This window comes from Macaca mulatta, chromosome 13 (assembly GCF_049350105.2).
Source record: "Macaca mulatta isolate MMU2019108-1 chromosome 13, T2T-MMU8v2.0, whole genome shotgun sequence".
Taxonomy (NCBI): Eukaryota; Metazoa; Chordata; class Mammalia; order Primates; family Cercopithecidae; genus Macaca; species Macaca mulatta.
The window spans coordinates 99,010,021-99,070,968 of record NC_133418.1 but is presented as its reverse complement, the minus strand read 5'-3'; the positions used below and the strand labels follow the sequence as shown (position 1 = coordinate 99,070,968).

Sequence of the window (60,948 nt, the reverse complement as noted above, 5' to 3'; positions counted from 1 at the left end):
GGGCAAACAGATCTCCGTTCATTAAGCAACCAGTTCTTTTCCAAAGTGCTGATAACTATAGCTGGAATCCATATGCTCTTTTCTTCTTTTTTTTTTTTCTTTTCTTTTTTTTTTTTTTTTGAGATGGAGTCTTGCTCTGTCACCCAGGCTGGAGTGCAGTGGCACAGTCTCACGTCACTTCAACCTCTGCCTCTAGGGTTCAAGCGATTCTCCTGCCTCAGCCTCCAGAGTAGCTGGGATTACAGGTGCATGCCACCACACCAGGCTAATTTTTGTATTTTTAGTAGAGATGGGGTTTCACCATGTTGGCCAGGGTGGTCTCAAACTCCTGGCCTCAGGTGATCTGCCTACCTCAGCCTCCCAAAGTGCTAGGATTACAGGTGTGAGCCACTGCATCTGGCTGATACACTCTTGAGTCCCTACTGGAAAAACAAGGAAGAGAGAGAAAGGAGAAAATGAAAAAGGAAGGGAGTAAAAGAAGGAAGAAACAAAGGGAAGAGAAGGCAGGCAGTCAACTCCATGACGATACTCATTCCTTTATTGTCAACTGTGTTGATTGGAACAGGGCTGGGGCCTGCAAGCTGCTGGCAGCACCCAGCTGCAGGTACATTTCAGCTCAACAGAGAGGCCTCCATCCTAAGCCAAGGGGACAGAGGGGAATGTTTTATATATATATTTATATATTACATATGTCCCGTATAGTCATATGTATAGAGTGACAAGAATGGGCCACTGCATTGTTAACTGTTGTCCTAAATAAAGACCATAGCAACACACATGAGAATTTGGTCCTAATCAAGGCCCTTACTTTGTCAATCAAATATTTGATACACCAAAAGGAAAAGGAGAGAAAGAGAGACAGAGAGACTGAGATCCAGCCACCCCTGGTGGCCCTGTTCCCAGCAGATCTTACGCTGAGTGTAGAGTGTCCCCTGTGGAGGTAAACACACACACAAACACGCACACACATACACACGTACACAAAACCGCAGGCAGGAGCTCCTCCTCCGACCATACCTTGGGCCCAGCCCTCGGACTGGGGGTGCTGATTTGGGTATATTGTGCTATAAGACTGTGAGCAAGGAGTGACAAGACAATGCAAAGGCGATGTGTCCAAGTGATGAATGGGGTGATACGTGCTGCTTCGTCCACAAACGAGAAAGAGGTCAGTGGGAGAGGCTGCTCAACTCAGCCCTGGAGGTCCCCCTGCACTCAGGCCACCTGGTGGATTTCTACACACAACTCCTGTCCCAGCCACAGTCGAACCTCTGATCTGAATCCTGAGTCTCAAATAATCTCTTGGGCTCTGATGAAAATTGTGATTTCCTGGAAGGACAGGAGCAAATGGCAACTGGGTGGCTCAACCCTCTAGTCCGGTAATGAGGCAGAAATGACAGTGTCGCTGAGTTAAATCGGACCCAAGCTTGATCCTCAGAGCAGAACTTGAACGATGTAAGAAGGGTTCACTTCCTGAAGGAAAGAGAATAACCCCTGCCACCACCTCCCACAGCCCCCATTTCAGGCAGACTTGTCAGTCTCATGGCTTCACCCCAGCGATAGCACTCTTTATATTCTAGGAGCTGGAGACTCGCACTATTAGGGCACTTTGAAATCCTAACTCACTTGCTTTTGTTATTACCTCTTTACCCCTCCACCAAAATAAACACTTAAAAAGCCAGTCAATGAACATTAACCATTTTTTTTTTGTAGAAATTTACTTATCACTTGAGATACTGGGAAACATTTTGGCCATCACAAAGGAAGGTAAGGAGTATCCCCCAGGAACCAATTTGCATAACTAGTGAATAAAGGATCTATTTTCAACAAAATAATACCTTAAAAATGCAATTCAGAAACAGGGGTAATAGGCAAAGCTGGAAAAGATTGTGCCTGGGCTTCTGTTTCCTGTGACAGATGAAGGGAAAAAGCAGTAGATGTTAATGTCTTCGTTTAGACAGGGGTAGAATGACGTTGACTCCTCCCTCTGTGAATGGGGTCTAGACAGCTGCAGGGAGAAATGATCAAAGCAGGCAGGAGCAGCCTCTCGAAAATGGGGAGTTGCCTTGAGGGCCTGTCGATCAAAATGACTCCTCAGAGGGGACAGAAACAAAGGGATTTGGTGGAGGGACTTCCGTTGATGACTGCTCAAGTTGTCTCAATTGCTGTTCCATTTCCTGCAGGTTCCAAGGTGATGGTCACTGGCTGGTCCACAGTTCCCATCCAAGGTGGGCAGAAAGCAGAGTCTGGGCAGCTGTGAGTTCTTGCCGAAGCTGAAGAGCATGAGCTATGTTGGCGAGGTTATTAATGTCCTTGAAAAGGAGCCCAAGAGGCTGTATGAGGTTGTCTGAGGCTCAGAAAGTGGAGAGTAGGGCTGTGTCCACAGGGAGCAGAGGCCCAACGCTGTCAGGGTGTCTCTTGTCCTCAGGGAACACCAAGCAGTTTCCTAGTCCCAGAAAGTGCTCAGGGGCTGCTCGCCATCAGTGTGGGAGAAGATGGAGGTTATGCAGTACGGTGGGTAGAAAAGGGACTGTCTTCTCAGGCACTGGCTACCTTCCCTTCTGGAGGCAGCTGACCGGGGAACAAGCCTGAGGTCTGACTGGGGGAGCTCTCAAGTCAGAAGAAAAGGAGGCTATGCAGTGACCATGGTACGCCCAGACGGCTCAGGCGAGGGCATCTCCCCAACATGAACTGAGCTCCACGAATAAATAACATGAATTAAATAAAGGAGGCAAAGAAGAGCAGGCAGAGGCACTGTCTGCCAGATTCTCACCCCTGCACACACGCACACGCACATGCACGCACACGCACACGCACCAAGCGGCAGATGAGATGAGCCGGGGTGGCTGCCCCATCCCAGGAGTCTATTGGATGGGCAGCCTGACGTGATGGTTGTCACTCATGGTCCGCCACTGCTGCGGGGTGCAGAGAAGCAGAGGCCAGGGAGGCATGTGTGGTGGAAGGTGGAGGCCTCTGAGGACTCTGGCACCTGCAGGGGAGATGAGGCAGGCGAAAGGGGAGGTTAGGGAAATGCAGGAAACAGGAAAGTAAGTCCTCTTCTTTGCCCCATCCTGCTGCTGCAGGAACCCCTCCAACATCCCCAGTCACCCCTTGCCCTTCCTGCCCTTTGGGCACCAGCAAAACCCTCTTTAGCATCACCCAGCCCCTGCAGTTCCCCTGCCTGCTGGGTCCGGTGCTGCCTTGGACCATGGAGGTACTGACCAGGATCTGGACTTTCGGACTTTAGACGTGGAAGGTCTCTCCAGAAAGCTGTCCAGCCGCATGAGCCTCTCCATGTGTAGCGCACGTGGGTCTTGTTCTTGGTCATGAGAGAATTCCATCTCAAAGACAGCTGGAGGGGACACGTCCAACTCCAGAAACATTATATTTTCAGCCTGTGGTGGGAATATCATGCCAGAATTGAGCAGTGCCCGGTCACTGTGCCTTCTAGGGACACAGCCAGTCTTGGGTGTAGCAGGGCTGATGAGGTGGTTAGGGGAAGCAGAGGCTGTGAGCATCCCCTCCCGTAGGCTCTTTTCTTTTTTTTTTTCTTCTGAGATGGAGTGTCGCCCAGGCTGGAGTGCAGTGGTGCAATCTCGGCTCAATGCAACCTCTGCCGCCCGGGTTCAAGCAATTCTCCTGCCTCAGCCTCCCAAGTAGCTGGGACTATAAGGTGCCCATCACCATGCCCAGCTAATTTTTGTATTTTTAGTGCAGACAGGGATTCACCATGTTGGCCAGGCTGGTCTTGAACTCCTGACCTCAGGTGATCCACCCGCCTCAGCCTCCCACAGTGCTGAGATTACAGGTGTGAGCCACCTCGCCCGGCCTTCCTCCCATAAGCTCTTTCTCCCCTCTCCACTTCTTACCCTGTACCTGGGGTGGGACCCCATTGCCATGGCAACCCGAGCATACTGGCTGATAGGCCTCTTGTAGCCCACTGCAGATGTTGGCCGCTTCTTCATCTGGCTGTTATTGCTGTAGGGAAGAGGCTATATTAGAAAGGATTTCTGTGGAACACAAACAGCAAATGACATCATGAGGATCTAAATATCATTCAGGTAGCCAGAAGGTCCTACAGACTGCAAGTTCTGGAATTTTCTTCTCCTTGTTCTAACACAGCTTGACAACTGAAGCTAGTGCAGTTGTCCCCTTCATCCGTGGTTTCGCTTTCCACAGTTTCAGTTACTGTGGTCTGAAAATAGGCAAGTACAGTATAATCAGATGTTTCGAGAGAGAGACACCACACCTGCATCACTTTTATTAGAGTATATTGTGTTTTTGTTGTTGAGATGGAGTCTTGCTCTGTCACCCAGGCTGGAGTGCAGTGGCATAATCTCAGCTCACTGCAGCCTCCACCTCCCAGGTTCAAGCAATTCTCCTGCATCAGCCTCCCGAGTAGCTGGGATTACAGGTGTGTGCCATCACACCTGGCTAATTTTATTTTATTTTTTCTTTTTTTGAGATGGAGTTTCGCTCTTATTGCCCAGGCTGGAGTGCAATGGCGTGATCTCGGCTCACCGCACCCACCGCCTCCCGGGTTCAAGTGATTCTCTGTCTCAGCCTCTCGAGTAGCTCAGATTACAGGCAGGTGCCACCATGCCTGGCTAATGTTTTGTACTTTTAGGAGAGACGGGGTTTCTCCATGTTGGTCAGGCTGATCTTGAACTCCCGACCTCAGATGATCCACCCACCTCGGCCTCCCAAAGTGCTGGTATTACAGGTGTGAGCCACCGCGCCTGGCCTAACACCTGGCTAATTTTTGTATTTTTAGTAGAGACGGGGTTTTATTTTACCACGTTGGCCACGCTGGTCTTGAACTCCTGACCTCAAGCGATCTGCCTGCCTTGGCCTCCCAAAAATCTGGGATTTATAAGGCATGAGCCACTGCACCCGGCCTTATTAGAGGATAGTGTTGTAATTGTTTTGTCTTATACATCTCATGTACCCCATAAACATATACACCTACTACGTACCCACAACAATTTAAAAAAATTAATAAAATTTAAAATAAACCTCATAGCATACATAGGGTTTGGTACTATCTGCAGTTTCAGGCATCCACTAGAGGTCTTAAAACGTATCCCCTGCCAGGTGCAGTGGCTCACGCCTGTAGTCCCAGCACTTTGAAAGGCCGAGACGGGTGGATCACCTGAGGTCAGGAGTTCGAGACCAGCCTGACCGACATCAAGACACCCTGTCTCTACTAGAAAGGTACATATTTACCAAAAGAGGTACATATTAATATTTCTTCACTCCTGTTGCTTTAAATTGTTTCTGCAGTAGAAAGGACTGATTGAAGGCTGAAATGAAATTCAGTCTCACTTTAACTTGTAGCTTTATATACTTTTTTTTTCAGACAAAGTCTTGCTCTGTCACCCAGGCTGGAGTGCTGTGGTGCAATCTCGGTTCACTGCAACCTCTGCCTCCTGAGTTCAAGGGATTCTTGTGCCTCAGCCTCCTGAGCAGCTGAGATTACAGGCACATACCACCACGCCTAACTAATTTTTTTTTTTTTTTTTTGGAGACAGAGTCTCGCTCTGTCACCCAGGCTGGAGTGCCATGGTGCGATCTTGCCTCACTGCAACCTCCGCCTCCTGGGTTCAAGCTATTCTCCTGTCTCAGCCTCCCGAGTAGCTGGAATTACAGGCAGCTGCCACCGCGCCCAACTAATTTTTTTTCTATTTTTAGTAGAAATGGGGTTTCACCATGTTGACCAGGATGGTCTCGATCTCCTAACCTTGTGATCCGTCCGCCTCGGCCTCTCAAAGTGCTGGGATTACAGGCATGAGCCACCGCACCTGGCCTAATTTTTGTATTTTTAGTAGAGGTCAGGGTTTCACCATGTTGGCTGGTCTCAAACTCCTGACCTCAAGTGATCTCCCTGCTTTGGCCTCCCAAAGTACTGGGATTACAGATGTGAATCACTGCACTTGGCCATTTTGTTTTTTGAGTCACAGTCTCACTGTCACCCAGCCTTCATTTTTTTTTTTTTTTTGGAAATGGAGTCTCACTCTGTCGCTAGGCTGGAGTGCTGTGGCACAATCTTTGCTCACTGCAGCCTCTGACCCCCTGGTTCAAGCGATTCTCCTGCCTCAGCCTCTCGAGTAGCTGGTATTACAGGCACATGCCACCACATCCAGCTAGTTTTTGTATTTTTAGTAGAGATGGGGTTTCACCATGTTGGCCAGGATGGTCTTGATTTCCTGACCTCGTGATCCACCCACCTCAGCCTCCCAAAGTGCTGGGATTACAAACATAGGCCACCATGCCTGGCCGGTAATTTTTAATTTTTAGTAGAGATGGGGGGGTTTCGCTATCTTGGCCAGGCTGGTCTCAAACTCCTGACCTCAGGTAATCCTCCTGCCTTGGCCTCCCAAAGTGCTGGGCTTATAGGCATGAGCCACTCTACCTGGCCTATTTTTCTTCATAGGAGTTAGCATAATAAAAAGGTTAAAAACTCAGGCTTGAAATGAAAAGGAACGAAGTTAGAAGGCTCACATTTCTCAGTTTCAAAATTATTACAAAGCACCAGGTGCAGTGGCTCATGCCTGTAATCCCAGCCCTTTGGGAGGTCAAGGTGGGTGGATCACCTGAGGTCAGAGTTTGAGACCAGCCTGGCCAACATGGTGAAACCCTGTATCTACTAAAAATACAAAAATTAGCCGGGCGTGGTGGCGGGCGCCTGTAGTCCCAGCTACTCGGGAGGCTGAGGCAGGAGAATCGCTTGAACCTGGGAGGCGGAGGTTGCAGTGAGCTGAGATCCGGCCACTGCACTCCAGCCTGGGCGACAGAGTGAGACTCTGTCTCAAAAAACACACACACACACAAAAGCAAAACAAAACAAAAAAACTTTTTTTTTTTTTTTGAGACGGAGTCTCGCTCTGTCGCCCAGGCTGGAGTGCAGTGGCGCGATCTCGGCTCACTGCAAGCTCCGCCTCCTGGGTTTACGCCATTCTCCTGCCTCAGCCTCCTGAGTAGCTGGGACTACAGGCGCCCGCCACCGCGCCCGGCTAATTTTTTGTATTTTTAGTAGAGACGGGGTTTCACCGTGGTCTCGATCTCCTGACCTTGTGATCCGCCCGCCTCGGCCTCCCAAAGTGCTGGGATTACAGGCGTGAGCCACCGCGCCCGGCCACAAAAAAACTTATTACAAAGCTATGGTAACCAAGATATTAGAGAACTTGCATAAGACAAACATATAGATTAATGAAACAGAACTGAAACTCCAGGGCCAGGCGCGATGGCTCACGCCTGTAATCCCAGCACTTTGGGAGCCTGAGGCGGGTGGATTGCCTGAGCTCAGGAGTTTGAGACCAGCCTGGGCAACACGGTGAAACCCCGTCTCTACTAAAATACAAAAAAACAGCCAGGTGTGGTAGCGTGTACCTGTAATTCCAGCTACTTGGGAGGCTCACACAGGAGAATTGCTTGAACCCAGGAGGCAGAGGTTGCAGTAGGCGGAGATCGCACCATTGCACTCTAGCCTGGGTGATAGAGCAAGACTCCGTGAGACTCTGTCTCAAAAAAAAAAAAGGGCAAAGGATCTCAATAGATACTTCTCAGAAGATATACAAATGGTTGATAAGCACATGAAAAGATGTTCAACATTAATAGTCATATAGGGAAATCTAAATCAAAACCACAACGGGGACCCGGTGCGGTGGCTGACACCTGTAATCCCAGCACTTTGGGAGGCTGAGGCATGTGGATCCCTTGAGCCCAGAAATTTGAGTCCAGCCTGGACAACACAGCAAGACCCTGTCTCTACAAAAAATACAACAACAACAAAAAAAATTAGCAGGGTATGGTAGCACACACCTGTAATCCCAGCGGTTCAAGAGGCTGAGGTGGGAGGATCACCTGAGCCTGGGGGGTCAAGGCTGCAGTGAGCCGTGATCACGTCACTGCACTTCAGCTTGGGTGACAGGGTAAGACCCTGTCTCAAAAACCCCACAATGGATACCACTTCAGATCCACTAGAATGACTATAATTTAAAGACAGACAGTAACACATGTTGGTGAGGATGTAGAGAAACTGGAACCCTCACACACTATTAGTGAGAATGTAAAAAAAAAAAGTTAAACATAGACTTACCATATAACCCAGCACTTCCACTACTAGGCATATACTCAAGAGAACTGAAAACATATTCATATAAAAACTTGTACACAAATGATCATAGCAGCATTACTTACGGTGAAACCCTGTCTCTACAGAAAAATAGCCAAAAAATGGAAATTACCAAAACGTCCGCCAAATGATATGTTGATAAACCAAATGTGGTATATTCATAGAGTGGAATATTACTCATCAATAAAAAGGAATGAAGTACTGATGAGTGTTCCAACATGGAGGAACCTTGAAAACATTCTGCTAAGTGAAAGAACTCAGTCACAACGGACTACATATTGTGTGATTCCATTTATATAAAATATCTGGAATAGGTAAAGCCATAGAAACAGAAAGTAGATTGGCAGTTGTCTAGGTCTGGGGAAAGGGGTTTGGGGGAGAATGAGGAGTAACTGCTAATTGGTTCAGGGTTTCTTTTTGGAGTGATGAAAATGTTCTGGAATTAGGCTGGGCGTGGTGGCTCACGCCTGTAAACCCAGCGCTTTGGGAGGCTGAGGCAGGCAGATCACCTGAGGTCAGGAGTTCGAGACCAGAGTGGCCAACATGATGAAACCCTTTCTCTACTAAAAATACAAAAATTAGCCAGGGGTGGTGGCGCACGCCTGTAATTCCACCTATTCAGGAGGCTGAGGCAGGAGAACTGCTTGAACCCGGGAGGCAGAGGTTGCAGTGAGCCAAGATCACACCACTGCACTCCAGCCTGGGAGACAGAGTGAGACTCCATCTCGGAAAAAAAAAAGAAAATGTTCTGGAACTAGATAGTGGTGACAGTTGTACAACTCTGAATATACTAAAATCCACTACATTATTAAGCAGTAGAGCTAAAAAAAAAATCCACCGAATTGTACACTTTAAAATGGTGAACTTATGATAAGTCAACTACATCTCAATAGAGCTGTTATTTAAACAATGAACAAACAGGCCAGCCTCAGAGACTCATGCTTGTAACCCCCACACTTTGGGAGGTTGAGGTGGGAGGATCATCTGAGGCCAGGAGTTTGAGGCTGTAGTGTGCTTGATTGTGCCAATGAATAGCCACTGCACTCCAACCTGGGCAACAGAGCAAAGATCCCAGCTCTAATTAAAAAAAAAAAAGTTTTGGCTCACGCCTGTAATCCCAGCACTTTGGGAGGCTGAGACGGGCGGATCACGAGGTCAGGAGATCGAGACCATCCTGGCTAACACAGTGAAACCCCATCTCTACTAAAAAAAATACAAAAAAATTAGCTGGGCGTGGTGGCTGGCACCTGTAGTCCCAGCTGCTGGGGAGGCTGAGGCAGGAGAATGGTGTGAACCCAGGAGGCAGAGCTTGCAGTGAGCTGAGATCGCGCCACTGCACTCCAGCCTGGGAGACAGAGCGAGACTCTGTCTAAAAAAAAAAAAAAAAAAAAAAAAAGTTTATGGGCAGGCTCAGTGGCTCATGCCTATAATCCCAGCACTTTGGGAGTCCAAGGTGGGCGGATCACCTGAGGTCAGGAGTTGAGACCAGCCTAGCCAACATGGTGAAACCCCGTCTCTACAGAAAATACAAAAATTAGCCAGTCATGGTGGCCTGCGCCTGTAGTCCCAGCTACTTGGGAAGCTGAGGCATGAGAATCATTTGAACCTGGGAGGCAGAGGTTGCAGTGAGCTAAGATCACACCACTGCACTCCAGCCTGGGCAACAGAGTGAGACTCCGTCTCAAAACACACACACACACACACACACACACACACACACAAATTTTTGTGTGGTTCTATGTAGATGCAGAAAGACTGCCACAATATATTAATAAAAGAGCAAATAAAAATATGAAGTTTTTGTTTGTATTTTTAAGTTTTTTTTAGAGATGGGGTCTCGCTATATTGTCCAGGCTGGTCTCAAACTCCTGGCCTCAAGTGACCCCCCAGCCTCAGTATCCCCAAGTGTTGAGATTACAGGCATAAGCCACCACACCTGGCCAGTTTTAAGGAAATGCGTGTGTGTGTGTCTGCTTAGGAAAAAGTCTAGATATTCAACAAAATGTTGACAGTTATAATCTTCGAATTGTGTGATTATGGGTGATTTTTATTTTCTTTCTGCCTTTCTGCAATATCTGAAAAATTTTTTTACAATGAATATGTATAACCTTATATCTAATTAATTAGTTCAAACATCTACAGGAAATATGTATCTGTATGACTGCCATCCAGTTTTGTCAAGAATGCTGCTGTGAACATTTCTAAAGGTATTTTCATGTTTGTATTTAACATTTTCCCTGGGGTATGGATCCAGGAATGGAAGTGTTGCATTGTCGGGTATGCAAATTCTCAGCTTTACTTGATATTGTCAATTGCTTTTCAAAGTGATTATACTTATGAAAGTTTCCATTGGTCTACATCCTAGAGAGCTCACTGAGTGCTTTTTACTGTCAGCAATTTGGTGAGTGTGATGGATTATTAAAATACTTTTACTACCCTGAACGAAAACAAACAGAAAAAAGAAAGAAAAGAAAACAAGAAAGCTACTTCCATTTTAAAAAATAAAAGAACACAGGTTTTGGAGTGAGTCAGACCTGGGTTTGAATGCTGGCTCTGCCCCTTCAAGCTCTTTTACTTGGGGAGGTGGCTTACTATCTCTGAGCCTCAGATAGATCATCCCTATCATACAGAACTTCTGAGATTAAACAAGACAAGCACTTAGCACAGTATGCCCGCCACAGGGCTTAACACATGGCAGCTGTGATTATGATTTCTTTTCAGTTCTACTTGCTAATTTCAAGTGGGGATACAAATGAAATGAGCAAGGATAAAAGTCAAAAGGCGACAGTTGGAAGAGGAGAAGAAACAGGCTGAGTAACTCAAAGATAGGACATTCTGTCCTTGAACAGCAGAACAAGCTGTGCAGGGGCCCGCAGAACAATGGCTGCCTTCTGCAGCTGGCAGAATGGGAAATAACATTCTTGTGGTTTAGTTTATGACGCATATAAAAAGGTGCCGTCCCCCATTAGTGGTCCCTGCTGACCCTCTCCATAGATGAAAACAAGGAAAGATAAGGCTCCAGAAGCCCCAGCTGGGTCTGCAGCTGAGCTTACAGGATGCCGGGAGGCGTGTCTGTGGGGACAGGCAGCCTCAGTGGCAGTGGCAGCAAGGAGACAGTCCTGCTGCAGACGCTGCTGGAAATGCAAAGCCATCCCCTCTAAGAGGGGAGTGGGAAAATTAGGAAAACAGCAACTTATTTACAAGGTGCTTCTACACAGTTCATCTGAACTTAACAACCTCCCGATGTGTGGATAGAGCAAAGAAGACTGCAGCTCAGGGAGGTGCAGTGCCTCAGTGCCTTTTGTGTACAAGGTCATGCAATTAGGGAGAGACTAGGAATCTGAATCTTCCCATATACTCCTTTTAAAATTATTATTGGCCAGGCACGGTGGCTCACAGCACGCCTGTAATCCCACACTTTGGGAGGCCGAGGCAGGTGGATTACCTGAGATCAGGAGTTCGAGACCAGCCTGGCCAACATGGTGAAACCCTGCCTCTACTAAAACTATAAAAATTAGCTGGGCGTGGTGGCAGGCGCCTGTAGTCCCAGCTATTCAGGATGCTGAGGTGAATCACTTCTACCCGGGAGGCGGAGGTTGAGTGAACCGAGATCGTGCCACTGCCCTCCAGCCTGGGTGACAGAGTGAGACTCTGTCTCAAAACAATATATATAATTATTATTTTGCGGCTGGGCACAGTGGCTCACGCCTGTAATCCCAACACTTTGGGAGGCCAAGACAGGTGGATCACCTGAAGTCAGGAGTTCAAGACCAGCCCAGCCAATTTGGTCAAATCCCCCTCTCTACCAAAAATTCAAAAATTAGCTGGGCATGGCGCACGCCTGTAACCCCAGCTACTCAGGATTCAAGCCTAGACGACAGAATGAGTCTCGGTCTAAAAAAAAAAAAAAAAAAAAAAAAAATCATTGCTTTGTGAAATTTTTGAATTGGGCAACACCTCATTCTATGCCATAGAGTGGGTGTTCCCCACAAGGACTCTAGTATCATCTCTCAGGAGGACACTGGGCCAGAACAGATGGGCCAGTGAGTGCCTTTGAAAGCTCAGGCGCTGGGAACAGGACAGAGGGACAGGGCTGGGTGAGCAGAGGATCAGCACAAATTGGCAGCCTGACCCAATAAAGATGCCAGGGCTATTCTGGGTGGCATGTGGGAGAGAAGGGTTGGGGGAAGGGAGTCTGTAATTGGGGCACCGACCTTCCCATCGACTCCCTCTTCTGCCCCAGGCCTACTTTCCATGATTGATCCTCTATAGAAAGCAGGTTGTGGCAGCCCAGAGCTGAGGCCTGGGTCTGCAATTATGCACCCCTCCCTTTAAGCACCCCTCCCAGCAGGGCCCCACAGCCACAGTTATCCTGCGTGCAGTAGATCCGAGGCGTTCTCCTAGGACCCTCCCTCTGTAATTGGCTGCTATCATTTTTTTCCCTTTAATATTAAAAAGTCATCTCTCAGCTCCATCTCAGGGGCTGACACCATTCTCTTTCCTGGCTGTCTGATCACTTCCTTTCCCCTCTCCTTCCTTCCCGTTCTTCCTCTCTCCCTCCCTGCCTCACTCTGTCACCCAGGCTGGAGTGCTGTGGCAAGATCTTGGCACACTGCAACCTCCGCCTCTCAGATTCAAGTAGCTGGGATTATAGGTGACAGCCACCACACCTGGCTAATTTTTGTATTTTTAGTAGAGACGGGGTTTTGCCATGTTGGCCAGGCTGGTCTCGAACTCCTGGTCTGAAGTGATCCACCCGCCTTGGCCTCCCGAAGTGCGGGGATTACAGGTGTGAGTTACTGCGGCCGGCCTCGCCCTCTTGTTCTGAAAGCAGGCATCCGGCATCATCGGGTGCGTTTCCTTCTAGTTCCTTCCTGTGCATTCAACACAGACAATCAGGCTTTCCTCTTCGATCTGGCTGCTTTGTCCTGGCAGGCTGTCTGTCCACCTTGTTCCACTGCCCCGCTTGTCTGAACTCTCAGCCTTCCCATTTCCCCTCCATGCTGTACCCAACCCGCCTGGGAAGCTGCAGCTGCTCACTGCTTCACACTGTCTTCAATTCCCACAGGTCTGAAGAAATCCAGGGACTCAACGCAGAGCTAGGAATGTTCTTACTGGGGTGAACTTTGCCTCTGTACAAAACCAGTTTAACTTTCTTTCCTGATTCTATTTAAAGCAAGAAACACTCTCTCTTTAAACCAAGAGGCAGAGCCCAGGCGAGGTGGCTCACACCTGTAATCCCAGCACCTTTGGGAGGCCGAGGCAGACAGATTACCTGAGGTCAGGAGTTCAAGACAAGTCTGGCCAACACTGAAACCCCACCTCTACTAAAATACAAAAATTAGCCGGGCATGGTGGCAAACCCTTATAAATCCCAGCTACTCAGGAGGCTGAGGCACAAGAATCGCTTGAACCTGTGAGGTGGAGGTTGCAGTGAGCTGAGATCATGCCACTGTACTCCAGCCCAGGTGACAGAGTGAAACTCTCTCTCAAAAAAATAAAAATGAAAATAAATAAAATAAACCCAGAGGCAGTTTAACAAAAAATCAACATCTAAAACAAAAACATCAAGTCAAACTGCCCTTGTAGGGCACTTCTAAGGGATAGAGGCAGGCCGGTTCCAGAGTCCCCATAATTAGAATATTGGCTTATCAGTATGAATACAACTCTTCATTGATCATCTCCTCTGTACCAGGCACAGGCCTGGAACCTTACATTATTTCATTTCAACCTCGACAATCCTGCACGGTACCTATTATCCCCACTTTACAGATGAAGAAATTTGGGTTCAGAGAGGTTAAAAAAATTTACTCCAGGCCGGGCGTGGTGGCTCATGCCTGTAATCCTAGCACTTTGGGAGGCTGAGGCAGGCGGATAACCTGAGGTCAGGGGTTCGAGACCAGCCTGGCCAAGATGTTGAAACCCCATCTCTACTAAAAATACAAAAATTAGCCAGGTGTGGTGGTGCATGCCTGTAATCCCAGCTACTCTGGAGGCTGAGGCAGGAGAATCACTTGAACCCAGGAGGGGGAGGATGCAGTGAGCTGAGATCATGCCACTGCACTCCAGCCTGGGTGACAGAGTGAGACTCCATCTCAAAACAACAAAACAACAACAACAACAACAACAAAAAACACTTATTCAAGGCCACTAGTAAGTGGCAGAGCAGGAGCTGGAATTCAGAATGTTCTTTTTTTTTTTTTTTGAGTCTTGCTGTGTTGCCCATGTTGCCCAGGCTGGAGTGCAGTGGTGCAATCTCAGTTCACTGCAACCCCCACCTCCCAGGTTCAAGCGATTCTTCTCCTACCTCAGTCTCCCGGGTAGCTGGGATTACAGGTGCCCACTACCACACCCGGCTAATTTTTGTATTTTTAGTAGAGATGGAGTTTCACCATGTTGGCCAGGCTGGTCTCAACTCCTGACCTCAGGTGATTCGCCCGCCTCAGCTTCCCAAAGTGCTGGGATTATAGGCATGGGCCACCACACCCGGACAAATTCAGAATGTTCTAAATCCAAAGTCTAGTCTCTCTCTACTGCACCACGATGCCTTTGAAAAGAATCTAGGGGCTGGGCACGGTGGCTCACGCTTGTAACCCGGCACTTTGGGAGGAGTTCACTTGAGCTCAGGAGTTCAAGACCAGCCTAGGCAACATAGTGAGACCCCTATCTCTACTAAAAATGAAAACAAATTCGCTGGGTATGGTGGTCCATGTCTGTACTGTGGTCTAAACTACTCGGGAAATTGAAGCAGGAGGATCACTTGAGCTCAGAAGGTCAAGGCTGTAGTGAGCCATGATTGTGCCACTGCATTCCAGCCTGGGCAACAGAGTGAGACCCTGTCTCAAAAAAAGAAAGAAAAGAAAGAAAGAAAAGAATCTAGGGTGGCTGGGGTTACAAAGGTCAAAGGGCTAAAGTTGCAATGGAATTTTGTGTACTATAAAGCACAGGGTATGGATACTGTCACATACATAACCCTTTAGAAGACAATTTTGTGGGGCTGGCACACACCTGTAATCCTAGCATTTTGGGAGGCTGAGGTGGGTAAACTGCTTGACGTCAGAAGTTTGAGACCAGCCTGGGCAACATAGTAAAATCCTGTCTCTATTTAAAAAAAAAGAAGACAATTTTACCTAAACACAATTAAAAATGAAGCCTAGGCCAGGTAAGGTGGCTCATGCCTATAATCGCAATACTTTGCAAGGCTGAGATGGGGGTATCACTTGAGTCCAGGAGTTCAAGACCAGCCTGGGCAATGTAGTGAGACCTCATCTCTACAATAAATAAAAAATTAGTCAGACATGGTGGCACAAGCCTGAGGTCCCAGCTACCCAGGAGGCTGAGGTGGGAGGATCACTTGAGCCAAGGAGGTGAGCCAAGATTGTGCCACTGCACTCCAGCCTGGGCAACAGAGTGAGACCTTGTCTCAAAAAATTAAATTAACTGGGCGTGGTGGCATGTACCTGTGGTCCCAGCTACTCAGGGGGCTGAGGTGGGAGGATTGCTTGAGCCTGGGAGGCAGAGGTTTCAGTGAGCCATGATGATGCCATTGCACTCTAGCCTGGGTGACAGAGTGAGACCCTGTCTCAAAAAAATAGAAAAAACTTAAATACAATTTAAAAATCTAGGTCGGGCACAGTGGCTCATGCCTGTAATGCTAGGACTTTGGGAGGCCAAGACAGGCGGATCACCTGAGGTCAGGAGTTTGAGACCAGCCTGGCCAACATGAAGAAACCCTGTCTCTGCTAAAAATACAAAAATTAGCCGGGTGTGGTGGCACATGCCTATAATCCCAGCTACTCGGGAGGCTGAGATAAGAGAATCTCTGGAACCCGGGAGGCGGAGGTTGCAGTGAGCTGAGATCACGCCATTGCACTCCAGCCTAGGCAACAGTCTATTATGAGAAACTAAAAATAAAAGGTCATACTTGTAAAATATTTATTGCTAGACCTAGCTGCAAAAAAAAAAAAAAAAAAAAAAAAAATTTTATTGAGACAGAGTTTCGCTCTTGTTGCCCAGGCTAGAGTGCAATGGCACGATCTTGCCTCACTGCAACCTCTGCCTCCTGGGTTCAAGCGATTCTCCTGCCTCAGCCTACTGAGTAGCTGGAATTACAGGCGTGAGCCACCATACCTGGCTAATTTTGTATTTTTAGTAGAGACGGGATTTCTCCACGTTGGTCAGACTGGTCTCGAACTCCTAACCTCAGGCGATCTGCCTGCCTTGGCCTCCCAAAGTGCTAAGATTACAGGCCTGAGCCACCGAGCCAGTGCAAAAATATTTTTTAAAGTAACTTTAATATTATACAAGATTATGACTGTGGAAGACACCTCACCTTATCTTATTTTGTATCAACTAATGGCTACATAGAGATGGTAGAGAAAAAAGAGAAAGGGCTAGACTTCCAAAATAAGTTGATTAGGGATATTTCTCAAGAGTTGCCTGACAACTCCTTGTTTGAGAGAGGCAGCGGTCAGAGGGTGGGGTGGATGCTGAGAGCTGGAGTAGGCGGAAGGAGAATGTTTTTCGAACAGAAGCTTTCTAATGGGACAGCATGACTTTAGGTAATTTCTTACAAACTATGTTTTTTCCTCTCACTTTGAGCAGCTGTCAGTGTTCTCATCCCCAGAATGCCACAGGCCGAAATAAAGCAAAATATTCCACACTTGAGTTGAGCAAATGGAACAACGCCCTGATTAGTTAAATATGCTTTGGAGAGAAATAACTTTTCTGTTTGTTTTTTAGCCCTAATTGAGCGATGTGGCAAGTGGTGGGATCCAATGCTGAAGAAAGGACCTTTTCTGTGGGGAGTGGAGAAACTCGTTTCACAGCTGCAGCCTCAGATCCCATGGTCCCTGAAATGAGGAAAGCTGCCTTGTTCAAGGACCTCCCTGCCCTCAACCTTCCGCCGTGAAATGAGGGACATGGGGCAGATGACCTCAGAGATCCAGGCCAGCACCTCCCTGCCCCCTACCGTGCCCCACCAGGCTCTCTCTGCCAAGTCAGAATCACAACTGGGATTTCAATTACCGTGGAATTCTATTTACTTTATTCTAACCATTCTGGCTTTAAAAAGAGTAATTTTAAAAACTTGTTTCCTATAAAAAAATTCTAGAACTGGCCAGGCACGGTGGCTCACGCCTGTAATAGCACTTTGGGAGGCCGAGGTGGGCAGATCACCTGAGGTCGGGAGTTCGAGACCAGCCTGACCAACATGGAGAAACCCCCGTCTCTACTAAAAATACAAAATTAGCCAGGCATGGTGGCGTATGCCTGTAATTCCAGCTACTCGGGAGGCTGAGGCAGGAGAATTGCTTGAACCCGGGAGGCAGAGGTAGTGGTGAGCCAAGATCATGCCATTGCACTTTAGCATGGGCAACGAGCAAAACTCCATCTTTAAAAAAAAAAAAAATCCTAGAACCATTTTTACTTGGCTTTTCTATTTTTGTATTTTTTAAAGTTCTGAAATAAATATTAAATATTGCAAATTGCAGTCATCAGACATAGTGGACAGTGGCAAAAAAAATGAAAAAGAAAATACTATATTCATGATTACCTGTTCTCTCTCTTTTTTTTTTTTTTTTTTTTTGATATGTAGTCTTGCTCTGTGGCCCAGGTTGGAGTGCAAAGGCATGATCTCAGCTCATTGCAACGTCTGCCTCCCAGGTTCAAGCAATTACCCTGCCTCAGCCTCCCAAGTAGCTGGGATTACAGGTGTGATCCACCATACCCAGATACCTGATATGTCTTAATAACTGTTTTGAAGTAATTTATTTCTTGGAATTCTTTATTATATTAGAGCATTCTGTAATTACTGTTCATATAATTTGTATTTAAGTGTAGTAGAGAACATTGGTAAATCATAATTGCCTTTTTTTTTTTTTTTTTTTTGAGACAGGGTCTCACTCTGTTGACCAGGCTGGATGGAGTGCAGTGGTATAATCACGGCTCAGTGCAGCCTCAACCTCCTAGGTTCAAGCAATCCTCCCACCTCAGCCTCCCAAGTAGCTGGGAGTACAGGCATGTGCTAATGCCCAGCTAACTTTTTGTATCTTTTTGTAGAGATGGGGTCTCACTCTGTTGCCCAGGCTGGTTTTGAACACCTGGGCTCAAGCCATCTACCTGCCTCAGTCTCCTAAAGTGCTGGGATTACAGGCATCAGCCACTGTACCTGGCCTATAATTGCCTTTTACCCTACCCAGATGTATTTGAATATTTTCTGTACATATGTTGTACTTGGTCTTTATTCTGAACAGGTACAAACATATTCTGTATAAAACAGCATGGTTATGAATACACTTAACCATAATTTTGGAAAACCTTGTGAATCTATTTATAGCTTTAAATTTTCAATATAAGACTTTCAGGGAGGCCGGGCGCTGTGGTGCACGCCTGTAATCCCAGCACTTTGGGAGGCTGAGGTGAGTGGATCACCTGAGGTCAGAAATTCAAGACCAGCCTGGCCAATATGGCAAAACCCCGTCTCTACTAAAAACGCAAAAATTAGCCAGGAGTGGTGGTGGGCGCCTGTAATCCCAGCTACTCAGGAGGCTGAGGCAGGAGAATCACTTGAATCCAGGAGGCGGAGGCTGCAGTAAACCGAGATTGCACCATTGCACTCCAGCTTGGGCAACAAAAGCAAAACTCCATCTCAAAAGAAAAAAAAATTTAAGGGAACACTGTCCAATTGGTATTCATTTAGAAGAGTTGCCAACACAAACCTACAAATGCAATGTGGAAGCAACTATATGCAGATTTAAATTAATGGGTATAATGAATGTGTATGTTAGGACTAATTCTTTGCAAAGAATCTTGGAAAAGAAAACACTATAAAAGCTGCTCTACTTTATAGTCTGGTAGTTAAAATCCTGTCCTTTCATAGCTGCAGCCTGGGTTCAATTCTTGGTCAGGGTAGTCCCTTTACAAAGGATAAAATTAAGGCCAGGTTTGGTGACTCAAACCTGTAATCCCAGCTACTCAGGAGGCTGAGGCATGAAAATTGCTTGAAGCCAGGAGGCGGAGGTTGCAGTGAGCCAAGATAGTGCCACTGCACTCTAGCCTGGGCGACAGAGTGAGAATGTCTCAAAAAATAAATAAATAAATAAAAATAAAAAGAATAAAATTTAAGGCCCGTTGCATGCAGTGGCTCCTGCCTGTAATCCCAGCACTTTGGGAAGCTGAGGTGGGAGGATTAGCGTGAAGCCAGGAGTTCAAGACCAGCCCAGGCAACACAGCGAGCTATCATGGTGCCAATGCACCACAGCCTGGGTGACAGATAAGACTCCATCTCAATAACAGCAGCAAAATAATGCAACTTAACACTATGGAGGTAAATTTAAAGCAAATAGCTTTTGGTTGTGCGTGGTGGCTCACACCTGTAATCCTAGCACTTTGGGAGGCCAAGGCAGGAAGATCACTTGAGGTCAGGAGTTCAAAACCAGCCTAGCCAACATGGTGAAACTCTGTCTCGACTAAAAATACAAACAAATCAGCTGGGCATGGTGGTGGGTGCCTGTAATCCCAGCTACTCAGGAGGCTGAGGCAGGAGAATTGCTTTAACCTGGGAGGCGGAGGTTGCAGTGAGCTGAGATCACACTACTGCACTACAGCCTGGGTGACACAGCAAGATTCCGTATCATAACATAAATAAAATAAAATAAAATAAGTAAAAATAAAGCAAATAGCTTCTGAGGAAAAAACAGTTTCCCAGTTTTCCAGTGGCAAAGAACTGATTCTTTTTTCACAACTTTCCCTGCTCAAGGACAGTGGGAGGAATCACAGAGAGGAAAGGTGGGGGCCAGGTGAGGTGGCTTGTGCCTGTAATCCCAGAACTTTGGGGGGCCAAGGTGGGCAGATCACTGGAGATCAGGAGTTCAAGACCAGCCTGGCCAACATGGTAAAACCCTGTATTTATTAAAAACATAAAAATTAGGCTGGGCATGGTGGCTCACGCCTGTAATCCCAGCACTTTGGGAGGCCGAGGTGGGCGGATCACGAGTTCAGGAGTTTGAGACCACCCTGGCCAACATGGTGAAACCCAGTCTCTACTAAAAATACAAAAATTAGCTGGGCGTGGCGGCACAAGCCTGTAGTCCCAGCTACTCGGGAGGCTGAGGCAGGAGAATCGTTTAAACCCGGGAGGCGGAGGTTGAAGTGACCCAAGATGACGCCACTACACTCCAGCCTGACAACAGAGCTAGACTCCATCTCAAAAACAAAAACAAAAATTGGCTGGGTGTCGTGGTGTGCACCTGTAATCCCAGCTACTTGGGAGGCTGAGGCTAGAGAATTACATGAGTCTGGGAGGTGGAGGTTGCAGTGAGCCGAGATCGCACCACTGCATTCCAGCCTGGGGACAGAGCAAGACTCCATCTCAAAAAAAAAAAAAAAAAAAAAAAAGAAGAAGAAAAAAAGAAAGAAGGCTGGGCACAGTGGCTCACGCCTGTAATCCCAGCACTTCAGGAGGCTGAGGCAGGGGGATCACCTGAGGTCAGGAGTTCGAGACCAGCCTGACCAACATGGTGAAACCCTGTCTCTACTAAAAATATAAAAACAATTAGCCAAGCATGGTAGTGGGTGCCTGTAATCCCAGCTACTGGGGAGGCTGAGGCAGGAGAATTGCTTGAACCCAGGAGGTGGAGGTTGCAATGAGCTGAGATCACGCCATTGCACTCCAGCCTGGGCAACAAGAGCAGAGGGCTTTTAGGGACATACATTAGAATCCTTTAATAAAGAGCACAAACTTGCCTTTAAAGCAGAAAATCAGGGTAAAAAAGACAATGGGCTAGAAATTGGCAACATTACACAGTAAAGAAGGATCTGTATTCTAGCAAGCTTCTTTCTTTTTAAAAAGTTATTACAGGGGCCAGGTGCAGTGGCTCATGCCTGTAATCCCAGCACTTTGGGAGGCTGAGGTGGGCGGATCACGAGGTCAGGAGATTAAGATCATCCTGGCTAACACAGTGAAACCCCGTCTCTACTAAAAATACAAAAAATTAGCCGGGCGTGGCGGCGGGCACCTGTAGTCCCAGCTATTCAGGAGGCTGAGGCAGGAGAATGGTGTGAACCTGGGAAGCGGAGCTTGCAGTGAGCCGAGATAGCACCACTGCACTCCAGCTAGGCAATACAGTGAGACTCCGTCTCAAAAAAAAAAAAAAGTTATTATAGGTATGTACTGTAAAAATTAAAGTATGCTGTTTTAAGGTAGCTACTTTTATTTTTTATTTTTATTTTTATTTTTTTTATTTTTTATTTTTTTGAGACGGAGTCTCGCTCTGCCACCCAGGCTGGAGTGCAGTGGCCGGATCTCAGCTCACTGCAAGCTCCGCCTCCCGGGTTCACGCCATTCTCCTGCCTCAGCCTCCCGAGTAGCTGGGACTACAGGCGCCCGCCACCTCGCCCGGCTAGTTTTTTGTAGTTTTTAGTAGAGACGGGGTTTCACAGTGTCAGCCAGGATGGTCTCGATCTCCTGACCTCGTGATCCGCCCGTCTCGGCCTCCCAAAGTGCTGGGATTACAGGCTTGAGCCACCGCGCCCGGCCGCTACTTTTATTTTTTAAATCTGTGAATGATTTTTTTCAGCATATACAAACCATTTTAACTCTCAAAAAGGAGAAAAGTTTATGTATAAAAAAATATGGTGGAAAGTTCATATCCAATTGTAATATCCAATTGTAAGTAAACACTGCCACTAGGTGGAATTTTCATTCTTTCTATGTTTATTTAAATTTTCCATAATGAAAACATTGCTTGCAACTGAAGTAAGGGTTACTTAAAAGGAAGAAAGTAAATTTAAAAAAATTTTTTTTTAGAGATGAGGTCTCATTCTGTCGCCCAGGCTAGAGTACAGTAGAGCATGATCCTAGCTTACAATAGCCTGGGCTCAAGCAATCTCTCTGTCTCAGCCCACAGAGTAGCTGGAATTACACACATGAACACCTGGTGGAAGAAAGCAAACTTTTAAAAACATTAAAAAAAAAATTAGCTGGCCATGGTGGCAACTGCCTGCTGCTTCAAGCTACTCAGGAGGCTGAGTGGGAGGACGGCTTGAGCCCAGGAGGTCAAGGCTGCAGTGAGCTGTGATCACCACTGCACTCTAGCCTGAGTGCAGACAGAGCTAGACTCTGTCTCAAAAATAATACAAATAAATAAATAACAAAAATAAGGAGTGGAAGTCCAGGCTGGGTGGGGAGGCTCATGCCTGTGATCCCAACGCTGGAAGACAATGGGAGGAGGATCACTTAAGCCCAGGACTTCACGACCAGCCTAGGCAAAAAGTGAGACCCTGTTTCTACAAAAGATAAAAAATTTAGCTGGTGTAATGGTGCATACCTGTGGCCCCAGTTACTCAGGAAGCTGAGGCAGGAGGATCACTTGAGCCCAGGAGCCCAAAGCTGCAGTGAGTTATATACTCCAGCCTGGGTAACAGTGTGAGATCCCAACTCAAGAAAAAAGAAAGCAAGAAAGCAAGCAAGGAAGTAAGGAGGGAAATAAAGAAAGGAAGAAAGAGAAAGAAAGAGAGAGAGGAAAGAGAGAGAGAGAGAGAAAGAGAGATGAGGTTTCACCATGTTGGCCAGGCTGGTCTCGAACTCCTGACCCCAAGTGATCCACCTGCCTCGGCCTCCCAAAGTGCTGGGATTATGGGCGTGAGCCACCAGCACACCCAGCAGAAAGAACTTTTCTTTTCTTTTTTTTTTGAGACGGAGTCTTGCTCTTGTTGCCCAGGCTGGAGTGCAATGGCATGATCTTGGCTCACTGCAACCTCTGCCTCCCGAGTTCAAGCGATTCTCCTGCCTCAACCTTCCTAGTAGCTGGGATTACAGGCACCTGCCACCACACCCAGCTAATTTTTTTTTTGTATTTTTAGTAGAAATGGGGTTTCATTATGTTGGCCAGGCTGGTCTCAAATTCCTGACCTCAGGCTATCCACCTGCCTCAGCCTCCCAAAGTGCTGAGATTACAGGCTTGAGCTACCGCGCCCGGCTAGAAAGAACTTTTCTAAGCATAAGATAACCCTTCAGAGTGAAGCCTCACCAGCATCTAACTCCGGCAAATGACATTGGAGCAGTGGTTTTCTAGCCTGCCTTCAAATGCAGAATCACAAAACCTAAGACCTGGGATCCTTTAAATCAGACTCTCTGGAGCCCAACTCACAGGTATTCTAGCTGCAGCCAGGGTGGAAAACCTCTGTGATAGCTGATGTACTATTGAGAATCTCTACCTAGATTGGAAAGGTGGATTGTAGGTGTAAAGTGATACCATTGAAAAGTCCTCTATTCGTGTGCTTGCCACTTACAAACTTATGTGGTATCACCTTAAGTAATATCAGCCTTTAAGAAAGATCAAATAGGCATCTAAGCTGTAGTTGTTGAAAGAAAGAAAAGAAAGAAAGAAAGAAAGAAAAGAAAAGAAAAGAGAGAGAGAGAAAGAAAGAAAGAAAGAAGCCGGGCGCGGTGGCTCACGCCTGTAATCCCAGCACTTTGGGAGGTGGAGGCGGGCGGATCACCTGAGGTTGGGAGTTCGAGACCAGCCTGACCAACATGGAGAAACTCTGTCTCCACTAAAAATACAAAATTGGCCGGGCATGGTGGCACATGCCTATAATCCCAACTACTAGGGAGGCTGAGGCAGGAGAATCGCTTGAACCTGGGAGGCGGAGGTTGCGGTGAGCCGTGATCGTGCCATTGCACTCCAGCCTGGGCAAACAAGAGTGGAACTCCGCCAAAAACAAAAAAAAAAAGAAAGAAAAAAAGAAAAGGAAGAAAGGGAAAAAAAATAACCAAGTAGGCATCTGATGCTTCAGTGAGAAGCTGTAGACCTCTTGCTAGCTTCCCATTCCAGATTTGGAGAGACTCTTGCCCTATTTTAACATTAATGTTCCCAGGCTAGAGAGAGCAAAGAATCTCCAGGAAGGTGCATTGGTGTCTGGCCTCCTAAGCACTTCTCTCTATATATTGGCAATTAAGGGCCCATGGCTCAGGCGGGTGAGGCCTCACTCTGTTGGGATGTTCTTTATGGCCACCAGCAGAGGGAGCTGCACACCCAGCCAATGGCCGCAGCTGCACCCAAGGGCTAAGACGTGGAAAAAGGTGGAAATGCTGAATCACCCGGATGAGCCAGCCTGCTGAGATTGGATCACAGCTCTATCACATCATGATCTGATTACTTATTTCCCACTGGACTGTGAGCTCGGACCATATCTAATTTATCTTCTGTCTCCTGAGTCTTGCACAGCATCCGGCATACAGTAGCCCTTGGCAAATATTAACTGTGGTTGCTATTTCGGGCATCTGACAAATGAATATTCACCAGACCTGGCCATGTGTTAGCATTCGCTAGGATTGTCAAGAGGCTGAGATGTTCTTCCTCCCTCCCGAAATCACTCACAAGGTATTTTCTGCATCCCAGATCAATGAGACATTTTTTTTTCCCAGAACACCCTTCCATCATAGAGACCCCTACAAATTAGATCATGAGAAATTCCTCCCCCATCGGCATCCTCCCCATCTTTTCCCCAATCCACAAAACATCTGTCTCCCTGCAGGCAGGGCCTCAGGCCCCTCACCAGTCCCAACCTGGAGTGGACCCACAAGTCCCTCAGCCCAGACGGCTGGGTTAGAGACTCACACGCCGGCTGGCACCAGTGGCTGGAACTTCCACTGCTCCTCCTCACAGTCCAGGAAAAGCCGGTTCATGATCTTGTTCTTCTCTTCCGGGGGGATGAAGTTCTCGATGATTAGGTACCTGAGAGCAGGAATGAAGGAGCGATGGGAAACTGGGTGAGTGAGAGACCACAAGGTGCCTGTAAGGGGTTTAAGGATTAGAAGCAACAAGCCAAGAGGCAGAAGGGGACAGGCGCGGTGGCTCACGCCTGTAATCCCAGCACTTTGGGAGGCTGAGGCCTGTGGATCACGAGGTCAGGAAATCGAGACCATCCTGGCTAACATGGTGAAACACCATCTCCGTCTCTACTAAAAATACAAAAAAAAAAAATTAGCCGGGCGAGGTGGCGGGCGCCTTTAGTCCCAAGCTACTCGGGAGGCTGAGGCAGGAGAATGGAGTGAACCCAGGAGGCGGAGCTTGCAGTGAGCCGAGATGGCACCACTGCACTCCAGCCTGGGTGACAGAGCGAGACTTCGTCTCAAAAAACTAAGTTAATTAATTAATTAATTTATTTATTTAAAAAAAAAGAAGCAGAGGCAATGTGGAGGTGGGAAAATCAAGAAGTTAAGCAGAAAGGATCCCTACAGAAATACTGCAGCTTGAAAAATGACTGCTTCGGCCGGGCGCGGTGGCTCAAGCCTGTAATCCCAGCACTTTGGGAGGCCGAGACGGGCGGATCACGAGGTCAGGAGATCGAGACCATCCTGGCGAACACGGTGAAACCCTGTCTCTACTAAAAAAATACAAAAAAACTAGCCGGGCGAGGTGGCGGGCGCCTGTAGTCCCAGCTACTCGGGAGGCTGAGGCAGGAGAATGGCATAAACCCGGGGGGCGGAGCTTGCAGTGAGCTGAGATCCGGCCACTGCACTCCAGCCCGGGCGACAGAGCCAGACTCCATCTCAAAAAAAAAAAAAAAAAAAAAAAAAAGAAAAATGACTGCTTCTAATAGGTACACAAAAATAGAAAAATGAATAAACACTATTATTTGATAGCATAATAGGGTGACTATAGTCAATAACTTAATTGTATATATATGTGTATATATGTGTGTACATACATGTGTGTATATATATGTGTGTGTATGTGTGTGTATATATATATATATTTTTTGAGACAGTTTTCTACTTGTTGCCCAGGCTGGAGTGCAATGGTGTGATCTCAGCTCACTGGAACCTCTACCTCCGGGGTTCAAGTGATTCTCCTGCCTCAGCCTCCCGAGTAGCTGGGATTACAGGCACACGCCACCATAGCTGGCTAATTTTTGCATTTTTAGTAGAGACAGGGTTTCACCACGTTGACCAGGCTGGTCTCAAACTCCTGACCTCAGGGGATCCCCCCGCCTTGGCCTCCCAAAGTGCTGGGATTACAGGTATGAGCCACCACCCGAGCCAATTGTATATTTTAAAATAACTTAAAGAGTGTAACTGGATTGTTTGTAACTTGAAGGATAAATGTTTGAGGCGATGGATACCCCATTCTCCATGATCTGCTTAGTTCACATTGCACGCCTGTATCCAAACATCTCATGTGGCCAGGTGCAGTGGCTCGCGCTTGTAATCCCAGCCCTTTGGGAGGCCGAGGTGGGCGGATCACCTGAGGTCAGGAGTTTGAGGTCACTCCAGGGTGGATGACACAGCAATATTCCATCTTCAAAACCAAAAAATCTAATGTATCCCACAAATATTAATATATATACCTACTATATATGCATACTATATACATACACTATATACATTTTTAAAATAATTTTTAAAACAGATTTTAAAATAATTTTTTTTTTTGAGATGGAGTCTCGCTATGTTGCCCAAGCTGGAGTGCAGTGGCTCCATCTCAGCTCACTGCAAGCTCTGCCTCCCAGGATTACATCATTCTCCTGCCTCAGCCTCCCAAGTAGCTGGGACTACAGGGGCCCGCCACCACGCCTGGCTAATTTTTTATATTTTTAGTAGAAGCGGGGTTTCTCCGTGTTAGCCAGGATGGTCTCGATCTCCTGACCTCGTGATCCGCCCGCCTCGGCCTCCCAAAGTGCTGGGATTACAGGCATGAGCCACCTTTTTTTTTTTTTTTTTTTTTTTTGAGACGTTGTCTCGCTCTGTCACCCAGGCTGGAGTGCAGTGGCGTGATCTTGGCTCACTGCCACCTCCACCTCCCAGGTTCAAGCAATTCTGCCTCAGCCTCCCGAGTAGCTGGGATTACAGGCGCCTGCCACCATGCCCAGCTAATTTTTATATTTTTAATAGAGACGGGGTTTCACCATGTTGGTCAGGCTGGTCTCAAACTCCTGACCTCAGGTGATCCACCCTCCTCGGCCTCCCAAAGTGCTGGGATTATAGGCGTGAGCCACTGCACCCGGCCCTAAAAATAATTTTTAAAAAATTTAAAATCACTGCTTCTTATGCAAAGATGGTAGCCTCAGGGCCTTCAGAGTTAATTTTGGCCAGCACCTAGCGTCCGTTTTGAGGGGTTCATAAAATACAGGCAGGGAGGTAGAAGAAACTCCAGCACGTGGGCCCATCCCTCAGCCCTCAGACGCATTTTGTTCCTAAGGGACTCATGGGAGAGGAGACAGTCAGGATGCGGCCTTCGGGAAGGAGAGGCCTGAGTAATGATGGCTGGCTGTGGGACCCGGGAGCAAAAGAACTGCGGGCCCTACTTGAGCTTGAGTTCGCGGGTCTGCTCGTTCTGCGCCTCCTCCAGGTCCTGCCGCACGCGGATGTACTCATCATGCTGGTCCTGGATCTCCGCCTTCACCGCCTGCAGCTTGGCGTAGAGCTGGATGGGGACAGGTGCCACTCAGAGGCTGCTTGGTGTAGCAACGAGGCCCCAGTCACTCAGCCTGGGCCGCAGGGCTGCAGGCTCAGAGTCTACCGACTCAGCCCACGATGAGGCTGGGGGTCCTTTTCTTTACTCCCTGCTGTGCCCAACCCACCACGAATTGGGCTGGGCTATTTAAAGGGGTGCCCTGTCCTCCTACACTGAGGCCTGTGGCCATTGCCTGCTCTTTCTCGCTGCTATCAGCATCGTGGAGTGTTCAAACGGGAGGGGACCCCAGGGACCTTTTGATCCAATACCGTCCTTTCACAGATGAGGAAGCCAGGCACAGCCTTGCTCAAGGTCACACAACCAGCAAATAGAAGAGCCGGAACTGGGACTCAGGGCCCATTTGGAGATCAAGGGCTCATTTGGAGACCCGGCTCAGGGAGCAGGAAGCCTGAAAGAGTTTGGAAGGTGACTCCTCCCACTCCAGTCTCTTCAGGGGCTCTCAAAAGTGGGGTGTGGAGGCAGCATGGCCATCCTGCTGCTCTCCAAAGCCGCTGAGGGCTGGGTCCATGGTAACTGCTTCAGTGGCAGTGCCTCTGTCGGGCCTGCCCCAGGGCAGTCACATCAGCCACCCCAAAGGGTCTCCAGGTTTCTCCCAGAATCCAAGCTGGAGCTCTGCTGCTTCCTGCCCTAGACCCTCCTCACATGTACATGTCTTTCCCTTGCTACGGGCTTTGCAGGGTCCTGGTGAGCGGCTATTCTCATCCCTTGACATGTCCTTGAGGGCCTTATGCTCCCCGCCTGAGCTTCCTGGGGTTCCAGTCTCCTCCTCAGCCTCTCTGTATTCCCCTGGCCCTGCTCCAGGCCCAGCTATCCCAACTGTGACTCACTGCTGACACTGAATGGGGAAATCACCCAGGACCATAAGGATGGTAACCCTGGATACTGCAAGTGACAGAGTTTGCAGCCTGTCACAGCCCACCCTGGCCCAGGAGAAAAGGCTCTACTCCACCCCCAGCCCCCGCCTCCTGCCTCCCCCTGCTATTCACTCCCGAGGCCCAAGCCATGTCACTCAAGGGTTCAACAGTTCCAGCCAAATGGGGAGGAGTCCCTGAAGCAGACACCCTTGGGCAGAGACTGCTGGGCCTCCAGCACACCTTGACTGGTCCTACTGCAGTGTCTCACCTTCTTGAGTTTCTTGGTTTTGACCTCCACCTCCTGCTGCAGGGACGTGTAGGTGCCCCGGAGCTCCATGGTCTCCTCATCCCGGAGCATCATCTCCTGCTGCATCTCCCGTTCACGACGTTTCTAGGCCAAGGACAGACAGTGTGGCTCAAAGGAGCAGAGCATACCCAGGAGGGCCAAGAACGCTCAGGGGACTGGCTCACTCTCCCTGTGTCGGGACCTGGCTTCACCATGGCCCATGGCCCACATCCACCGCTCCCACCCAATCCTGCAGAGCCCCTGGGAACCCGCTTCTCAGTTCCTAGGGCCATGCCTTTGCCAGGCTCTGCACCACGTGGATGGAGACTCCAGTCCTAAGAGCTGGCCTACTCCAGGGGTGTTAGTCACACAGATGGAGGCACATCACACTGCCTTCCAAGCTGCCTCACCCTCTCCCCAAGTAGTGTAACAGTTTATTGGTAAGACCAACAAATTGTGGTTCTTGATGATTTAGGGAAATAGTCATACAGTTGGCAAAGAACTCGCACCACCTTGTGGAAGGCCCAGGAATTAGCACCAGGTGGCTTGTGGAGGCTGACGTCACGGAGAGCTATCACGTCCTCTCACCCACCAGCTAGCAGTGCCCCTGCCAGAGGGAAGACTGTGGGCTAGTAGACCTGTGGGACCCAGGGTGGCATATCTGAGATTCTCAGCACTGTAATTCCAGAGATCCAGAGTCTACCATGGTTTACTGCCCTACACCTCCCAGATATGAGCTGCAGGCCACGCTCTCCAAGGGGACCTGGCACCTGGCGGCCCTACCTGCTCGGCAATCTCCTGCCTCTTCAGTTCCAACATCTTCTGCTGCTCGTTGGTGTGATCCATGATGTTCCTGCCCCCGATGAGGAGCTTGCTCTCCATGGCCTGGGGACACAGAGGGGTTGGGAGGTGGGCTTTGCAAAGGGTCCACAACATTGCCAGCTGGAGAGATTTTGCTTCCCTGCTCTGTGGTCCTTCTGGGAGTGGACACAAGATGTGTCCCAGATGGGGCCTTGTGGCTTTCAGGGAGAATGGAGTTTTCCCCTCCAGCATCTCAGGTCCCAGTGCAAGGCTCTCATTGTCAGCAGGACCACTAGGGAGGCAGAGAGGGTGCCCCTCGGGGATGTAGGGCACCTGATCTGTTTGCTTTGGATACACAGGAAAGGTTGGTTCACCAGGGCTAGGAGGAGGATGGGGGTGGCAACCTAATCCTGGCAACCAGGACCCAGCTGGTGTTGAGGATTGGGAAAGATAAGATACAGTCACCAGGTAGCCCAGCCCTTAGCTAACTGGTTTCCATCTCAGGAAGACAGCTCTCAACACAGGCAGCAGGAAAGCGTCTAAATCTTCAGCTGATGTGGAAAGCAGAAGAAAAGCCAAAGGGAGCAGACTGCACAGCAAGAAGGAACAGCATGGGCCCAGCACAGCAGGAGCTTTGGAGAAGGCCAGGAAGACTTGGTTCTACCCACTTACCTCGAGGCTTTGGGCAAATTATTCCCTTCAGGGCTGTCATCTACAATACTGGAACACTGCCTATGTTCCAGGATGACTGGCAAACATTTGCTGAGCACTAAGTATCTGTTAGATACTGAGCTAAGCCTTTAACACCATGGTTTCCATCCTCCCCTAAGAGGGGCTATTCCCCTCCCCATTTAACAAATGAAGACATTGAGAATGACCAGCCTAAGGCCATGCAGCTATTGAGTAGCAAAGAGGAGAGATTTGAACCCCACACTCCCAGCCTCACTCTGCGAAAGCCCCTAGTCAGTGCTTTGGAATCTGAAGCTGAAATAATGTCAGATTTGTGTAAACTGTGACTACATAAAATGTATTTTCAAGAGGGTGCTGTCGGCAGCCTCTCGAAAACTATTCTGGTTTGGGGGTGCCTGATTTGAAATTTTAGAAAATGAAAATAAAATAAGAAGAAAGTGCTCTCCCAGGGTACCCAGTTGTCCTCTGACTTCATCACGGGCCTCCTGGAAGGTTGAAATCACCTTGAACCAGTGGAAAAAGCTGGCTGCTTTTCCATTGGAATTTTTTTTTTTTCCCAGTGGAAACAGCTGACCTGCCTGAGGGATCTCAAAGCAGGGGGTGCTGTCAGACTTGGGGAGCAGGAGACCACCTGTAAGAGCCACATCACTGGGAACACAGCCAGACAAGGGTTAACAGTCGCTTTTGGGAGGTCAGGGACTGGGCTGTGTGAGGCTTTGTCATCCAAAGACGCTGAGCGAAGTTGGTGCAGCCAGAGAGGCACGAGCCTCACTCCAGCCCCACATAGCCTCAGAGGCTCAAGGCGGGCTTTGAGCCCTGGAGGCTGTCCGTGCTGCCACACTGCAGCTGCCTGTGCTCCTGGTTAATGATCTCCCCACTTACCCCATCACCTCGTCACAGACCTAAACCCATCCTAGGCTCCTCCTTCGCACTCCAGGTCAGCATTTGCAGGACCGTGAGAGGGAAGAATCCTTTACACTGCACCCTCAGCGACTCACCGGCCTTGCCTCATCCCTGCCCTGCCTCTCATCCACTGCATCTGGCCAGTGAGTCAAGGCCATCAAACCAGATCCTCAGTGTGGCTCCCACCACCCGCTCTTTTTCATTCTCACTGATAGCTGCTAACTTCATTGCAGCCCCCACAACTCTCCTGGACCACTGCTGTGGTCTCCCCGCTGCTTCGGTGTCCTGTTCCACACCTCCACCACATGACACCCAGGCGGATCCACTAAAAACACAACTCTGGGCTGGGGACAGTGGCTCACGCCCGTAATTCCAGCACTTTGGGAAGCTGAGGGGCGGTGGATCACTTGAGGTCAGGAGTTCGAGACCAGCCTGACCAAAATGGTGAAACCCCAGCTCTGCTAAAAATACAAAAATTAGCCGGGTGTGGTGGTGCGCACCTGTATTCCCAGCTACTCAGCAGCTACTCAGGAGGCTGAGGTAGGAGAATCGCTTGAATTCGGGAGACAGAGGCTGCAGTGAGCCGAGATCGCACCACTATGCTCCAGCCTGGGCGACAGAGTAAGACTTCATCGCAATAAAAAAAAAAAAGCACAACTGTGAATGGTTGCTCCACTGCTTCAAACTACTGAATGGACCTCCATTCCTTGTAGGATGAAATCCAAGGTTGGCTGCAGTGACAGGCCCCAGGAGCTGGCCTGGCCTCCCAGGTTCCTCTCACCACTCATGCTCCGAGTGGGCTCTGCTCCCCAGCCTCACCAAAAGAATTCCAGCTCCCTGAGGGCCCAGCACGGTGGCTCACACCTGTAATCCCAGCACTTTGGGAGGCCAAGGTGGGCAGATCACCTGAGGTCGGGAGTTCGAGACCAGCCTGACCAACATGGAGAAACCTCAACTCTACAAAAATACAAAATTAGCTTGGCGTGGTGGTACATGCCTGTAATCCGAGCTACTCGGGAGGCTGAGGCAGGAGAATTGCTTGAACCCGGGAGGCAGAGGTTGCGGCGAGCCGAGATCACGCCATTGTACTCCAGCCTGGGCAACAAGAGCAAAACTCTGTCTCAAAAAAGAAAACAAGAATTCCAGCTCTCTCAATGTGCGATGGCATTTCACAAGCTCCTGGGTTCCTCCTCCCACTCCACATCTAACTGGAAAACTGCTACTTATTCTGCAAGACACACTTTGACCACTGGGAAATTTTCCCTGATTCCCTCGAATTTGCTCTTTCGAGCCCCCTCAGTAACCAGGCCATATTCCTCCTATTTCTCATAATAGAATCATTATTCATTTACATGCTGTCTCCCCCTGTGAGCTCTGTCAGGGCAGCAGTCATATCTTACTCATATCTCAGAGCCCCTGGACTTAGCTCAGTGCTTGGCAGATAACAAGTGCTAAAATACATATTAGATGAACCAAACAGAATCCTTGGGGGTTGTCCCAGAGCAGGTTCCAGGTCCCTTCCTTGGGCTCTCTCTCTCTTTTTTTTTTTTTTTTTTGACAGTCTCGCTCTGCTCTGTCACCCAGGCTGGAGTGCAGTGGTGTGATCTCGGCTCACTGCAACCTTCACCTCCCAGGTTCGAGCTATTCTCCTGCCTCAGCCTCCCACATAGCTGAGACTACAGGTGCGTGCCACCACACCCAGCTAATTTTTGTATTTTTAGTAGAGAAGGGGTTTTGCCATGTTGGCCAGGCTGGTCTCGAACCCCTGACCTCAAGTGATCTGCCTGCCTCGGCCTCCAAAAGCGCTGGGATTACAAGCGTGAGCCACTGCACCCGGCCACCTTGGGCTCTCTTTATCCCAGTTTCTCCTCCTCCCATTCATCAATCCACACTCACTGTCACGGGGCCCGATCATCTGGGGAACCTGGCAGGAGGGGTGGGGTGGGCGTGAGAGAAAAGAGAAGCAGCACACGGAGGAGGTCCCTACTGTTGTGGACCACGGATACCTGATCCCGTGACGCTGGGTCACAGGTCTTCGGGAGCCTGCTGTCTGGCCTGGCCTCCGAATCTGGGATACACGTGTCCATTTCAACCCTAAGACCTTTCACTTCCCCAGCATTTTATGTGACTCTAGCATTCTTTATTCTTTGACACCTAATCAAAAGAAACTTGTTCTCAAATTTCGCTGCATGTTAGAATCACCTGGGGAACTTTTTAAAAATTCCAGAGCCAGGTGTGGTGGCTCATGCCTGTGGTCCCAGTTGTTTTGGAGGCTGAGGCTGGAGGATTGCTTGAGCCAGGGGTTCAAGATCAGCTTGGGCAACAAAGCAATGCCCTATCTCAAAAATAAATAAGCAAATCAAATAAAAAATTCAGACCTAGTGAATCAAGATCCATATTATACTGAGATTCCCAGGTAATTTGGATGCACATGAACGTTTGAAAAGGACTGCTGTAAGGGGCATGCATACTATCAGCACTGTCATTTTTCCAGTGAAAGCCCACAGAGGTTATGTAACCCATCCAAGTTCACATCACGGCCCCCTCAGTAACCAGGCCATATTCCTACCATTTCTCATAATAGAATCATTATTCGTTTACATGCTCTCTTGCCTGTAAGCTCCCTCAGGACAGCAATCTTATCTTACTCATATCTCAGGGTCCCTGGACTTAGTACAGTGCTTGGCAGATAACTATCTGTGAGCTTTCACTGGAAAAAATGATAGTTATATGCCTCTCATTAAATTTAAATGGAGATTCAGCTGAGCAGGATGGCTTATGCCTGTAATTGCAGCACATTAGGAGGCTGAAGTGGGCGGATCCCTTGAGTCCAGGAGTTCAAGACCAGCCCAAGCAACATGGCAAAACCCGTCTCTATAAAAAATATAAAAATGGGTTGGGCACGGTGGTGTGGGCCTGCTACTCGGAAGGCTGTGGCAGGAGGATCACTTGAGCCTGGGAGGTTGAGGCTTCAGTGAGTTGAGATCACGCCATTGCACTTTAGCTTGGGCGACAGTGAGACCCTGTCTCAAAAAAAGAAAGAGAATTAAAAACAAAAAACTTAAATGGAGACCCAGCCCAGACCTGCCTGGCTCCAAAGCCCAAGCTCTTCCTATTGCAGGGGCTGCAGTGACTCCTTTAGGAAGCAGAACCTGCTAAAGGAAAGCAACATGTTTCCGGCAAGAGGAAATGGTGTCTGACTAATCTCCGAGAGTTCTTTCAGAATGGGATGGAATGGGTTATCACAGCACATGGGGAAGCCAGTGACCAGAACTCTGGAGGCTAAAGCGCTCTTGGCAAGGCTGCACATCAGAGGTTATTCAAAGTTACATGGGGAGTGAGAAGATGGAGAAAGGGGAAGTGAACTAGGGAGAGGAAACAGAAATAAACAGGTATTTCTCTGGATGGAAAGGTGCTCAAGTGTGAAACAACAGGACTAATCTCTGAAGCTGTGCAAGAAGGAATGCATGGGTGAAATACCCAACCTCACAGACACCCCCAAGTCCTCCTAGGTGGTAAAGTACAAGAGAATTTCTAGCCTATGTAAGCTGACAAAAAATGGCAGATGAGCCATTTTTTTGTTGTCAATTACAATTTTACATTTTGGGGAAAAGGAATCCTAACTCTACTAATTAAATGATAGCCATGGGCAATCAGTTGTAAGCCCTAAAAAGGGGGGGAGGAGGAGGAGGAGGAGGAGAAGGAGTAACACTCCATTGTTCCCAGAAGACGCTGGCTGAATATGCTGCCACAGCTAAAAAGTCAGTAGCATCTGCCCAGGCACCATCATGAAGGCTTTTTGGAAACAAAACATTACACCCTCATATAAAACCATGATGCAGCTCAATAGGGAGTACTGTGTGTAGTTCTCTTACTGCATCTCCAGAGACATAAAGGAGAGAGAAGATCAAGAGAAGGGAGGCTTAGGCCAGGCACAGTGGCTCAAGCCTGTAATCCCAGCACTTTGGGAGGCCGAGGCAGGCGGATCACGAGGTCTGGAGTTAGAGACCAGCCTGGCCAACATGGTGAAACCCCATCTCTACTAAAAATACAAAAATTAGCTGGGCGTGGTGGTGCACACCTGTAGTCCCAACTACTCAGGAGGCTGAGGGAGAAGAATCCCTTGAACCCAGGAAGCGGAGGCTGGAGTGAGCCGAGATCACACCATTGCACTCCAGCCTGGGCAACAGAGCAAGACTCTGTCTAAAAAAAAAAAGGGAAAGATGGCTGAAGCCATCCCAGGGCTATTATAAGAGACTTTAAAATACAGAACTCAGCTGGGTGTGGTGGCTCATGCCCGTAATCCCAGCACTTTGGGAGGCAAAGGTGGGTAGATCACCTGAGGTCAGGAGTTCGAGACCAGCTTGACCAACATGGTGAAACCCCATCTCTACTAAAAATACAAAAACTAGCTGGGTATGGTGTCACGTGCCTGGAATCCCAGCTACTCGGGAGGCTGAGGCAGGAGAATCACTTGAACCCGAGGTGGAGGTTGCAGTGAGCTGAGATCGTGCCACTGTTATTCCTGCCTGGGTGACAGAGTGAGACTCTGTCTCAAAAAAAATAAAAAGTAAAAAAGGACTCTTTGTTCTGAAAAGACAAAGAAAAGTTAAGAAGATAAGTCTGGAAATGAAACAATCAAAACTGGGGGTGAAAAGGAAAGATCCAGGCTTTTCCAATCCATCCTGGCACATAGAGTAAGAGCTCATGCCTTGAGGTTTGACAGCAGCAGTTTTTAGGACAAATGAAAGAGAGTTTTACTGTTTATAGAAGGTAATACATTTACGAAATTTGTTACTTCAAGAGTTAACCCTGGAGGAAAGGCTTACCAGTCTATTAAAGAATTCTGGGGGACACGTTTTTAACCCTTTATTGTCTTTCTCTCCTTGCAGGAAAAAAGAATTGCACAAATATCAAAATCACCATAGAAATAAAATGAGAAATGCCACATATTCCCTACCATGGCTACTTGGTGTCTTTCATTTTCCCTGGTTTTTTTTTTTTTGTTTGTTTGTGTGTTTTTTTGTTTTTTTGAGAGAGTTTCACTTGTTGCCCAGGCTGGAGTGCAATGGCGTGATCTCAGCTCACCCACAACCTCCATCTCCTGGGTTCAAGTGATTTTCCTGCCTCAGGCTCCCGAGTAGCTGGGATTACAGGTGCGCACCACCACACCTGGCTAATTTTGTATTTTGTAGAGACGGGGTTTCTCCATGTTGGTCAGGCTGGTCTCAAACTCCCAACCTCACGTGCTCTGCCTGCCTCAGCCTCCCAAAGTGCTGGGATTAGCATGAGTCACTGCACCCAGCCCTTTTTTCACCTCTATGGACATATTATAAACACAAGTTTATGTCTTGCTATTTTCAATTTACCTAATATATGTATACACACACACACACGTATATAGATACACATGTATATGTATATATACGTATACGTACATGTATATATAAGTATATAGATACACATGTATGTATACGTATATATGTGTGTATATGTGTGTGTGTGTGTATATATATTATTTATATATATATATATATATTTTTTTTTTTGAGACAGAGTCTCACTCTGTTACCCAGGCTGGAGTGCAGTGGTGCAGTCTCAACTCACTGAAACCTCCCGCCTCCCAGGTTCAAATGATTCTCCGGCCTCGGCCTCCTGAGTAGCTGGGACCACAGGCACCCGCCACTATGCCTGCCTAATTTTTATATTTTATTGTAGAGACAGGGTTTTGCCATGTTGCCCAGGCTGGTCTTGAACTGCTGGACTCAAGGGATCCACCTGCCTCAGTCTCTCAAAGTGCTGTGATTACAGGTGTGAGCTAATTTTTTGCTTTTTTAGGTAACTTTCTTAGAAAGAAATTTCAGAAGAGGACAAAGGGTTATAAACATTTTGTGTATCTTGAAACATATTGTCAGTTATCATTCTAATGACTTAAACTACTGCCAGCAGTAAATAATGGAACCATTTTTATTACAGCATCATAGGCATGAAGTATTATTATTATTATTATTTGAGACAGAGTCTCACTTCGTTGCCCAGGCTGGAGTACAGTGGTGCGATCTTGGCTCACTGCAACCTCGGCCTCCTGGGTTCAAGCAATTATCCTGCCTCAGCCTCCTGAGTAGCTGGGATTACAGACGTGTACTACCACACCTGGCTAACTTTTGTATTTTTAGTAGAGATGGGGTTTCGCCATGTTGGCCAGGCTGGTCTCGAACCCGTGACCTTGTGATCTGTCCACCTTAGCCTCCCAAAGTGCTGGGATTACAGGTGTGAGCCACCACGCCTGGGTCCGCATGAAGTATTATTATTATTTTATTTTTATTTTTATTTTTATTTATTTATTTATTTTGAGACGGAGTCTTGCTCTGTCACCCAGACTGGACTGCAGTGGCGCGATCTCGGCTCACTGCAAGCTCCACCTCCCGGGTTCACGCCATTCTCCTGCCTCAGCCTCCAGAGTAGCTGGGACTATAGGCGCCCGCCACCACGCCCAGCTAATTTTTTTGTATTTTTTTAGTGGAGACAGGTTTCACCGTGTTAGCCAGGATGGTCTCAATCTCCTGACCTCCTTATCGCCCACCTCAGCCTCCCAAAGTGCTAGGATTACAGGCGTGAGCCACTGCGCCCGGCCATGAAGTATTACTATTTTTAAAATTTGTTATGGCTAGGCACAGTGGCTCATACCTGTAATCCCAACATTTTCAGAGACCGAGGCAGGTGGATTGTTTGAGGCCAGGAGTTCGAGACTAGCCTGGCCAACATGGCAAAATCTCATCTCTACTAAAAATACAGAAATTAGCTGGGCATGGTGGCGCGCACCTGTAATCCCAGCTACTCGGCAGGCTGAGGCACAAGAATCGCCGGAGGTTGCAGTGCGCCGAGATTGTACCACTGTACTTCAGCCTGGGCCACAGAGCAAGACTCTATCTTAAAAATAAAATAAATAAAATAAAATAAAAATAAACATTTGTTATAATAATAGATACAAAATTGAGCCTCTGCATTCATTTTATATTCTCCATACTTTTAAGGTGGCCTTGTGGAGGCCTGAGCTTTCCTTTCCCAACATACTCTATATTGTGTTTTTAAAATCTTTTTGGTGATTTTTCTTTTTCCATTAGAGACAGGGTCTTGCTCTGTTGCCCAGGCTGGAATGCAGTGGCATGATCAGAGTTCACTGCAGCTGCAGCTCCCGGGCTCAAGAGATCTTCCCACCTCAGCCTTCTGAGTAGCTGGAACTACAGGCATGTGCCAGCATGCCCCGCTAATTTTTTTGGTGATTTTCAAGTGAAGAGATGAACCTCAGATTCAAAACGAAATTCTTTGTTTATTCAGACCCCACCCTCCCCAGCTACCCACACCTAGGCCCGAGTCCTCCTCACTCAAAGGCTACCACCTCGCCCTGTTCCTGAAGCCACCTGGACACTATCAGGCATACTTTGAGCTGCCAGTCAGGCCTGGGGTCTGATGTATTAGCCAAGCAAGAGTGCTGAGTCCCCAAGTCCCAGCCCTCCTTCCTTCCTCTTCCCCATTACAGGAGTCTCAAGACCAGCTCCCGGGCTGGTTTCTGCCCATCTTTTTCCGCGTTGGATCTCCTCTGTGGACCTAGAGCTCTGCTTCACAATGTCTCCTGCGGGCTGGGCCCTGGGCTCCAGGAAGAGCATCCTGGACGATGACTAACTGGCCACTGTCACTCCACCCATCTGCCCAATGCCCCTGTGTTTCTCTGCCAGCCCTGCCGGGACCCAGCACAGACGTGGTCTGAATGACAACTAAATTTGCCTTATCAGTCACTGGCCAAGTCTTGCCCACTTGCTCAAACCCACACTCTCAGCCAAGCCTGGCTGACAGACCAGTCTTGTGCTGGGAAGAGGGGGCTGGCTCTGGCATGAAATCTGTGGGTGGGCCTCAGTCCAGGTGCAGGCTCTCTGCTCCCTCCTTCTCCCCAGTCTCAACCTATGTTGTCTGCTTCACTCCCATGCTCGGAAATATGTCACGCATGAGATTCTTTTCTTGGCTTAGAAATAGATTTTTTTTTCCTTTTCTTTTTTATTTCCACATTTGTCTGAGGATACCACTGGCCATCCCCTCCTTTCTCTCAGAGATCTCGAGCCTTTTCTTTTCTTTTCTTTTCTTTGAGACACAGGATCTTGCTCTGTTGCCCAGGCTGGAGTGCAGCAGTTCACTGCAGCCTGGACGTTCCAGACTCAAGAGATCCCCCACCTAAGCCTCCCAAGTAGCCAGGACGACAGGCTCGTGAGCCATCACACCCGACTAATTTTTTTAGAGATCCTTAACCATCACTTATGAGGGCAGGGAGGGACAGGGATGCCTGAAATCCCTGAGCCCAGTTCAGGCTACAATATACCAAGCAGGGGACGTGGGAATGTGGAGTTCCTAGTCCTGAAGAGAAGTTCCCTGAAGCTCTCAGCCATTCTAGTCAATGCTTCTTTTGTAATATTTCAGAGCAAAAGACTACAGGTGGGTGGGCCTGGGGACAGGACTGCGTTTGGTTCTGCTGATTCTAAACAAGCCAGTGTAACTAAAAGGCCAGCAGAGGCTATGGGGGTGGAAAAGACAGGGCTGGGAGCTGCAGGGCACCATGGTCTCACGCTTGAGAGATGGGTATGAAGGGCAGGGTAACCACGGGGACTTTGGGAATCATCAACCCCAACCCCCATGCTTTATAGATGGGAAACTGAGGCCTAGAGGTGGAGTCCTCGAAGCCTGAGTCTCCTAATTAAGGACTCTTTGTCTAGCTACTGCTCTTTTTTTTTTTTTTTTTTTTTTTTTGAGACAGAGCCTCATTTTGTCACCCAGGCTGGAGTGCAGGTGCATAATCTCAGCTCACTGCAACCTCTGCTCCCAGATTCAAGCCATTCTCCTGCCTCAGCCTCCTAAGTAACTGGAACTACAGGTGCCTGCCACCGCGCCCAGTTAGTTTTTGCATTTTTAGTAGAGATGGGGTTTCACCATGTTGGCCAGGCTGGTCTTGAACTCCTGACCTTAAGCGATCCGCCCACCTCAGCCTCCCAAAGTGCTGGGATTACAGGCTTGAGCCACCGCGCCCCACCTATCTAGCTGCTCTTATATTGACTATGTGCTTTCCAAATAACTTCCCAATTTGATTAGAGCCCTGATTCCAGGTATCAGAGGCAGGTCAGCTGCTATGACAACAGCCAGGTCACTACAGGGACAATGCTAGCTTGTAGACACAGCTGGGGGTACTCAGAGGCTCACCTTTAACTATTCCAAGAGCAAATGGAGTGCAAAACCAGAGCGGGGCCCCAGTACTCACAAAGCACTGACGTGGAAAGCTAGAATGGAGACAGCCAGGCCCAGCCAGTCACTCTTCTGGGAAGATAGCATCAAGTATGATTTTACCAGGACAGATAAGCCAAACAGGCTCTGCCCTGCCACTGCCACCTATCTGTGACATTCTGCAGGAGACAGGAGTCTCAGATGCAACTGGCCATGTGCCTCGACTGGGTTAACTCCTTTTTACCTTAATCGTCCTATTTAATGCTCACAAAAACTTATGAGATAACAGTTATGATCCCCATTTGACATAAAGGAAAACTAAGGCCCAGACAGGTCAAGTGATTTGCTCAAGGTTTGGAGCCAGTAAATGGCAGAGTGATATTTGACCACCACTGCCCTAACTCCAAGTCCAATGTCCTATTCTCTGTTCCATGGCTTTCTTCCAGGTTCCAGCAGGAAAGCACCTTGGAGAGAAGCAGCATTTGGTATCTGTACCTTTGCCAACTCAGGAACCATCAGGAAAGCTCAGAGCCTCCTTGCTTTCTCTTTTGGCTGAAATAGACAGGGCTCTGCTGCTGCTGCTGCTTCTGCCTGTGTGACTCTTATGGGGGTCTTTGAGATAAGTGGATTAGAGCTCTTAACTGTGTGCTGGCAGGGAGGTTGTCAGGATCCTAGAGTCCCAGAGAAAGGCTAGAAACTCTGGAAGAATGTTTGTGGGAAGGGTCCCTGCACAAATTCCATGGTGGAATGACATAAACAGTGGCTGGGTGTGGGAGTCAGGGTGCTCCAGTCCTGCTGCACACTCTGCCACTCTCTTTGCTACAAAACCTAGCTCTTCAGCCCTCTGGACTTCCACTTCCTCATGGGGAGGAAAATGGGGAGAATACCTGCTACCTTTCAGGCCTTGGGTAAGAACAGCAAGTTGGGCTGGGTGCAGTGGCTCACGCCTGTAATCCCAGCACTTTGGGAGGCTGAAGCAGGCAGATTACTTGAGCCCAGGAGTTCAAGACCAGCCTGGGCAACATAATGAGACCCCATCTCTACAAAAAATTTATTTTAAAAATTAGCCAGGTGTGGTGTTGTGCGCCTGTAGTCCCACCATCTACTTGGGAAGCTGAGGTGAAAGGATTCCTTAAGCCCAGGAGGTTGAGATTGTAGTGAGCCGAGATGGCACCACTGCACTCCTGCCTGGGTGACAGAGTGAGACCCTGTCTCAAAAAACAAAACAAAAAACAGAAATAAAACAAAACAACCAGCGAGTTTGAGAGTAGGTGTGAAAGTGCTTGGTAAGTGATAAAGCACGCCCAAATGTTAGTCGTTACTCGCTGTTTTGGTATCTGATTGGTATTTTACCCACCACTTGCCACAAAGGGCAAAAAACAAAACAACAATCTCAATAGACCCTGCTTCCATCTCTTAGAAAATATAGCCACCCCTACCTTTACAGACCTGTTTCTCCTTTTCCAGCTCCCTGATTGTACATCGTGAGGAGTCAGTAGTAAGGGAAGAAGAAATGAAAGAGACAATGGGGAGGGGATGAAGAGGACCATTTTCAGATGAATAATGCTATTTTCAATGATTTCCTGCCCTGGGGGACAAAGATCAGGAGACTGAGTCTGAGTCTTCGCCTTGGATGGCTCAAAACACAATAAAAATGACAAACGGTTCAAGTGCTAGGAATTTCCTTATTAAGAAGAAAGAACAATTTGAGATCAGGAAAATATTGGCCAAGGGATGAGGTGAGCTGGACTGCAGTCTTGTACTAGACAAGGCAGGGATGCCCAGAGTGCTTCAGCTCACCTTGAAGAAAAGCAAGAAGGAAACTAATCAGCCCTTTTGCTTTAGTGAGAAAACCACGAGCCCCTCAGATCAATGCTTATCTTCACCTTTCCACCCTATTTCCCTACTTATTTGTGGCTTTCTAGAGGGTTTCTCTTCAGCAAATCCAGACAACAGAATGTTCCAGTGTCAGAACTGGATGAAACTAAGGACGTATATAGTGTAGTGTGAGCAGTTTACAGATGAGGTGCAGGGCCCAGAGGGCTTAGGTTAGTGGTCCTTGGTCACACAGCCTCTAGGATCCCAGTCAAGGCTGGGCCATTCTTCTCTGTCCTTCACTGTCCTTCATTCAGGCTGATTTCTAACCCTGGCCTGCTTCCAAGGTGAATCAGCAAATGGTACAGAACGCAAGGAATCATCTTTTTTTTTTTTTTTTTTTTGAGACGGAGTCTTGCTCTGTCACCCAGGCTGGAGTAGAGTGGCGTGATCTCGGCTCACCGCAACCTCTGCCTTCCGGGTTCAAGCGATTCTCCTGCCTCGGCCTCCCGAGTAGCTAGAATTACAGGCATGTGCCACCACACCCAGCTAATTTTTGCATTTTTAGTAGAGATGGGGTTTCACCATGTTGGTCAGGCTGGTCTTGAACTCCTGACCTTGTGATCCGCCTGCCTCGGCCTCCCGAAGTGCTGGGATTCCAGGCGTGAGCCCCCGCACCCAGCCAGGAATCATCTATTGGTCATTCCTTACAGCTTGTGGGAGGGAAAGTGACTTGTCCAAGGTCACAGGATTACCAATAACTGAGTGTAAGTGAGCATTATTATCAATCCTGGATTTTCCTCAATTATTCACTACCTTTAAGCAAATCTTCCAACTAGGCATTAACATATATATTTTATATTTCCCCTCATCTTTTTTTAAACCACAGAACCCTGACAAAGGGCTTTTTCCTTTAAAAAATTCAGATTAGTTTTTGTTTAATTTTTTAAAAGTGGGTGATGGGTGCACCAAAATCTCAGAAATCACCACTAAAGAACTTATCCATGTAACTAAAAACCACCTGTTCCCCCCAAAACTATTGAAAAAATAAAAAATAAAAATAAAGTCCCAGATGATTTTTTTAAAGTATTATATGCTTATTGTGAAAAATAAAATAAAAAGGTATAAAGTGAAAAATAAAAATTCCCCTCCATATTAAAATCTCTAGCAATAACCATTATTGCGAGTTCTTATGATTCCTTCCAGAAATTTAAAGAATTTAAAGACGAAGTTAACTATATCTACTGATTTATGTCCTTGGCCATGGTTACTTAAAAAGATTTGTTGGGCCTTTTTTTTTTTTTTTTGAGACAGTCTCACTCTATCGCCCAGGCAAGTGCAGTAGCGTGATCTTGGCTCACTGCAACCTCTGCCTCCTGGATTCAAGTGATTCTCCTGCCTCAGCCTCTGGAGTAGCTGGGACTAAGGTACATGCCACCATGCCCAGCTAATTTTTGTATTTTTGGTAGAGATGGGGTTTCGCCATGTTGGCCAAGATAGTCTTGAACGCCTGGCCTCAAGTGATCTGCCCACCTTGGCCTCCCAAAGTGCTGGGATTACAGGTGTGAGCCACCGCACCCGGCCAAAGATTTGTTGATTACACGAGCGAATGGTGGTGGGCTGAGGTTAGAAGGTGGGGGTTTGCGTCATACAGAAGGACAAAGATGAGTTAAATATCTCAGGAGACAAGAGTTCCCACTGGGGCTTATTAGTCAGGGATCTGGCATAATCCTTCCTGTCTGAGCTGACATTACAGTGTGGAAGTGGAGTCAGGCAGACATGGGCTCATAACTCTGGCCCCACCACTTTCTAGGTGTGCAACCCTGGAATGTTCATTCCTTAATGTGCCTCAGTTTCCTCACTGGTCAGATGAAGATTCATGCTACTGTGAGGATGAAGCAAAATGATACACATAATGAACACATCAGGCCAGGCGCGGTGGCTCATGCCTGTAATCCCAGCACTTTGGGAGGCCGAGGCAGGCTGATCACCTGAGATCAGAGAGTTTGACACCAGTCTGGTCAACACGGCAAAACCTCATCTCTACTAAAAATACAAAAATTAGCCAGGTGTGGTGGTGGGCACCTGTAATCCCAGCTACTCGGGAGGCTGAGATAGGAGAATCGGTTTAACCCAGGAGGTGGAGGTTGCAGTGAGCCGAGATCGCACCATCACACTCCAGCCTGGGAAACAAGAGTGACACTCTGTCACACATACACACACACACACACACACACAAAAAAAAACACATCAGAGTGGTTGGCATTAAGCATGCATAGAAGAAATGGTAGCTATCATTATTACCATCACTGTTGTTATTTTTCTGCTGGCCCACCTGAAGAAAGAAGAGCCTGCACGTACATTAGCTAGTGCTATAGAAATAGCTCAGCATGGCGGGGTGCGGTGGCTCACGCCTGTAATCCCAGCACTTTGGGAGGCCGAGGCGGGTGGATCACAAGGTCAGGAGATCGAGACCATCCTGGCTAACACAGTGAAACACCATCTCTACTAAAAATACAAAAAATTGGCCGGGCATGGTGGCAGGCACCTGTAGTCCCAGCTACTCAGGAGGCTGAGACAGGAGAATGGCGTGAACCCAGGAGGCGGAGCTTGCAGTGAGCTGAGATCCTGCCACTGCACTCCAGCTTGGGTGACAGAGCAAGACTCTGTCTCAAAAAAAAAAAAAAAAAAATTAGCCAGGCATGGTGGCGGACACCTGTAGTCCCAGCTACTCGGGAGGCTGAGGCAGGGGAATCGCTTGAACCCGGGAGGCAGAGCTCGCAGTGAGCTGAGATCACTCCAGCCTGGTGACAGAGCAAGATCATATCTCAAAAAAAAAAGAAAGAAAGAAAAAAAAAATAGCTCATCCCAGGGCCTGGGACTCTTCTGTTGAGTATATCTGGGAGGAACATGAGACAACTACAGAGTAATTTTTTAGTATGAGGTAGAGTTAATGCCCAGGAATTTCTCAGGATATTAAAAATTCTAGATATACCAAACAGCAAGTGTGGGTGTCCTATAAGGTCTGAGCATGAGGGTGTGCCTTGTACAGCCTCTACAGCTGCAGAGCTGGATCTGTGGAAAGAGAGACCATTTTGTTTTATTTTCCTTTTTTTGAGTTGGGGTCTTGCTCTGTTGTCCAGGCTGGAGTGCAGTGGCAAGATCAAGGCTCACTGAAACCTTGAACTCCTGGGCTCAAGCCATCCTTCCAGGTCAGCCTTCTGAGTAGCGAGGACTACAGATGTGCACTACCATGCCTAGCTTTTTTCTTTTTTCTTTTTTTTTTTTTTTTACTTTCTTGTAGAGATGGGTTCTGGCTTTGTTATCCAGTCTGGTTTCAAACTACTGGCCTCAAGTGATCCTCCCACCTCAGCTTCCCAACATACTGGAATTTCAGGCATGAGCCACTGCACCTGGGGAAACATTTTCTTATTCATTCAAACATGCCACCTGGTTCAGCAGCTCCAGAAGAGGTGCCCCAGACTGGCCAGGAGCAGTGGTCTGGCAGAGAAAAGTGCCCGTCTCTATCTGAATTCCAGACCTTTCTTCCTACTCTTCAGAGCACAATGAGAATATTATCAAAGCCACTTTATCCAATCTTGTGCTCTGCGGAGGCTGGAAATGACTCAGGGCAGTATGATCACACCCTCCTCCAGCCAACACGTAGCACGAGAAACCTGACACTGGACCAAAAGGCCCGCTGAGCCTCAATGTCACTTGAAGCCCAGAATCTCAGATGGAAATCCATTAGAGTCATATACTTCCCACTAGTCAAATCTTTATGTTACAAAATGCCCCCAGAACTCAACAATTCTGTTAACGGACCACACCCACCAGGGATGAGAAGGAACACAAGAAGACACTGCTCTCACCAACACTAAGAGGTCACAGACTATGACCTGGATCCACACCCAGCTTGGAGTATGGGTCACTTGTTATCCGAAGGCTTCTTTCAAGGGTCTGATCATACAGGACTGAGCTGATCACGCAGCCCTACAAATCTCAGAGTGTCTGGCATGGGGCTGGTGTCCTTGGGGACATGCAGATGGAACCAGATCAGCTTTGTGGTAGTCTCTGGAGACTGGAGATAGCCCTATTTGAAGACTAACATTAAGATCAGGACAGTGGGATGATGCACAGAATTTAACTCTCTCCACTACAGCACTTCCTCTCCCAATCGAGGTTTCTTCTCCCCAAAAACCCTGTCATCCACACCGTTATTTACCCGCTCTCCCTCCTCGCCTGTTTCTCTTTCCCCTCTTTATTGTCCCTCTCTATTTCTCTCTTGCTTTTCTCCTATTTTCTCTCTTTCTCTCTTCTCGTCTTCTCATTGTCTTTGACTCTTCTCTAACTGGTTATGACAGAGAGCTGAAAAAATCCTCTATTACATTATTGTTTGAATTCATACTATATTAAAATTTAAACCTTCTGGTCTTAATTTTCAGAAAGCTAAATATTTTCTATTTTGCTGTTTAAAAAATACCATTTTAAACAATTAAGGGCCTTTAAGAGAAAGGGATTTTGAAGATCATCTGGTTCAATGGCTTTTCTGATACATCAAGCCCTTAGAGCACCATTGACATTCTGTCTCTCCTTGAACACTTCCAGGGATGGGAGCCCATGACTTTATTGGGACATGATTGATGTGTAAAAAGCTGTACATATTTAGGCTGGGCACAGTGGCTCACGCCTGTAATCCCAGCACTTTGGGAGGTCGAGGCAGGTGGATCACCTGAGGTCAGGAGCTCGAGACCAGCCTGGACAACATGGTGAAACCCCATCTCTACTAAAAATACAAAAATTAGCCAGGTGTAGTGGCATGCACCTGTAATCCCAGCTACTGGAGAGGCTGAGGCAGGATAATTGCTTGAACCCAGGAGGCGGAGGTTGCAGTGAGCTAAGATCGTCCCACTATACTCCAGCATGGACGACAGAGTAAGACTCAATCTCAAAAAAAAAAAAAAAAAAGCCTGTACATATTTAATGTATACAACTCAGTGAATTTGGAGACAGGTATACAACCATGAAACCATCACCACCATCAGGGCCACCTATTTCTTCTTGAAACAGCCCAATTTTAACTGTTAAAAAGATATTTAAATTAAGCTTAACCTGCTTCCATAATTCCTACTCCCTAGTTACCAGGAACAATCCAGGACACAAAAACAGTGCAATCAGCAGAAGGCTAGGGAGGCCCATGTTGGTCTCAAAGGAAGGGGTAGAACAGCTGGCTGCAGGGTTTTCCTATAGGAACAACTGGCTTGGGCAGGCAAGATAAAAGAGATGCATTGCAGTCAGACTCTGAAGGGCCTTGAATGCCAAGCTAAAATGTGATGTGTTTAACATATCAGGAAGGTGACCAAGTGAAAACATCTATTAGGAGGTTTGACATAGCAATAATAATTATTTACTTAACACTTATGTGCCAGAAACTGTACAAAGTGCTTTCTGTTCATTATCTTAATTCTTTTTTTTTTGAGACAGAGTCTCACTCTGTCGCCAGGCTGGAGTGCAGTGGTGCGATCTCAGCTCACTGCAACCTCTGCCTCCCGGGTTCAAGCCATTCTCCTGCCTCAGCCTCCTGAGCATCTGGGACTACAGGTGTGCACCACCAAGCCCACCAAATTTTTATATTTTTAGTAGAGACGGGGTTTCACCATGTTGTCCAGGCTGGTCTCAATCTCTTGACCTCGTGATCCACCCACATCGGCCTCCCAAAGTGCTGGGATTACAGGCATGAGCCACAGTGCCTGGCCTTTTTCTTTTTTTTCCTAGAGACAAGGTCTTGCTATGTTGCCCAGACTCTTGAATTCCTGGGCTCAAGTGATCCTCCTGCCTCAGTCTCCCAAAGTGCTGGGATTACAGGCATGGGCCACTGCGCCCAGCCCTTGTTTAATTCTTTCAACAGCACTGTAACAAAGATACTATTACTATCCCATTTTATAGCTAAGGAAACTGGTACTCAGAGGTCTCAGAACTGGTAAGTCACTAAATCCAGACCTGGCTGACTCTGATGCCCATGCCCTGAACACAGCACTTCATATAAGGCCAGCAGAGAGACCAGAGAGGAGACCTCGACCTGGGATTCACTTACACAGAGGGAGAGAGTATCAAAAATAGGGGCAGGGCTAGGTGCAGTGGCTCACGCCTGTAATCCCAGCACTTTGGGAGGCGGGTGGATCACCTGAGGTCGGGAGTTCGAGACCAGCCTGACCAACATGGAGAAACCCCCATCTATACTAAAATATAAAATTAGCCAGGCCTGGTGGTACATGCCTGTTATCCCAGCTACTCGGGAGGCTGAGGCAGGAGAATCGGTTGAACCTGGGAGGCAGAGGTTGTGGTGAGCCAAGATCGCACCATTCCACTCCAGCCTGGTGACTCCATCTCAAAAAAAAAAAAGATGAGACCTAATCTCCATTTCCAGTCTAGGACTTGCTTCTTTTTTTTTTTTTTTTTTTGAGACAGAGTTTCACTCTTGTTGCCCAGGCTGGAGTGCAATGGCATGACCGCAACCACCGCCTCCCAGGTTCAAGCGATTCTCCTGCCTCAGCCTCCCAAGTAGCTGGGATTACAGGCGTGAGCCACCATGCCCGGCCATAGGGCTTGCTTCTAAACTCCACTGGCCCATCTCCAGCTGCCCACTGGACTCTGTCACCTCAAATGTGACACATCTACAACAGCTTCTATCAGTTTTCTTTCCTTTTTGAGACAGGGTTCCACGGTGTCACACAGGCTGGAGTGCAATGGTGCGATCAAGGCTCATTGCAGCCTCAACCTCCTGGGCTCAAGTGATCCTCCCACTTCGGCCTCCTGAGTAGTGAGGACTACAGGTGCACACCACCACGCCTAGCTAATTTTTTGTATTTTTTGTCAAGACAGAGTTTCTCCATGTTGTCCAGGCTGGTCTGGAACTCCTGGGCTCAAGGAATCCACCCACCTTGGCTTCCCAAAGTGCTGAGATTACAGGTGTGAGCCACCATGCCCAGCCTACTCCTCATTTTTCAGCATCTCCTCAGGAACCAGTTCCCAACCTGATATTCCTAATTATTTTAAGACTAAAAGAGCACCAGATTTTGTGTCAAGTCCAGCTGGGTTTACATAGTTTTACTATACCAACCATGTGGCCTTGGCTGAGTTATTTCACCTCAGTGGAGCTCCATTTTCTCATCTATAAAACGAGAACAAGCACGGCACCTTTCTTGGAGGGTGCTCGTGTGGATGAAATGAGATAATCTGTATATAGTATAGTACTTGGCACAAAGCAAGTGCTCAGTAAATGTCATTATTATTGCTGTTACTGTTGTTGCTCAGGCTTGAAACATTCTCTCTTGCATTGAAGGTTAATGCCCCTGCTGAGGGGTGGGAGAAAGTGGGACCCTCGAAAGGGACAATACAATTTCAACACAGTCCGCATTCCTCCTCAGACCACATCTCTCGGCTTCTGGGGCTGCTTCTGCAGGTTCTCTTTTCTACATTCACCACAGAGAGAGTGGGCTCCGGCCAAGACCCCCAGCTCTTCTCCCTCCAGACCTACTTATTGGGGCTCACATCCGATGCTGTTGTTTCCACCTGTCTTCAATTTGTGCCTGCATTCTGTATCATCTGTACACCCACGCTCTTTTTTCTCTTTAAGTAGCTAAAATCAAAGTTTTAGGAATCATCTAGTCCAACTCCTCAAAAAAATCAACTTTAAGCCAGATACAGTGGCTCACACCTGTAATCCCAGCACTTTGGAAGGCCAAGGCAGGGAAACCACGAGGTCAGGAGATCGAGACCAGCCTGGCCAACATAGTGAAACCCTGTCTCTACAAAAAGTACAAAACATTAGCTGGGCATGGTGGCGGGCACCTAATCCCAGCTACTAGGGAGGGTGAGGCAGGAGAATTGCTTGCATCTGGGAGGCAGAGGTTGCAGTGAGCCAAGATCATGCCACTACACTCCAGCCTGAGCAACAGGAACGAAACTCCATCTCAAAAAAAGTTAATTTCAAAATTAAAGCAGTCATTTAAAAATTGTCTTACATGATTACATTTGAGTGAAGTGGGCCTTCTCCCAACCAATCTACATGTGTTCACCTGTCCTCATTGCAGTATGGACACTGAGCACAAACATCTGGGTTTTCACTGCGCAGTACCAAATATTCAAGGTTTTCACTGTGCATTGTGGGCCTGTGATGTTACCTATTCCTCCTACCTCACAGGCCTAGTATGTTATCAAGTCCCCACCAGCATTCCCCGCCCACACCCTCCCTCCCCTAGACACTACATAAGTATAAATTGCTAATGATTACTGATAAACAGGGCGCTGACCACAATCACAAAGTCTCACATATTTGCACACCCGAACATCCCCTAAGGCCCACAGTAAACATGAAAGGAGATTCCAAGGAGATAGGCATGGTGTTTGTGCACAGTGAGGGGAGAACAAAGAGAACAGGGAGCCTGGGAGGTGGCAGGCAGGGAGAGCTGGCGAGACAGACTATGAGATGAGTCAGAGAGAGTGAATGAGGGCACTGGGTCGCATCAACTACCGCTTAGCTGCCCCCAGAGGGTGGCGTGAACTGGAAGAAGGGAATGAGAGCTGGTGGGGGAAGAAGTGGAGTTGATGCCATAACTCAGAAAGTGGTGACAGGAGTGAGCTGCAGATGGGGAGCCTGCCTTGTGAAACCTCCTAGACCTCTCCTGCCTGGCTCTGCTCCCAGCAGCTGCAGGGTTATGGCAAGGCAGCCGGGATGGCAGGGTAAAGAAGAAGTCAAACTAACAACAAAGATGTCTGTCCTGGAGATCACTGGACCCCAGCTTGGTGGACGGAAGCCACCCCGTGGCTGCTAATGCCCTCCATGTATTTGGTGCTTTCAACTTATTTCAAATGCCCTCATGCTAATGATCTCATTTAATCCTTGACACAACCCTGGGGAATAGGCAGGGCTGGGATTGGTATATCTCTAACATGCTCCTCCCCTCTTTACCCTGTAGATTCCTCAAGAACCCTCAAATTGTTTCCACCAGCCTAGAAACATCCAACACCGGACCAGGTGGTGCCTTGGGGCTATGGGGAACTTGGGTCCTCTGTCTAGGTTCCATTCTGGGTTGCTGGCTGCTGATTGTCCTAGGCTGAGTGTGATGAGAAGTCACAGGATATGGAATCATTTCTGTCGTGGAATTTCCCAGGCACTCCTCCCCCTTTGCTTCCATCTGAACACCTGGTACATAATGACTGTTTCACCCACTCCCCAGGAAGCAAGTTGAGGGTTCTCCTCCTCATTAGGTGAATGGAAGCCCGAGGGCTGGAGAGGCAAAGGCCGTTGCCCTGAGTCACACAGTGAGCAAACATGGAGGAATCTGAGATGCTTGGAAAGAGCACAGGGCTGGGGGCATCAGAAGGCCTGGGTTCCAGTCCTGGCTCTGCTGCCTATCACCCAGGGTCACGAGCTGATAAGACACTCACTCCACCTCCCCAGGCTTAGTTTTCATAACTGTTGAATGGAAATAATAGTACCCACCCCTTGGGGTTGTTGGGAGAATTGAACGAGATTAAGATGTCAAAGTGTTATATAAAAATGAATTACTCTGATTATCAACTAGTACAGGTAACATTAGGACTCAAGCAATGGAAAGAGGCTGGGCTCTTCCATATATAAAGGGTCTAGGCTCTCCTCAACTCACCTGTGTGGCCCTGGGCAAGTCCAGGCCTCAGTTTTCCAAAGCTCCTGCCAACTCTAAGACTGTGATATTTTGTGGGCTACACCTCTGGTGCAAGAATTCTGGTGTTGGCCACCCTGAACTCTTGGCTGTTCTATCATCTGTGCCCCCACACTGCTTTAGATCCAAGGATCTCACTGAGGGAAACTGGTCAGTTCCCAACAATGGAAACCTTCACCCCACCCCTCAGGCAGCCAAAGTGAGTTACTGCATTTTCCTCCCTTCTTAGCCTTTGTTGCCTCCCAGCTTTCAGGGATTTCTTAGCAAAATCAATGGCAGACTGACCAGGTAAGCAAACACTGGATTCCCTCCCTCCTAGGGAGGGCTCAATCTAACGGCCCTGCCTCTAATATCCTGCTTCTCTCAGGATGTCCCTAAAGGTTCCAGGCCCCTGATCCTTTCCTTAAGGAAATAGCTCAGCATAACTCTTGCTGGGCTCAAAGAAGTGAATTAAATATTAAATATGTAAGGCCAGAGCCCCTGCTGCAGTCACGCATTCCCAAAACAGACAATGGCATACAGCTCATCTGTCACTGTCTCAGTGGCTGTAGGCTGGGCCCCCCTGCTCCCCAGCCCACATTCCTGAGAAGGAATAAGAAATGACAATGTTTTGCTCTTCCCAGCAAGCTCATGGCTTCCTGTGTCCTTCCTTCAACCCCTAGTGTTGAAGGCTCCAGGGGCCTGGAAATGCCTGGAACATTGAGTTGTGGCATCCCAGCAATGAAATTTAATAGGTCTATGACTGGACAGGCAGGGGCCTCTGTAGTTAGCACCATCAGGGCCTGGAAGGTACTGGGGGGTAGGAAAGAGCTCAGGAAGGATGCTGAGGTTCTGACATCTCTCGGGCTCATGGGGAATTGGATATTAACTGTGATGAGGCCTCGGGGTGGGGGTCGGTTGGTTTGCTGCTCAGATTAATATAGGCCATAGAATTGTCAGATAGGTAGAGCCTCAGAGATCACCCAGGCCAACGCTCTATTTTACAGAAAGGTAAACTGAGGCCTGAGAAAAGAGAGAAGCAACTTACAATGAGTCACTTGATGAGCTGTAAAATAGCTAGGCCAGTCTCTTGCTATCTGGTATACAGTTTGGTGCTTTTTCCACTCTACCTTCTGCATAACCCCCAAATCGCCTTCCTAATGATAGCAAGCAATGGCCACTGCACTGTAAGCCCCAGGGGACCATTTTCCCAGGGAGCAGAATCTGTTCACGGTCCCACTTTGCCCAGCTAAGCACTGAAACAGCATGAGGTCCATGGGTTCCAGCTCAGCTCTGCCACTTCATAGGATGGAACCTTGGTCATGTCACTTCTCTGAGCTTTAATTCCTCACCTCTGAAATGGGGATTTCAGAACTGTGACCCTGGATGGCCAAAGGATCAAATGAGATCATGTATGGATCATATATGTGGAGCATTTTGTAAACTGAAGTACTAACCAAATGATATTATTAAAACGATGTGAGGTTTGAAGATGCTGCAGAGGGAGGAAGCCTCAGGGGAGGAGGCTGTGAAGGAACGAGAATCCACATTCACGAGAGGCTGCCTGGCCATCCCACAGACCTGACTGATCCTGAGGCCACCAGCAGGAAATGACCGCAGCAGGTCAGACCACCCCAAGCTCACTGGCTTGAGAGACCGCCTGTCCGCTTTGCTTCATGTGTGTGTGCACGCGCATGTGTGTGTGTGTGCCTGTGCATGTGCCTGGCAGTCCGGTATCAGAGCAATTTGCCCGGCTGCTCTGGGGGCACATTTGGCAGGAGAGCAGTGTGTGGTGCTGAGGGAGGATCTCCGCTTCAGGCCAGGTCACAGACTCTCAAAGAAGAACCTCCCTGCCAGGATTCCCTGCAGGGACTTCTCAAGTGCCCAGCTCCTCTGGAGCCCTTACCTTGTACTTGGCCGCAAGCAGCTCTGTGGCCTGCTGTTCCCGCCGCAGGTCCTCCAGCATCTTCTCCTTCTCCTCCAGCAGCTTCTGCTTCTCCTCGCTCACCAGGCTGCGGTCATCCTGGATGGCTGCCTTCTCCTCCTCCAGCCGCTCCTTCTGTTCCTGCAGGTAATTCTCCATATTCTTCTCCAAGGCTGACTCCAGGATGGGCTGGGGCGGGCGGTTGTTGTTGATGTTGTCATCCTCCTCTTCTGCCACCCAGGCCTCAATCACCGGGCCCTCAGGGTACCCAGGCGGGGCGGACACGGCCTTCTTCCTGCGGCTGCTCTTCCTCCGGGGCCGCTTCCCCAGCATCCCCCTCTTCTCCAGCTGGGCCTTCAGGCGGGCAATCTCCTCTTGGAATTCCCGCAGCAGCGTGTCCTTCGGGTCCTCATTCACCCGGGGCTTGTTCTTGATGTTCTTGGCTCGGTTGGCAAAGCGCAGGGTGGAGAGGCTCTCATCGTAGCTGTGAGAAGCTGGCCCCAGTGTGGCTACCATGATGGTCTTGGCATTTCCCCCTAGGGAGTCCTGGAGCAGCCGGGTCAGCTTGGAGTCCCGGTAGGGAATGTGGGTGCTCCTGTTGCCCGCCAGGGCAGCAATCACGTTGCCCAGGGCAGATAATGACAGGTTGATTTTGGAGGCTTCCTTAGGCCTCTCTCCACCACCACCGCCACCACTGCCTCCACCGCCACCACTGCCACCCGAGGATGGTGTGGCTGCCCCTCCCGCTGTGTTGGGGCCTGCCTTGTTCTGCCTCTCACTGCCAGCCAGGTCCACTAGGTTGAGCTTGCCCACTCGGATGTGGTCCTGGCCATCAGAGCCACGCTCGCTGCACTCCACGGTGATGATAAAGATGGCATGGGAGCGGGAGCTGACCTCATTCATGTGGGTGCTGCCCACAGCCCGGGTCTGGTTCCCCAGGTTCATCACATGCTCAATCTCCTTGACATTCTTGGTGACGAAGGAGGAGAGGTCCTTGATGTAGACGCCCGTCTCAGGGTTTTCTTTCAGCTCTAGCCTCTTGCCCGGCTCCTTGGAGAGCAGGTCTCGAATCTCTTCCTGGTAGATCTCCAAATAGGAGGCCCGGACCAGGTACTGTTGGTTCTGGGAGCGGGAGATGTGGGTGAAGATGTGCTCAAAGGCGTTCGGGATGACCCCGCGCAGCTCGGGCTCCACCCAGGTCCCCTGCATGGTATAGGTCTTGCCAGTGCCCGTCTGGCCATAGGCAAACACCGTGCCATTGAAACCCTGGAGCACGGAGTCTATCAGGGGCCTCACGGTTTCATCATACAGGTCGGCCTGCTTGGAGCTGGCATCATACACAGCGTCAAAGGTGAAGGTCTTGGGCAGCTCCCCCGGGGCAGCGCGGGGGTTCCGCAGGGTCACCTGGCCCAGTTTCACGTCCATGGTAAGGATCTGCTCGTGACCAGCAGCCTCCTCCTTCCTGCTGAGGGGGCGGCACCGGGCCACCACCTTGAGGGCCTCGCTGGCCTTGGTCTTACTGGCCATCTTGCTGCTCTGACCTTCCTGCCCCCGAGCCCCTCCGCAGCCTGGGCGGTCCTGCTGTCCTGCTCGCTAGGTCGGGATCAGCGGGGCCGGCCCAGTCCCCAGGCGCCGCTCTTCAATCCGCATGCAGCCTCCTAGGGTGGGGACGCTGGGAGGTGGCCCCAACGCTGCTGCAGTCCGGGCCTCCACCGCTCTCCGGTCCTCTCTGCACCGGCTGGGAGGTGAATTAGGCAGAATCGCCCAGCCGCCGCGGAAGGAGCGCCTGCCGAGCAGCCGTGCCCGGAGCCCGCCCCATGCCGGAGCAGAGGGAGCGCTGCCGTAAACAGCTTCGGCAACAATGAGATAAAGGAAGAGGAAAATGGGATGGGGGTGGGCAGCGAGCTGTCTTCTCCTCCTTCCTCTAGGGATCCATAGCGTGGGCTGCCGGTCGTGGGCGGCCGGGGGTCCCAGGCCTCCCGAGGGCAGAGGCTCACCTGGAGTCCTCCCCGCAAGCTGGGGGATCATTCATTGCAGCCAGCGCGGCTGCTGCTGCCTCTGCCTCCGCCTTCCCCGCCGCCACTGGAGAATGAGAGAGAAAAACAGAAGGGGATGGGGCGGAGCAGCGGCGGCAAGAGTGATGTTGCCGCCGCGCTGCGGCCCCAGCTAAGCCTCCCGGCTGGGGTGGGGCAGGGGGCGGGGCCGCGGGGCGGGAGGCGCGAGCCCGGCGCGGCCCGGGTGCTGGGCACAGGGGCGCATCGCCGTGTCTGCACCCCCGCCGACCGCTCTGGGATGACAGGCTCCGGTGCCGACCCAAGTCCTGCGCCCACCAGTCGGTTGCAGCGCAGCCACCGCCCGTCGTCACCCCACCGAGCCCGAGCATGCCGGGAATTGTAGTCCCGCCTTTGTTAACCGGGTTCTGGCAGGTTGCTAATGCCTTTCCCGGTCCCCCAGTCCGAGAGGCGCCTCCCTCATCGGCATGCCACCCCTTGAGTGACTGCTGAGCTTGCACCACCCACGCCTGGTCCCTCCGAGCCACCATCCTCGGACACCCCCCTGCTCCTGCCTTTCTGCCTGCAAATGGGTGCGCGTCACCCCTCCCCGTCAGGGTGTCGCCAGGCCTCCTGGAACCGAACTCCTAAATGTTCCTTGACTCTGTCCTTTCCTCCCCCTGTCCCGGTCTACTTCTGGCCTTCCTCTTCTCTCTGCTGGAGCCGCCTTCCAGCTGATTCTCTGGCACCTCAGGTCCGCACAGGCACCCGGGGCCCCCTCGCTCCTCCTCCACCGCCTTCCTTGTGTGAAAGCCTCTCCATCTCCCGACTTCGCAACCTCACCTCCACTACTCCTCTAGAGAAAAATCTGTGTTCCAGACAGCCATTTCTTCAGTTATCCAGCGCCTGCTGAGTCCCAGGCCCCATTCTAGGATCTGGGTTCTTCCTGTCCTCAAGGAGTGCACATTCCCGGAACCTGTTTTGTTTCTTTAACTTGCTTTGCTATGCAGCATCTTTGTGCTTTTGCCCAGAAGCCTTATCACCCTTCGGCACTTAGTGCCCTGCCACTGGGGCAGTTCAAGCATCTCCTCCTCCACGAAGCCTTCCCTTAGCAATTTTTTTTTTCCTATAGTGAAAGAGGCACAGAATTTACCTAAAACAAAACCTGGATTGAAGTTCCAGTTCTGATGACCATCCAACGGAGTGGATATCACTCCTCTTGTTCCAGCCTTAGTTTCCTCATTTACTTTTTAAAAAATTCGAGGCAGGAAAGAAATAATTAACAACTACTTCATGGAGTGGTTGGGAGGCTCAAATGAAATAATGACTCATGAAGTACTGTACCACGAGAAGTCCTGTCCTGGCTTGGATTGCCTGACATCTCCTGCTTCCTTGAGTATCCTGGAGAGACCATGTCTGTGCTTAGTGTTCCTCTATGGGAGTCTTAATCTTTTGTCGTTGTTGTTGTTTTTCCTGTAGGATACACATCAAGTGTAGTTCCACAAGGCCAAGGACCGAGCCAGAGTCCTATCCATGGTCCACTCTGCAGAGGGCAGTTGAGTCTGTGAACTGAGCCCAAGCTGTCCTTACTCTCCATATAAGATCCAGATTGAGAGGTGCTGTTATCTGAAACCTGGAGACCCTTCTTTACAGAGATACCAGAAGAGTCTTTCCACAAAACATTTCCAAACATGTTATCCTCTAGAGGACCCAATTGTTTAGTGTTCCAACTCAACAAAATTTACCTCCTTAACTCTTCCCCATCCCAGGACTTGAGTGTGAGCTGGACTAGAGGCTTGAGACTTAGCTTGCCCACTTCTGAACTTCCCTGGCCTCCCTCCACCCTCTCCTTGATTAAGCTCCACTGCTTATGACTAACTTGGCTTTTGGACCAATTACCAGGTGAGGTTTTTGCTCTGTAGACTAACCCCTCTTGGCTCTCACAACGTGATTTCTGGATGGAGCCTTTAGTTCTTCCGTTATTTTCTGGTTGCATTCGGTTTTGGGTTTTGAATACCCTTTCTCTGCTTAGGCTAATGCATCTGACACTGCGGCGCTGGATAAAAGTGATCCTCACTCTGTTCTTCCCACTTGATGTCACCACCTGGCAGGGGACATACCCAGATCCTCTTGTGTGAGTGGGAGATTGAAATCCCATTGCTTATAAGATATGTGATCCTAGGCCAGACACGGTGGCTGACGCCTATAATCCCAGCACTTTGGGAGGCCAAGGCAGACAGATCATGAGGTCAAGAGATCGAGACCATCTTGGCCAACATCATGAAACCTCATCTCTACTAAAAATACAAAAATTAGCTGGGCGTGGTGGTGCATGCCTGTAGTCCCAACTACTCCGGAGGCTGAGACAGGAGAACCGCTTGAACCCAGGAGGCCGAGACTGCAGTGAGGCGAGATGGCACCACTGCACTACAGCCTGGTGACAAAGCAAGACTCTGTCTCAAAAAAAAAAAGATGGGCCGGGCGCAGTGGCTCACGCCTATAATCCCAGCACTTTGGGAGGCCGAGGTGGGTAGATCATGAGGTCAAGAGATCGAGACCATCTTGGCCAATATAATGAAACCTCATCTCTACTAAAAATACAAAAATTAACTGGGCATGGTGGTTCATGCCTGTAATCCCAGCTACTCGGGAGGCTGAGACAGGAGAATGGCGTGAACCCGGAAGGCTGAACTTGCAGTGAGGCGAGATGGCGCCACTGCTCTCCAGCCTGGCAACAAAGCAAGACTCCATCTCAAAAAAAAAAAAAAAAAAAAAAAAGATGGGCCGGGCACGGTGGCTTACGCCTGTAATTCCAGCACTTTGGGAGGCTGAGGTGGGCAGATCACGAGGTCAGGAGATAGAGACCATCCTGGCTAACACAGTAAAACCCCATCTCTACTAAAAATACAAAAAAATTAGCTAGGTATGGTGACGTGCGCCTGTAGTCCCAGCTACTCGGGGGGCTGAGGCAGGAGAACGGCATGAACCCAGGAGGCGGAGCTTGCAGTGAGCCAAGATCGAGCCACTGCACTCCAGCCTGGGCGACAGAGCGAGACTCCATCTCAAAAAAAAAAAAAAAAAAAAAAAGATGTGTGATCCTGGGTAAATTATTTAACTTCTCTGAACAGCTATTTTTTCAGTGGAATAAATTAGGATAAGAGTGCTTACATTGGCCAGGTGTGGTGGCTCAAGCTGTAATCCCAGCTATTCAGGAGGCTGAGGTAGGAGCATCACTTAAGCCCACAAGCTCAGGGCTGCAGTGAGCGATGATTGTACCACTGCACTCTAACCTAGGTAACAAAATGAGAACCTGTCTGTGAAAAAAAAAAGAATGCTTACCTTACACACCCGGATTAAGTGAGATAATGTATGCAAAAACTCCTACGACATAGGAGGCACTCCAGAAATAGCAGTTTTCTTTTCTTTTGTCCTTTGCATTCAAGGCTGTTCACTTCAGCGTCTCCATTTTCACCACTGTCTTCATTTTTCCTTCCTCTTACACACTCAAGTCTCCAGCCACTCTGATTAGCTTAAGTCCCCAAACACACCCCACTTTTTCGTGTCTCCTTGTCTTTGCTCATGCTGCTCCTCTGCCCAAAATGTCCTTTGTTTTTATTTCAATTAATTTATTTGAGAAGGGGTCTCACTCTGTCACTGAGGCTGCAGTGCAGTGGTGTGATTATGGCTCACTACAGCTTCAAACTCCTGAGCTCAAGCGACCCTCAGCCCCCTAAATAGCTGGGACTACAGGAGTATGCCACCATATCTGGGTAATTTAAAACAATATTTTTTTAGGCCGGGCACGGTGACTCACACCTGTAATCCCTGCTCGGGAGGCCGAGGCAGGTGGGTCACGAAGTCAGGAGTTCAAGACCAGCCTGATCAACATAATGAAACCCTGTCTCTACTAAAAATACAAAAAATTAGCCAGGCGTGGCGGCGCGTGCCTGTAATCCCAGCTACTTGGGAGGCTGATACAGGAGAACCCCTTGAACCCGGGAGTTGGAAGTTGCAGTGAGCCGAGATCGTGCCAGCCCGGGTGACAGTGCAAGACTCAGTCTCAAAACAAAACAAAACAAACAATACTTTTAAAAATTAGCCAGGTCTCACTATGTTGCCGAGGTTGGCCTCAAATCCCTGGACTCAAGTGATTCTCCCACCGTGGTCTCCCAAAGTGCTGGGATTACAGACATGAGCCACTGCACTCAGTCTTCCTAACTTTGTCTATTTCTGTCTACATAGCCTGTTTCTACTCATTCCACTGCTCAATCTCATATGGCTGACCCAGTGCGGTGGTTCACACTGTAATCCCAGAACTTCGGGGGGCCGAGGTGGAAAGAGCATTTGAGGCCAGGTGTTCTAGACCAGCCCAATCTCAATTAAAAAAAACAAACTTAAATGGCTTCTCCTCCCACTCCGCAACAGAGACCTCTCTTACCAAGGACATCAGTGAGTTCCAGTGCCACCCTCTAGTGTCATTATAGCTTATGGCTTCTATTATTGTCTGTATAGTTCCTAGATTTGTATCTCCAGTCCAGACCTCTCTTCTGAGTTCTAAACCTCTATATCCGACTCTGTAATGGCTGTCCAGGTACCTGAAATTCTACTTGTTCACACTGAACTCATTATTCTCCCCTCCAAAAATATTACCTAGCTCTGTAAATAGCACTTCCTTCACTCTCAAAGTGTCCATTGGAATATGAAATTCTGCCAACTCAACTTCCTGCATATTTCTCAGATTTATCCATGTATTTTCTACTTCCATAGTGGCTATCATGACTAAGCCATCATATTCTCTGGTCTGACCTCCCACAGTAGCCTCCAATCTGGCCTCTCTGAATGGGGAGATTCAGAGTATGCTCTTACCTCTATGTATTCATTATTTATTTATTTTGAGATGGAGTCTTGCTCTGCCGCCCAGGCTGGGGTGCAGTGGGTGATCTCGGCTGCAAGCTCCGCCTCCCGGGTTCATGCCATTCCCCTGCCTCAGCCTCCCGAGTAGCTGGGACTACAGGCGCCCACCACCACGCCTGGCTAATTTTTTTTTTTTTTTTTGATTTTTAGTAGAGACGGGGTTTCACCATGTTAGCCAGGATGATCTCGATCTTCTGTCCTCCTGATCCAC

General features: G+C 48.7%; 1 protein-coding gene across 7 annotated transcripts; it reads right to left on the bottom strand.

Annotated features, from left to right (window-relative positions):
* Positions 1-516: 516 nt before the first annotated feature.
* KIF3C (kinesin family member 3C) lies at positions 517-56,189 on the bottom strand. Of its 7 annotated transcripts, none has more exon segments than NM_001266930.1 (8): positions 517-2,986; positions 3,220-3,392; positions 3,867-3,975; positions 24,754-24,870; positions 27,443-27,561; positions 28,735-28,857; positions 29,536-29,637; positions 53,815-55,999. In NM_001266930.1, coding segments are annotated over 8 exon segments (2,382 nt in total). In that variant the 5' UTR covers positions 55,360-55,999; the 3' UTR covers positions 517-2,892.
* Between the last annotated feature and the right edge of the window lie 4,759 nt (positions 56,190-60,948).

What these genes read in the sequence shown, in the direction of transcription:
- KIF3C (XM_077958275.1), bottom strand. Translation starts at nt 55,359, where the DNA reads ATGGCCAGTAAGACCAAGGCCAGCGAGGCCCTCAAGGTGGTGGCCCGG. An exon ending in TGCTTGCGGCCAAGTACAAG is followed by an intron (nt 29,638 to 53,814) that starts GTAAGGGCTCCA and finishes CTGTGTCCCCAG; the next exon opens with GCCATGGAGAGCAAGCTCCT. An exon ending in GAAAGTCCAGATCCTGGTCA is followed by an intron (nt 2,980 to 3,215) that starts GTACCTCCATGG and finishes TGCAGGTGCCAG; the next exon opens with AGTCCTCAGAGGCCTCCACC.